Source organism: Hibiscus syriacus, unplaced genomic scaffold (assembly GCF_006381635.1).
Source record: "Hibiscus syriacus cultivar Baekdansim isolate YM2019G1 unplaced genomic scaffold, ASM638163v2 tig00110283_pilon, whole genome shotgun sequence".
Taxonomy (NCBI): Eukaryota; Viridiplantae; Streptophyta; class Magnoliopsida; order Malvales; family Malvaceae; genus Hibiscus; species Hibiscus syriacus.
The window spans coordinates 391,184-445,677 of NW_024062661.1; the positions used below are offsets into that span (position 1 = coordinate 391,184).

Here is a 54,494-nt window from a genome sequence, read left to right on the forward strand (position 1 = left end):
CGGGTCGGGTACGGGTTGGGGGTATTACAAATGGTGAGTGCATACTAGTATGAATTATGATTTGATGGGAAATTAGACTTGCGATAAGTCTGTTTCCACCATTTTGCATGATGATTGTATTGTGTGACTATGTCTTGTATGATTTATATGTTATGTGATGTATGTGATTATAAGTGAATAAAACATAAGCTATATGATATAAGTTATATGATGTAAATATAAAAGATGATACAAAATATGAAATATAAGCTATTTGATTTCATGTCTATGTGAAATAAATTATATGAACTGTTATAAATGGTAAAGCTAGGTGAAGATGATATATGTGATACATGAGAATATGCTATGAGCAATATGATATGATCTATGTGAACATATGAGAAATGATATGAACTATATGTGCTACATGAGCTATGTGATATAAATAAGTGAATATGTGACAAATATAAATGATAATACCCATGTTATGTGTCCCAAAAGACCGCGTAGAAATGTAATCCTTTGAAACATATTCTAACACCCTCAGACCCGTACCCGACCCGAATACGAGTCTGAGGTGTCACATTGATTTTTCAAACTTTGACTCTCGACAAAATTCAAAGAAAATTTAAAACTTTTATTAAAGTAAAAGCGGTTTATTTACATAAATTGACCACAGTAACCAAAATCGATCAGAGCATATTTAACTCAATCAATTAGTGCATGCCAACAATATTCAAAATAACCAAACACATTTAAATCATCTATTTTCTTATATGAAATTTTGTAAGGGAGATGCTGACCTGTCTTGCTCTTCTTCGCTTCTGTTCTCGCTTTTGTAACCTACGTGTGAAACAATCACACGCTAAGTTTATGACTTAGTGAGGCATAAACAAACCGACTATAGCATATCATAACTAATTCCTATTATGCACATTTCATGTAATCATGATAAACCATAAAATACATACAAACATATATATATATATATACATATATATATATATATATATCATATATATACATATTGTTTCACAAAGAAATACCCATATCATCATTTAATTCTGGTAACATATTTTCTAACACAAAACATATAAAGCATATGTAATAAATTTCTCATTATCTCTTTAATAGTCTTATTTTCTTCTTTATCTTTTAGTCATATGTTCTTGTACCTATTCTTCTTAACCAAGCTATATACACATCATCATCATATCACATATATCATTTCACCATAAAGATTACAAACAAAGCACATAATATCATACAAGGTTCTTTTATATAATCTTCTTTATTAGCACATGTATACATGTGAGAACTATAGATATGTGAGTCTATAAAGATTGTGCACTAATGCTGTCACCACAGCTTGTATAAATGCACCGAAGTGCCACGTAGAATTGCACCTAAGTGCCGCGTAGAAATGCACCGAAGTGCCATATAAGATGTCCCTAAGGACCACGTAGAAAATTCCTTTAGATCCATATACATATTCCAAGGACCAAGTATGTGTCTCAAAAGACCTCATAGATGTTCCAAAGGATACATATATGTCCCGAAGGACCGCGTAGACCCTCGAATCTTAGCATGCCAACTATACCCCTAGCTCTCATGACACATATCATGGGCACTATCTTTTATATCCTTTTTCATATTCATGTAAACATATCACATATTCATATAAACTCATAGCTTCATTTACATATACATGTAATCACGTAGTTCATGTAAATTCTCATATCATTTCGTATTCATATATCTCATAGCATATAAAACACTTCTCATGTGTTCCTATAAACATGTCATGCATATCAGGCATGTTTACACAACTCATTTCTATATAACTTACATGGATCTATATTCTTTTTCATATACCCATATAATCATATAATATAATATTTCATATAACCTCATGTATCACATCACATAGATACATACTCAAGTAGTCATAGCTACATATCACTTAAATTATTCATATTTACATAATTCATGGTCATATAACTTCTATCACCAAGTCACTTATCTTATCTCCTATTCTCATATGTTCATATTTATCATATAACACATAAGATTTATTGCATATTTATATCGCATTCCTACATCACTAATTCATAATATAATTTATATTGTATCATCTATTTTATTATTTATTTCTTAGTATGCACTTACATTACATAACCTATATTATACTTATAAACATATATATATATTACTTCTATTATTTATTTTATATACAAAATTAATCTAATTACTTAATTCAATTCCATATAACTCCTATAATCTTCTCATATCACTCCATAGCTTTTATCATACAACTAATGTATCATAATTTTATTTAAGCATATGAATCTTTCCCATCTATCTTATCATATATGTTCATATTATCACTTAATTGATCATACTACTATGTACTTGGTCAACTCACCTTCTTATTATTTATGTAACCTTTTCCTTTGCTTACTTAGTTCATATCATTTCTCATACACTCACTTTTACCATATTCGCATATTATTAATTAAGTTATCTCATATCATGTATTCACGTAGTTATATTTCATTTCTATATATATCTCAAAGTTCTTATCTTTTATATTCATATAATTTATTATAATCTAAAATGGTTTATATCATCATAACATAGCATATATTCACGTCAACCATATAATACATATATACAATAACATGTCAACACATATAATTCATACACACATATATTTCTATTTATGAATTCATGCATTTTACTATTGGAAATAGACTTGTCGCAAGTCTTATTTCCATTTAACATCATAAACTACTAATATGCACTCACCTAGACCTTACTAAGTTTCAATCCACTTTTATGCTTTTCTTTCTTCCGATCGAATCTTAACTTGATAATCGTTCTGGAACTTGTTCGTGCTCGATATCTACATAATCATATATTTATACTATCAGTATCCAATTGATATACTATAATCTATCATTTCTTAGACCAAAAGAAAAGTCTATTTCTATTTCCCCTTTGAAGTGCATCGATACATTCTACAGTGCATCGATGCATTCTTTAACATGTGCATCGATGCACTACTCATGCATCGGTACAAAAATTACCTTCGATATTTTAAATCTTAAGGGGGTACATCGATGCACTCCTTATGCGTCGATGCACTAATTGCATTCGATGTTCATTTATTTGAGAGTGCATCGATACACATTGAAGATGCATCAATGCACACTACCCAGAATTACATTTTAAGCACGAAAATGTCTTATTTTGACCCCAAATTCTACTTATTAATCCCTCCTTATACCTTAAAATTATCTATACATATTTAAACCTTCTTATAATACTATAACACTTCACCATATCTTATAATTCATCATAATTCTTGAATCAAAGAATTTCATCAAATTTTCCATGTGTTCTAAATTCAATTCTATCCCTTCTAACTTCTTAATTAACCATTTGACAAGTCAAATCCATCTTTAGAACTTCAAAAACCTTTCTATAACAAAAGTTCATTTCTACACCCTTCATATAATTTCATTTTTAATTCTCTATTCTTGATGTTTAAAGCTTATATAAGCTTTCCTTAAGCTTATATAATACTCAAAGAATCAAAATCAACTTATAAATCCAAGAATTAAACAGCTGAAATTAAACTCACCTTTAACTGAGGCTTACGGGGAAAAGAGGAAGCTGAAGAAGAAGACTCTGGATAGATTTCCTCACTTCCCACGTTTTTATATTCCTTAAAAAGAGAGAATAAAAATCTTCTCTTAGAAAAGACCATAATACCCTTGTTACTTTCCAACTTTACTATTAAATCCATGAACTTTTAACTTATTTTGAAATCAAGCACATAGTTTTCAAAATTTGTAATTTAGTAACTGACCCTGAATTTCGGGATGTTACACATATATACGGTACTTCGGTACACTTATTTGGTCCACTAAAATATGTATATGGTCTTTAGGGGTGGTCCTTTGGGACATATGTGTTATATGTGGTCCTTCGGGATATTTCTATGTGGTCATTCGGGACAAATCCTATGTGCCCCTAGTGTGAATTATACGAGCTGTGGTGACATCATATGTGCACAACCTCTATGTACTCACATATCTTTAGTTCTCACATGTGTAAATGGGCTAATAAAGAGATAATATAAGTAAACTTGTTATGATATTATGTATGTTCCTTTGTGAAATGGTATATGTGTTATATGATGTGTATAAATGATAAGTACATGATCATATAAAAAAGGAATTAATGATAATAATATGATAATGCTAAGAATGAATATAATAATATATGTGCATATGTGTATTTGTTATATGAAAGGATATATGCTTGTGTATGATATGATAGAAGTAATTGTTAATGCATTGTTGTGATTTAGAGTTTCCATTATATGTTTATATGCCTCACTGAGTCATAGACTTAGCGTGTGAGTGTTTCAAACGTAGGTTTCGAGAAGATAGAGGAGCAATGAGGAGCAAGACATGCTAGCTTCTCATTTCCAATTATCGGATCAGAAAAGTCTTTTATTAATATGTATTTTGTTATATGAAAATGTAGTTGGCATGTAAGATAAAAGATTTTAATTGTATAAGCTCTGATAAGTTTTGTAAACTCTTTTATTGGAATAATATGAAGTTTTATTTAATATAAGTGAGAAATTTTCATTATTATGCACAAGTAAAGGTTTCAAAAAGTCAATGTGATACTTCAGACTCGTATCCAGGTCGGATACGGGTTGGGGGTGTTACAAAGCTCAAATGATCAACCAAATATTTGCTAAGAGGGGGTGAATTGACTTTTTTGAGATTAGAGAAAGGAGGAAAAAAAGATAGACAATTTTCACAATGATTTATAGTGGTTGGACTTCTCAAGCAAATCTACACCCACTACCTTAGCTTCTCACTAAGAATTTTCTAACAAATTCACTAATTTGTTATTTCTTTTTGCAGGATAAAGAGATAACCTTTACAATGAATAAAATGTAAACAATAAAAATCTCTCAAAAGGAAGGGTGTCTATAAGATTTATGCTAACAAAAACAAAACCTAAAGATATACAATTAAGCTCAAAACACAAATACTTACGAGAGAAAGGAAAATAAGAAAGAAAAGCTCTTCTCTTGTGTTTGGATGCTTAGATAGGTGTTGGTAACCTTCTTCTAGTGTCCTCAACTTGTTTTTATAAGTTGGAATGAGTTTGTGGTCGTTTTTAGCCGTTGGGATGTTTTGGAGACGTTGAAGATTAATTTTCTGCAAAATAAAACTACCAAGGATAAAGAGTACGTGTACTCCTTTCATGAGTATCAATACTTCTTTTGTAATATTTAAATATACTAGCCATTAAAGACCGTTGGGCTTGACCGATATTGATACTAAGCTCATGATATTGATACTACTATGTAAAGTAGTATCAATACCCATTTTGGTATAGGTATCTATTTTGCATTCTGGAATTTGAGCAATTTGGAAAACAATTGGTAGTATCGATACTTCTCTTACCTTTGGTATCGATGCTGTTCATATAGTATCGATACTGTAAGAAAAGTATCGGTACTACGTACCCTGAAAAATAATTTTATGCTCAAATTCTAGTTTAATGGACTTTGAATTATTTTTGAAAATTTTGAACAAATTCAATCAGGTCCAGAAACATTTTACCTTAATTTGTTATATCAAAATATTATAAAACATAGTTCAACAAACTTATATAAAAGTTTTATATTATTAATAGATATATGTATACACCTTAAAAATATTTTTAAATTTATCACTCATTTAAATAGTGTAATTCATGATATTAATAAGATGTTAACAAATAAAAAACCTTATACTGTATAAGATGAATTGATCGGAACCATCTAGAAAACTAATAAAGTTCTCTATAATTTGTTTATTAATTACTACAAGAGATGCAGCCAACAACATGACAAAGATTAAAATGTTACATTTGTATATTCTAAACTCAAAAATCTTATAATACAATAAATTTAACACAGCAAACAACTTACGAAACAAGTAGTTAAAAGTTATCTATCCCTCAAGTAAAAATTATTCCAAAAAAAAGAACATCATGACTTGTGGATTATTATTTCATAAGTGACTATAAAATTTCCACCAAAAATACATAAAATAGTTTACCTTATTGCTGCCTTAAAAACCCTATCACATAGTAGTAAACTAAACGCATAAGGGTATTTTTTACTCCTATAATATGCTCAATTTATCATTTTTGGTCGTATCGTATTTTCGCATCAATTTAACTCCCGAAATTACTCAATGTATCATTCTATACCCTACTCTTCACTTAAAATCCTAAATTGAGAGTTTTGAGTTAGAGATTAAGGTTTAGAGTTTAAAGGTTGTGGGATTATGGTTTAGCGTTTAGAGTTATTAATTTAAGATTTTAAGTTAGGGGTAGTATATAGAATGACGCAATTAAACAATTTTGAGAATTAAATTGACACGAAAATACAATAGGGGCGAAAATGATAATTTTTGGTAAAGTTAACCTAACACCTAAATTAAATATACTACTATTGTTATGTCTACTTAATTTGTCTTCTTTCTGACTGAGATTTGGGCCTTCAGTGGAGTTTTCATGACTACAGTGAACTCCTGCTTCTCCTCCAAGCTAATGGAATCTCCATCAACGGCTTTCCATTCAAATTTCCAAATAAAATTCGCCACGAAATACTCCAAATGCAGAAGTGCTAACCCAAGTGCAGGGCAAATCCTTCTTCCAACTCCAAATGGCATCATCTTAATCTCTCGACTCCCTGTGATATCAAACACTTGCTCATCGGAATCACCGGTTTTCAAGAACCTTTCCGGCTTAAACGCCATTGGATCTTCCCAAACATCGGGATCCCACCCCATATCCGCCACCATGAAATTGATCGTTCCGTCTTTCGGGACCTTGAAACCACCCAAGACGGTGTCTTCAGTCGCTCGATGAGGCAACACAAAGTGTCCCGGTGGGTGCCTTCTTAGTCCTTCCAATATCACCGCTTTCAAATATGCCATCTTCTGCAAATCATCTTCTTTGATCACTTCGTTATCCCCCGCAACGCTTTTGATTTCCAGCCATAATTTGTTTTGAATGTGTGGGTATTTCACCAAGTTCGCCATGATCCACTGCAGTGCGGTGGAGGTTGTATCGGTGCCGGCGTTGAGGAACTCCGAGGTTAACGTTACCATTTCGCCATCATTAAGCTTCCTTTTCTCCAATGGTAACTCTAAATCCAACAAAGTATCAACATAAGCCAAAACGTAATCATCACTCTCGTTGTTTTTCAACTCTTGTTTAGCTTTCTCTCTTGCTCTTATTAATGGAATCAGCACTTCTTCTTGCTCCTTACGTAACTGGGAAAGCTCCCGCCATTTATGTCGAAGCAAAACCTTGGTAACACTAGGGCAAAAGTTAAGTATATTGAACCTATCAAGGCTTAAAAGAATCTTCCGAGCGACAACCTCGATCGCTGCTATTTGCTCTTGGCTAAGCTTGTCTCCAAAACACATTAAAACCAGTAAACAAAACATGCCGTGTCGGAAATGAGACAAAACCTCAACGGATTCTCCGGTTTTCGCCTTTGTCGTTAAACTATGAAAAAGAATCTCCCAAACCCATTTACGTGCATGCGAGAATGACTTTATACGTGAGGGATGGAGGATTTCGGACGTCAAATTCCGCCGTATAATCCGCCATGTCGGGCCGTAAGCGCCGGAGCTGATGTTACGTTGGTTGCTATTCATGATCTGGTTGGTGGGAAGAGTTTTGGGGCGGTCTGAGAAGATGGAACCATTTTGGACTAAAGCCTGGTGAGCAAGGGAGCGGTCGAAGATGAAAATGGAGGGACGAGAACCGATGTGGAGAGTGACCATGGGACCGAGCTTCAAGTGGAGGGAGCGGAGAATGGGTTCGATTTGGAAGAATGATTTGGTGAGCCATATGATGTTGCCGATGAGAGGAAAAGTGGAAGGGCCCGGAGGCAGAGCTTTTGGAGGCTTTTCCGAAGGGGAAAAGAGATTGAACAAAGCTTTGAGAAGAGCAACAATGGCGGACGTGAGAAGGATGAGGAGCCAAGTTTCCATTGTTTTTGTTTACGAATCAAGTTAAGGAAGATGATGGTGTGAGAAATAAAAGCGTGGGATTTCGATTTATATAGGTTCGGCTTGGCCGGTCTTTTAATTTTTTATTTAATATTATTTTGAAAACCGAGAAATTTAACCAGATATTAGAATAATTTTTTTTATATATATAAAAACTCAGGGTAAAATCCTAATTTAGTATCTCAACTATCACTTTTGTTTTGTTTAGTCACCTTTTTTTTCTCAAAATAATACTTAATATTTAGTTTCGATTTCATTTTGGTCACCTATCGTTAAAAAAAGTAATGATGATACTGAGATATCACCATAAGATAATGTCACATCATTATTGAAAAACTAAAATAAAAGCCACCGCATCAGTAGTTCTGTTAATTTTTTACTAATGGATGACCAAAATGAAATCAACATGTAAAGCTAAATATGATTTTGAAAAAAAAATAGTTGGATGATCAAAACAAAACTGAAGTGATATTTGGAGTACTAAATGCGGAGTTTACCCAAAATATTGAACTACTCAACTCTCTTAAACAAATGATGTAATCATAATCATAAATATATGAGACATATATTTGAATGCTTATCATAATTAAATTAATAATAAAAATACATTAAATAAAATAGACATACTAAAATTTGATTTAAAAAAGAAAGTTAAAGGTGTGAGTATGAAAGTTATAGATTATCGAGAAGGATTTAAGTTTAACATTGGGGATTAGATGCAATTGACCGTAAAATTAAACATGTTTAATAAAATAAGATAGATATTATCATAAGCCGAATGATAGTAATTTAATATAAGCATCTAGAACAATGTTTGAAATGATTATTTAATTCCATTCATAATTTGGCCTGCCTGAGTCAATACAATCTTTAGGATCATAAATATTTGAAATCTCAATACCAAAACCAACCACTCTGAAAATTATGTTGGAGTATGCCAACAAATGGAAATACAAGGAAAACATATATGTTAGCATTGATTAAAATATATAAATAAATAGCAATACAATGCACGAACCTGGTAAAGGAATTGTTGTTATTTATTAAGGTCTCGGGTTCGAATATCGACAATGCCAGGAGTACGAACGATTAATGTCAAGTGGTTGAGAGTTATCTTTAAACAAATACTACATTACTTAGCTCAAATTACACAATATATATAAATAAAATAACTACAATATAATTATTATATCGTTATAAAATGAATTATCTTAAACTAAATCCGTTCATATACTACTCATAAAATTAAGTTAAACATCTATCATGAATTTCTCAATTAATGGATTTAAGATTCCTCTCCCCAACGAATCACTTTTCTCTTTTAACTTTTAAGAGATTAATATAATTTTACTTCAATCATTTCGTACTTCAACATATATATATATATATATATATATATATAATTATTATTTTTATTTTACAAACTCATATATTCTCTTATCGTTATAAATTCAGTCTTAAATCATACATAATAATACACGAGTCGCATACAAACACAAAAATAAATAATTTTAAACCATACATTATAGATTCGGCCATGAAGAATCTCAACAAGCTTGAATCAATTTGTATGTCGATAGTTGGTGTATAAATGCCGTAACAATCCATTTTAATTTCTTTTCACAAATTAGATCACCGTTTGTGTTTCGCTTCTAGATTACTAGTAAAAGTCACAATATAAAACAAAAATGTTACTATTCAAAATATAAATAAATAAATAAAATATTAATGATATAATTAATAGTATAAATAAATCGAGTTTTGAAGAAATTATATTTATATTCATGTTCAAATTGTGCTTACAAGTTTTTAGTATCACGTTCATGTTAGTTTATTTATTTTTGAAGTCGTTTGTACTCATTCATTTAATATTCGTAAATATGTTCGATTAACGTTTATGTTCATGTTCGTTTTATTTTCATAAACTTATTCGTTTAACATTCTACAACCAACACTTTCTCTTAATCTTTTAATCCTTTTATATGAAAGCAAAACAAAAAAAATGATAAAATTACATCACTAATCCCTTCACAGTTTAAACTCTAAAGTTTACATTATGTTCAATTTAGTTCCTATATTCACCAATATTTACAATATAAATATTAAAAGGAAAAGAAGAACCGAATAATCGAACTTATAAACGAGTCAGTAAATGAGTTTATAAACAAGTCGATAAACAAATTTAAAAACGAGTCGATAAACGAACTTGTAAACAAGCTTGTTTGTGAAGTGAATGAACAAAACAAACCTTTGTTTGTATTCATTCATTTATTAAATGAAGATAAAAAACTTTATTCATACTCATTTATTTAACTTAATAAACAAACATATACGAATGATTCACGAATAGTTCGTCAAATACTTTGTTCATTTACATCCCTAAGTTTATGTAATCACGATAACGGACGTTGTTCCCACATCGAATACAATCTTCCAAACATCGTATATTCAAAGTGAGGAAGCAAAATCCAATCGATGTTGCTCTCTCCGTGAGAAAGAATTTTGAGGAAAAAAATAAAAAATAATCATAATTTTTTATAGATAAAATAATGAATTAAAACTTAATATTTAAAAGTCAAAGCAAAGATAAATCAGGAAATAATATGAATACGAATACCATAAAAATCTCAATCACCTCTGATATCTACTTAAATTAAAAAATAAAATTTATTTAAAAACAAAAAGATTTCCATTTTATTATTTGTATCATCAAACACAAACAACATTCAAACGCCAAAACTTACATAATTATTGAAAAGCTGAAACATGATGATGAGGTGTGAAAATACACGAACAAGACACTAACACATGGATTGCTGGGTCCACAATTTAACTTTGCAAATGAAATCCATGGTAACTAGAAACATAAACTACTATCCATTTTGGATAACTCTTTAGGCTGCAAAAAAGATTGGGATCTTAGCAAAAGCATACCTCATGGCTCCTGATGATGCAGCAACCCACTGTCGGATTTTGCAACTCGCTTCAGCTTACGATCCGAAAACCAACTCTTTCAAAGTTCTTAGCGGTGATTCGTATCCGTGCACAACGGTGTCTCTCCATAGTGCCATTCCTGTTGGTAAAAGTAAAAAAAAAAACAAATTATATTTGTTTTCCCTTCTCCATCTTTATGTCTCTAGGTGATGTGTAAGGTAGCGCAATATGAGTTAGACGGGATGGAGGAGCAACCTAGCCATGAAATTAAACCAGCCGTTGCAGCAAAGAAGAATTCCCGGCTGATAGAATTGAAACTGGAACCACAAAACAATCAAGACATTTCATGATAAAAATTGCACCTATACATACTAAATCATATAGCCTCCTTACAAGTATAAGCATACGATGTTGGCATAACCATAGAAGAGAGTTGCCCAAGCAGAACCAGTGAACCTGCAAACTCAGTAATGCCATGAAAAATTAGGACAAACTCAAACCACAAAATGAATAACAATTGAGTCTGATGTCACTTATAATTCAGTCTGCTTAGTCTAATATTTTTTTGTTTCACTGCTGTGTGCACGAGGTCGGAATAATTTAAACGAACAAAACACTAAGGTTGAAAGAATGCATTACCACATAAAATCGCGAATAAATAGTGCACGTGGGATCATAAGTCCATTTCCAATCATAGCAAGCAACATTGAAATCGCTGATAGGCCTTTAATATTATCAGGGTTAAGAAAATTCGTCCACTGAAAAACGAAGCACAAATTTTAGTCAGCTATGCATGTGAATTAGCCAATTTTACTTTATCATAGCCTTTATATACAGAATTTCAAACACGAATTACCATTTGTGAAACTGGCATCCACATAAAAAGAAGAGTTGCCGTCCATCCGGAAATAGCTCCCACAAATTTGACACCTTTTTCCGAAAGTCTGCCCATATGTTTCTGCAAATCTCAGCAAGTGCAAGCATGGTTTTCAAAACCGGATCGGTTAGCGAACCGGCCATGCTACCGGTTCACTGGTTCAACCGGTCGGAAGAACCGGACGACGTCATAATTATTTAAAAAATTAAATAAAAATACCAAAAATATTTAATAAAAAATAATTTTTTATATCACAAATCATAACATATATAAGTTAAAAACCCTAAAATCAAGTAAAATAAAACGATTCAGATTAACTACAACATAATATTTAATGTAAAACATAATAAATAAAAAATATAATTATATAACTATAATTAAAAAATAAATTTGGGGCTAAAAAAATCATAACAAAATGATATTGTTTGGTTTAATTTTTTTTAAAAACAATCCCACATGGCTAATAAACATAAAAGAGCATCCCAAAAGTCTAAAGAGTAAAAATATGAGAACAAAACAATCTCACATGGCTAAGAAACATAGAAGAACATCCCAACTAACTTCTATAAATAATAGAGGTAATTTGACATTCAAAATCATGGAACATTTTGATGAGCATTGAGTGAATTATTCTTTCACTTCAATCAAGCTCGAATTTTATGCTTCAATTGAGCTTCTAAATTTTTTTTGAGTTCAAGCTTTTTTGAATTCAAGTTTCAATATTATATTTCGAGTTGAACTTGATAATTTTCAGCTCGTGAGTTTGAGACGAGTCGAGCTCAGCAATACTCGAGTTCGACTTGGCTCGTTTAATAAATGATGTCGTTTGGTTTAATTTCTTTTTAAAAAAAAAAACAAAATTGACGGTTTTTTCTGGTTTTCAGCTGATCCGGTTCGAACGGTTCAGCGGTTCCGGCCGGTTCACTAGTAGCGGTTCAACCGATGTAGATTGAACCGGACTAAGCAGCGGTTCCCGGTTGAACCGGTCGATCCGGTCCGGTTTTCAAGCAAGTTAAAAAGAAACTTTAATCAAATCACTCGAAACATAAAATTTAACGATGTCAGAGCAGCATATAGATCTTACCATAGTAACAGCTGCTACGGCTAGAAAAAATGCTACTGCCCCTGGCAAGATGCTATTGGGTATGTATGGGACAAACGTGGACCACATTATCTGTACCCAAATTGGTTCAAAAGATGGTGAGAGGCTTGAAATAAACACACACATATAGATTTGAATGAATGAACTATAAATATATCCAGTTTGAGTTTGTGTGAATGGGAACAGTTAAGTGCAAGCATAGAACAGCGGGACGAGTTTTACCTGGGGAAGCACGGAAAGTCCACCAACAGTAATAAAATCTTCCCAAAATTGCCAGATTGTAGTGTTGAGCATATCATAATAATTCAAAAAATTTAAAACGAGTCCAGAACCCACAACAACAGAAGTGGCCACGAAATAAGGGATAGGCATAGCTTCTGCCATTGCAAGCTGAGCAATCACCACATATGTCGATACCACTCCTAGTGCTTGCACCACAACTGCCTCCTTTTCCTTTTTCTTGGCAAAGTAAGAAAGCAATGAAAGGTTTCCCAACAAGCCGGTGCACATTCCCTGCATTTACAACACTCCCTTAGGTTCCACAAAACAACATTTCCATTCGGTCCATTTGCTAAAGTTCAAGAAATACATCAAAATTTCCATATAACGGTAATAAATTACTTCTCGGAAGGGACTGATAGGATCATCAAATAATGCCATTGCATGTGATGAGTCTATAAAGCAAATTACACTTTAAATTATTAGATTCTATAAGAAAACTCAGAACCAGTAAAATTAAGCTAAGTCAAGTGATCAATACAGGTTTTTGTACTGTTTCTTCAACTGAACGAAAGTGAAGAAAACCAAATACATGATTCAGCAACAAAACATAAACAATTTGGTATCTATTTTCTATTTACACATTGTTCCCCCACCACAAAGCAGAAAATAATGCTGAATGCGTTGTTTCATTGCTATCGTGAAACAAATTGAAGTCTATCGGCTAGTGTGGATTTTTACAAAACCAAAAGGAAACTAAATTTAGCTTATTTACTTCCACTACAATTGGTAAATTTGCAAGAAACCATCTCATATCATCGATGTGTTCTTTAACACTTAAATTTTGGATTCAAGCTATCATTGAAAAAGTACTAGGAAAACAACAATAAATAAACAAAAAACCATATAAATCATAAGTAATCCACAAAACTCTTACAGTGATTCTAGATTACCAGCCATGGTACCGCCAGAAGGGCAGTCTTATTCCCTATCAGAAGATTGCGAGCGTTGAGGATGATCTGAGGCAACTGAAGCAATAAAAATGGTATATTCGCCGCCCCAGAAAACGTAGATGTCAAGGAATCCCATTGCTCATAGCCTTTTTTACGCTTAAAATCCACTGATCCCTTTCAAAGTACAACAGCAGACACAGAAATAAGAATATGGTGAACACATTTTAACATAACTTGCACAAATTCAGCCCAGTTAAGTTAATCATTTAATCCCAAATCTCCTCCATTTCCTACTAAGATTTCCAAAACCTGGAATCCATGAAGTTGCAAGTAATCCACCACATTTAATTTTTGAAAACAGGATCTTAATGACTGTATTTTTCCTTGAAAACACAGATAAAAACAATAGTATTAAAGAAGAAGAAGAAGAAGAAGAAGAAGAAACCTTCAAATTTTAATCTTGGGCAGTGATAAACTGAAACACCACCTTACCGGTTAGTCTGCCATTTCCCCAAAGTCTACAGGTTCAATTTAATGCCTTATTTGATTGCTCAAAACTCAATGATAAAATAAATAAATAAATTGAAAAAAAAGAGAGTGAAAATGAACATTTGATTTGATTCTCGTGTGTAAAACCACACCCCCATAAACATAATCTTATTTATTATAATAAATGAAATGTCACTGTCGATAGAAAAGGAAATGGTTATAGAAGAATTGATTATCTACCTTGTGAAGCGGGCGAGGAACGTCGGATTCAAGAGCTCGAATAGGGACGACTCGGTGGCGGAGCGGGAGGAACGATTGCCGACTCAGGGGCAACTTGTTCTTACTCGAAGAGAAGCACTTAGATGTCAGTAAACGTGGAGGGAAACCGCAGTTTCGAGAACACAAAGAAAACTGGTCATTGGCAACAATGGAAGCCATCGGCAAAACCAAAGAATCAGCCATTGGAATCAAGAAAAGAAACTTTCTTTGGTTATACAGATTGAGCGTCTGTTTTGGAGGGATGATTGGGGTGGGGGAGGTTAGGGACTGGAGAGCTGACACGTGGAAAGTTTTAGAAGATGGTAGGATATTATTTCACTGAATCGGCGTGTGAAGATATTTTAATCTCACTTTCGCGGTATGAATCTCATTTATTAGTATTTTTTATTCCTAGCATCCGTTTTACATTCTATAATTATTTATGATTAGCATTTAAACTTATTTTCCTTAATCAAATTTATAATTTAAATTTTCTTTTAGCAAATGTATTATATCTTCTTTGTTATTTTCCTACTTTTACTTTGTTGTTATATTCGTCATATGATCTTAAAATAATATATCTCATCTTTTGTCGTTCGTACCATTAATTAATTTATAATTAATTTTTAAATAACCACTCATTTTGATATTTATATAAAAAAAATAAATATTTATTTTTTTTAAAAAAAACAAATATTTTAGTGATTAAAACTTGTCAAGGTAATTTTGTTAGCTATTAGTGGTTTATCACTTTTGATTTAATTGAAGAGTCAGGATCAAATAGAAGAAGGTCGTTAGTTGATGTCTTTGTAAAGAAGAATATGGGTCATGAGAAAGATGATGAAGGCATAGTTGAGGTTATAATGTCAACTTGTATTCCAGTATTCATAGTGGCATTTAGTATATGTGTTAGTCATATAAGGTCATCATAACTATTTATAGGTCTGTAGATTAGATAGATCCTATAGTTAAATTTTAAATTTCATTATGGCATATTACGGAAGAAGTATTATCTATGGGCTATAATTGATGGAGAGGTCTTGTTTGAAGACCCTAGCCGGTAAAGAGCTGGTAATTTTAACGAGTCCGATCTAGAAAAGGGTTTAAAGTTTTCGGGGACTTATCTTCGAAGGTATAACAAATTGTCCCCTTTTTAGACCATCTCCAGAGGTTATTATTCTCTTCTTGCTAATCCAAAATATATTCGCAACTATTCAAATCGTAATCACCACTAATCAAAATATTTTAAATATAAGATCACTATATGCATTCAAACTACTTGTTTACTATCATAATTACAGAAAAAAATCGTGGCATAATTTTCCTTTTTTGGATCTCAGTCAGTTGGTTAGACTCTGGTTACTTTTGCTGTGCATAATACATATAAATAAATATTCACTCGTCTTTACCATGTCTATGAACCATTCAAAATCACTGTTTCAATAACATTGCCTCCATTTCGTTCTTCCTCGCCGTGTTTTTTAGTTTCTCCAGCGCTACGAGTCCGATTTGCCGCACTCTCTCTCTTGACAAACCGACGCTGAAGAATTAACAAACATAAGAAAGTGGAACCACCTCAAAAACGAAATGAAATTTACATGAGAAATAGAACCAAAGGGAATCTGTTGAATGATAATGAGTTCAGCAAAATGAGTTGACAGACATAAATATCTGTAGATATGAACAAACTCACCGTTTACTGATGTCCTCCCATGTAAGACTCTCTTTACCGAGACCATGATAAAGTCGTATAATCTCCCTCTCTCGTTCTCCGAGCGTCATATCGATGAGCCTCTTCACTTCATCCTGCAAATTTAACATTCATCCATGTGTAGAAAGAACACGAATACAGCATCAAAAGTCTCATGCACAACCATGTAACTATATTTTTATTTGGGAAGTTCTTTGATTGGATTCAATCTAATTCGTGAAGCGGGTAGACAATACATAGAGGAAGATAGTGGCAATCGATACGATAAGTAATGAATATATGTCCACTTTAAGATCGATTTTCGATTCTACTAATCTACTAATAGTCAGCTCAGAAAGCTTAGCAGAGAGCTTTCGGAGTGAAACAAAGTTAAAACCGAGTCAAAAAGTTCTCATGATTGAGCTAAACGAACGGGAAAAAGGTGCAAATATTACTATTATGAGCCTTTCATTCGATAATTTTTCGTCACAATGCTTCCTTTATTTCTTCATTCTTTGAACTAAATTATTCATTTACCTTGAGTGTCCATTCATCTACTCCATGCCATGGATTGTTTTCTTCATGGTTATCTGCAATGTACTGAATAGATAAAACCGGAACTCGATTAATTGTAAATGACATGAAATAACCATCAAGGTATTCGAGATTCTGTTGAGTTGGTTCATATTAGCGGGAACTTACACTATGATGAGTCTCTCCTGGAAGACCGTTCAAAGACGGGAATGCATCGCGGTCGAGTGAGAACACCTTATTGACTGCCTGCATTAAAGAAATTATAGAGTGAGAATTGGAAAATGCAACTGCAATTGTTAACCGGAAAGTAACTTTCATACATCTAGTACCTCGGTAGCATTCCGAACTTTCTTCTGGGACATGTTCAGACTCTTGGAAATCCTCTGGAAGTATAATAGAATCAACTAATCAAGGTCCGTTGAGAGAATAAGTAAGCTTTAAATAGAGTAAGGTTCGGATGCAGATATTAAACATCGATTTTGAAGTATAATGGTCGGTCAGACTAACTATAATTCACTGACGCTTAACCCTTATGACAGTAATAGATGCCACTTACGTCGATAGTCGGCGCTATTCCTTTCTCTTGGAGTCTAGATTTTGCATTTCGGATTAATCCCAGTCGTTCATGCATATGTGTAGGCAACCTTAATGTTCTGGAGCTCTCAACTAATGCTCTTGATACACCCTGAGATAAAGTGTGAACCATGTTAGATCCTGTACAACCACGATAAGATAAAAAAAAAAGGTGTTCCAAAGTAATATGAAGTACGAAAACTAATTTTCTCGCACATATTCGTATTCGACACTCATGTCTGAGTCAAAGTAACATAGGACCTTTCACTTTTCTGAATGATAGTACTAAATTTCGAACTTTTGTCAAGTTGATAGTATATCGAGAAATAAATCAGTTGAACATTATGAAATCTATTTCTAATATCTACAATGTTTCTTCACAAACTCAGATGAACATTACCTGACGTATCCACCAGTAAACGTAAGTTGAAATTTTATATCCCTTTGACGAATCGAATTTTTCAATGCCACGCAATAGTCCAATCAAACCACCCTACACATAAATCAGAGAAAGGCGTTTACCATGCTGTAAAACAGAACAATTTGATATGGCATGTGGATATTTCAAAGGTTGTTGATCTAATGGATTACCTGAATAAGGTCAGGCATTTCAGCACCCATGTTATCGTATCTTTGAGCTATGGACATAACCAAACGAACATTGCTCATTGCCAGTTTGTCTCTTGCAAATGAACATTCAATTAATATTGAACGTAACTCGGCGCGGGAAATGTTCAAGGATGTTGCCAGCTGTTCATCAGACGGCTCACACCCGAGCCTCTCCTTCAATCTAGAATTTCATCACAACAATTAGAACTGAATTTCGAGACTGAATTACAACAATTCATCTAATTCACATCATACAAGATTACCTTAATCTCTGATCCTCCAAGGAAAGTCCAGCTTGGATTTTCTTCGACAATCGAACAACTTCGGCATGGCTGAGCAACTCTTCACTTACTACACCTTTCACATAACCCTTCAAACGGCTTCGAAGCAGCTCCGGACTGATTAATGATCTTAGCTCCTTAGCATTAGGTTGCATCATTGATTTATTTTGGCTCAGAATTTTCCTCCTAGTATTGAATCTCCGTTGCCGAGCTGACACCCCGGAACAAGTAACAAGTACTTTCTCATAAGCTTTTCTACTCGGTGATTCAGTCCTCTCGAACGAAAGAGTACATTGCTTTTCGAGCATAGACTTCTGAAGCAAAAGAAGAGCCTCCACAGAGTAGTCAAGATCATAGCTTCCTTCTTCGAAGTCATCGGATACCTCGAACCACGGCTCCGAAGTTGAAACAATGGAGGTGGTTTCCACATGCTCTTTAAGAGCTTTAATCGACCGACTACGCCGATCGGATGAAGGAAGGCTTTGGCTACAATTAGACGACTTCTTTGCAACTATAATACTTTTTGTGGGAGCAGTGGGATAAAATGGAGATCCACCATAATCACCGGCGTATGAGAACTTCTCAGAGATATCAGAATACGAAAATGAACTCAATAGCCTCTTGCCAGTGGTAAGTCCGATAACAGCGGCTGTTGCCATCATACAGCTTCTTCTCCGGTTGGCAAAATTACCATCACACAAATTTTAGCAATCTTTTCAGTTTCAAAAAAGTGAAAATTCAGTAGGCAACTAAGATCAACAAAATTGTTCTTTTGTATGCTAAATCTCCTTTATGATAATCTGCCTCAGAAATGGGTAAAAAATGTTAGGATTTTTCATCTAGATAAAAAACATATAAATGTGAAATTAAACTAAAAGAAGTACAGATATAATAACACAAAAACTAATTTATCCATTCTTCTTCTTCTTCTCTATATATAAAAAATTATAAAAGAAGTGCAAATATACGAAATTAAAATGAAATGAAGGGAAAAGCCAAGATGAACGCAAAGAAACTTCAAGAAAAAGATGAATAAAAAAGCTTACCTCAAAAAAACTGGGAAATTAAAGCTAAACGAAGAAGGAAATGCAAAGAAGACGTATGTTCCAATGTGGAAATTACGACATTTAGTAAAACTTGAAACCATTTAAATCTTAAATAAATATAAGGTAATATTTTTTTTAAATATTTTTAATTATTTAATAATAAAAAATTCATCTTTATATACGCGACAGTTGATGGTTAAACCCAAATCTTAAACAATAATAATAATTATTTAATCATAAAAAAAACATTTGGTTCGAAATATTATAACGTGATAAGAAGGGGATATTGGGGGAGAAAATCCATTGGCTATGAAACATAACAGATATGGATGGTCCTTTTGAGTGGCTCATGTGTCTTCTCAGTTTTGCTTCTATTTTCTTTATCAGATTTTCAATTAATTAATTATTTTTAGGATAAACTACATTGACGGTCACTGAAGTTTTAGAGTACTTTTACTTTAGTCATTAAACGTTTTAAAATTGTATTACAGTCATTATATTTTAATTTACTTTTATTTTAATTATCGTTAAAAGGAATAATATGATTGTATTTTCGATCGAAGAAACCATCAAATGATAATAAATACAATGATTGAAAAAGAGTGATAATTGTAAAATCTTTTAATATGCCACATCAACTTTCGTTAATAGTCTAATGATTGAATAATTAAAATGAAAAAAAAATTCACAGCAATAATTTTAATGAAAGTTTTTTGATTTTGATGATCAAAGTGAAAATAGCTTAAAACTTTTAATGATTATTAATATAGTTTATCCTTATATTTTTGGATAAACTATGTATTTAGCCACCATATTATTAATTTTTTTAAATTATGAATAACATTAGGCTTTTGTTCTATTTTAATCATGTAACATTAGAAATGATAATGTTATATTATTTTATGATGACACAATGACATTATCGTTAATATTTTAACTATTAATGATTAAAACAAAACTATAAATATAGGTGAATGATTAAATACGTAATTTAAAGATATTTTATTTATTTATTTATTTGAATGAGCGAGCACCAAACAAAACTAACTGCAAACCTGAGCGAAAATCGATGTGCTGTGGGTCCCACTTTCCACGTCGCCCCTTTTGGAAACAGTCTGTGTGCTTAACTCGTTATTTTCTATTTTATTTTTGTATTATTGGATTGTTTCCAGAGTAAATGACATACTTATTAATTTATCTCTCACTTTATTATTATTTTTATTATCTAATTATTATTTTTATAATTATATTTAATTTTATATTTTATTATTGATTTATTCTTTTATTATTAAAAGTTTAATGATAATATTGACATGATATTTTTATTATTTTTTCATTTTCTACATAATTATTTTTAATTAATTCTATTCATTTAATAAGATGATGACATGTGTTATCACCTTATTAGAAAGACAATTAAAATATTTTTATAAAATGGGGACCGTTGGAATTAGACCTTGATCATTTTAAAAAGAGGGATAGATGTTTAATTACTTAAGTTTGCTCGGAGACAGAGTCATGATACCAGCTCAAGAGGCACAAAGTATAATTAATCATAAAAAACGAGAGAAACAACATAAACTTAATCTTAGAAAATAAGAGGAAAATCAAAATAAATTAAAACTTAAAGGACTAATTTAATATTTACCCATGTATATTTTTAAATTTAAATGATGCATAACTTGGTCTCTTATTATGTTCCACCATAGATAATATAAGTGATTAAAATGTAATTTTTTTAAAAAAATAGTAGCAAAAAATGAGTAAAATTGAAGAAAGTGATTATTTAAATAGTTTACACCTTAATAAATGTTTATACTCACAGCTTAGCTAGAGGTCACTTTCTATATTTTTATTTTTATAATTTTATTTTCTTTCAATTTAGTCACAACAAAGAAAATGAAATCGTAAGTCTGTCGACTACTTTATTAAAGTCGGTTTCAATTATGGAAGACTAAGGTTACCGTAATATTCATTATATTTTCATAAAAACTTTTAGAGATCAATATTTTCTTTTTGTTCCTTTTACCATTTCCCCTTAATTTTGTTCTATTACACAATTCTAAGTAGAAAAATTATTTATTTCATCGTTTGCTTTTGTAATAATATTTAAAATTATTTTTTTAAAAAGTATAAGTTAAAATAAATATAGGGTTGAGTATAGAATACAAAATTTAAATATTCACAAGGGAATATAATAATTAACCTTTTTAAATACATAATTTAAAAATAATAAAATATAAATTCATTGACCCACTTTAATAAAAAAATATTATTCTTTTTAAAGATTCTAAATTCAATTTTTTTAAATAATGAGTATTTATATTTTTAGGGTGTGCGCACATTTTAAAAATGTAAAAGTAATCTGTTTAAATATAAATTCAAACCTTAGCTTTTAGTTTTGGTTTATTCGGTAAATAAATATTTATATTATATTTAATTTTTTTAAGATTGAATGTTATGTTTATTTAAAAAAAATATTCAATATATGAATGAAATGTTTTATTACTTTTAATTACTTTTTTGCTTTCTTTTAAAATTCTTAAATTTAGAATCAAATATTCAATTTTTCCTTCCTTTTCCATTTGTTGAAGAAGAGATTCATCCGCCATTGATGTTCTATTTTGAACTTTTTCACTTTGGGGGTCTATGCAATCTTCAAGGGTAAAGAATACAAATGGTCCATTGATTATGAAGTGATTCTTTATTGAGTCTTCTCTTATTAAAAGTTATAAAATGGTCACTCGATTATGCATATATTTCAATTTTGACATTTTTTATTAAAACATTAACAACATTCTTAACTGGACATTAACCTATTAACTAAAATATGATAAAATTATATTTTAATCATGTCTATTGCACCACCATTGCTTTCAAGTATTGTCTCGATAACATAATGTTTCAAGTACTAGCTCAATAAAATAATATAAATGGAGAGTCGATCAATAAAATATAACTCAAATTATTGTAGTATCAAATTTTATCATATCTCAGTCAACATGTTAACGTCCAACTCAGACAACCACTTATTTTCAACGGAAAATGACAAGTTTGAAACATATAAAGAGTTGGATGATCATTTTGTAACTTTTAATAATCGAGAGACTAACAAAGCAACACCCTATAGTCGGTGATCATTTTGTAACTTCTAATAGTCGAGGAACTCAATAAAATAGTATCCTATAATCAAGGATCATTTGTGTACTTTACCCAATCTTCATTTCCTCCTCAATAATTCCAGAATCATTGCAATCTTTAATTTTTTTTTCAACGGCTTTTTATGAGATATTCTCTTTGTTTGGTGATCCACATTTTTTTATATTAATATATAACGGTGTGTTTGTTTGCTGTAAAACCAATTACGGAATTGGTTTTCCCCGAAATCTCGTGTTTGTTTCATGTAATCCGTTTTTCGGAAAATGTTTTCCCGTGTTTGTTTCACGTAATTCGTTTTTCGAAAAATGTTTTCCGTGTTTGTTTCACGTAATTCGTTTTCCGGAACGTAATTCATTTTCCTAGTAACAGAATTTCCTTTGTGTTTTCTGTAAAATGACTTACGGATTCATTTTCCGTAAGTCATTTTCTAAACTTTTCACTTAAAAGAAAAAAATACTCAAAATAATTTTATTTTATGAATTTAATATTAATAAAATATTTTAATATCATTTTCATCAAAATATTAATTATTAAAATATTTAAAATATATTTATTAATATTTATAATAATATAATATTATATTTTTAGTTTAATAATATAATAAATTATATTATAATAATATAAGATATTATATTTTTTTATTTTAATAATATATAATAATTTTTTATATATTTAATAATGAATAATATTATTTATATATTTAAATAATATTTTAGTAAAGATATTTAAAATATACTAATTAATATTTTTAAAATATAATATAACACTATTACTTTAATAAATAATTAATATAATTTATAATATTTTATTTCACTAAAATATACCAATATTAATATTTTTATTAAAAAAATTATAAAAAAAATATGTAATAATAAATAAATCATTTTAATATTTTAAAATAATAATATTAAGTTTTATGAGAAATAATATTATTTATTATATTTAATATTTGTAATAAATAATTTTTAAAAAACTCTTCAACTAGTGGAAAAAAGGTTTTCCAGACATCATAAAACGTTTTCCATGGATGTTCATTTTCCAGTAATTCATTTTCCAGAAAATGAATTACAGGCAAACAAACAGACCCTAAATATCATATAATTATCGCATATGAAGATGTTCTAAGAAATAACATAATTAAAAAAATAAATTAAATGTTTTTTTAAATTAAATAATTTTTGAGTTCTCTTATATTGTTGTCTATATAAAGAGATTTTACGCATAACTATGTATTTATTTATTTATTTATACATACATTGCATTGCATTGTATCTTTATTTTTAATTTTTTTGACTGCCGGAGGTCTTTCATGGAAGCTGCTCTCAATCCATGCGTTGGGGGCAGCCTACTACCCTACCTCCCCTTACCCCCATTACATATGAAAATAGAGTTTTGTTGTTGTCGTCGTGAGTTCTCTTATATATATAAATTTGTAAGTTACATAAATTTAATATGAGATATTTATTCAAATGGTTCTCTATCGTAATCACTCCAAGTAATATTTGATGAAAATGTTGAATTGAAATAGTTAGTAGTTAAAATCGAATGGTAAAAGGAATCAACGGGGATTGATTCGAAACCTAAAAGAACCTTTAAACTTTTTAATTTTCTCTAAAAATTGTCACCTATTACAAAAAGGCCCCCCACATTACAAAATTTACAAGTAACTGATTGGTTCGAATTTTAAATTGGTTTTATTAATCAAATGTCAATCTATTTACATGATAATTACAATAGTATTCTTGTATGTTTTGAATTTATCATATTTAGATTACATGGACACGAATATTTTAGAGGGTAAAGTACACAAATGGTCTCTCAACTATAAAACATTACTTTGTTGAGTCTCCAAAATATTGAAAGTTGTTAAATGATCCCGCGGCTATATGACATTACTTTGTGGAGTCTTTCTATTATTAAAAGTTACAAAATGGTCACCCGACTTTTCATTATGTTCGAAACTCATCCTTTTCGGTTAAAAAATTAACAGTTGTTCGAGCTGGACGTTAATATTCTGACTAGGACATGATAGTCGTTTGAGATTATGAGATCAAATTTTATCATATCTCAGCCAACATGTTAGCGTCCAGGTCAGACTGTCGTTAATTTTTTAACAAAAAATGACAAGTTTGGAATATATGAATAGTTGGGTGACCATTTTATAACTTTTAATAGTTGAGGGACTCAACAAAGCAACACCTTATAGCCGGGGGGGCTATTTTGTAATTTTTAATAGTCGGGGGACTTTACAAAGTAGTACCCTATAATGAAGGGACCATTTGTGTACTTTACCCAATTTAAAAGATGAAAAGAATATGATAATGTAGATCTTTTTTAACAGTAAAAAACTTGTCCTATATAATTACTTGTGATTTGCTTTTCCCAGAACAAAAGAAGGAATTTGTAGCTAGTCTGGGTTGGTTGTTTACATACATAAATAAAAATGGCATATTTATTTGATTTTGGCATTATAGGCACGAAGGCTGTGGATTCCTATAGCGCACATTGATTTCTGGTGCAGCTGCCTAGGGAATTTGGCTGTATACGTTCTCAGAGTCAATCGCATGTGCACTCCATACATTTACAACTTAAACAATGATTTTCATGTGGTTGCTCATCTTTTTCCCCCTTTCATCTTGTGTTTGGATGGAAAGATAATGGACTGAGAAAATGAGACCTAACATTTACCAAGATCGAACATATTTATATTTGTTCATTGATAGAAAAAACACAAAATTTATATAATATATCAACAAATGTTTAAAAAAAACACTTGAAAGCATGTAATGTTTTGAGGTGAAAGGGGCTAATCCGCGGGTGAAAGTGAAGCACCATTGCTGCATTCATTGTGTCTCTTTGATGGAGCTGAAGGAGGAATGGGAGCACCTTTGGTCATAAGCCTACCTGTCCAACCATTCTTCAAAGAAGCATTGGTGTATTCATCTCTGTGTTGGCTTAAATCACGAATACCTTTTGAAGCTCCAGGAAGAAGAAGAAAGAGTGAGAGAAACAATACAATAATCTGTCTGCTAGACATTGAAACTGTTATGGAATCACGATGTCTTTTTGGATTTTTATAATAAAAATACAAGTCAATGGAGATTAGGGAATTAAGAGACACATGGTAACATTAATGGGGGAGAATCGGTTTGGATTCTTATTTTTTTAATTTCAAAATTTGAACGAAAATATCTTAATATTTCGTCATCGTAGGTAACACATCTTCTAACTCTTTTTTATTTTCATTTACATAAATTCATATCTTAGATACAATTAAAATTTGACATATTTAAGTGCAATTTTCACCCAGAAATGAAATGTAATCTTTTATTATCTGTTTAATGCCTTAAAATCATTTTTTCCATAATCAAATAACATCTAAATACGCATTAAGTAAGAATTACTTATTAAACACATAAGATAAGAATTACTTATTAAACACATAAGACGATCGAGTAATGGAGTAACTGACTGTCTGGTACGATTGAGTCATAGGACTCTGATTGGGGAAATGGCATTTTCAACACCCCCATCTTGTGTTGTTGAAATGCTGCAAATGAATCGATTATCTATAGCTTAATAAAAAAGAGAGTAAATGCATTAAATATAAGGGATCGCTCTTTTTTGATTACATCAACTATCACCATGGAAGGTGTATGGAACCATGCAGATTTCTTCGAAAGGTTTACTACGGCTCATCTTAGCCGCCAAAGTATCAGCAACACCATTTTGAATTTTACTAATCAATCTAAATTGAACTTTTCAATCTTCATGGATGGGCCTATCGATCATAGAGAATTTACTAATTATTTTTACTATCTCGACGTTGTCCACCTCTACTTCAAGTTTCCAGATATTGAGTTTCAAGCATGAAACACAATTTCATAGATGGCCCATAGATCAGCAAGAAGAACCAAGCAACTTCCCACACTCTTTTGTAAAATGGAATATCCAGTTTTCATGTTCATCTCTTTAAAGACCGCCCGCCGATGCAACTTGGTTGGTTTCGCATATTGCCCCATCTGAGTTCACGCTTATCCACCCAGCTCCTGGCCGTGTCCACTTTAGACAAGTTTAGCCTGAGGGGGATGGACAACAACAATTTTTTGCACATATTGACGAGGGAGAACAACATTCAAATAACTTCGATTTCAACCTCCTGCTTGAGTGCTTGTGTTACCATGGCTGCCAATTTAGTTGGTTTTGGTAAGAAGTTACCGTTACATTCGATTGCTAAAGGTCCTTCATTTTCCGGCCAAATATCCTATCAGAAGTCAACAGTTTGGCTATCACGGATATTCCAAATGATGTTATCCCTTATCGTTGATAATACCCTTCCACAATGGAGACTAGTTTTTAGTGTTCAAAGATGTTGGCACTGTACCACTCCAATAATATTTAGCTTTCAAGATTTGGATCCATAATTTATCACTGTCCGTAACAAATTGGAATCTGATCTTCATTAGGAATACATCATTTTGAACGTTTAGATTTTTCATTCTGATTGTTGCGATATTAGCTGGCCGTTGGAGGTTGTTAGCAAGCTGTTAGCTTGTTGATTATGTTAAGCCCAACTAGCCCATGTTGGATCAAACTTGAAGTGTTGATCTGTGGTGGCTATATATATATATATATGAGCTTAATGGGTAAAGGGCCACGATTATCTTTCGGCCTACACTCCAAAAATGATCTTTCGGCCAGCAAAGGGTTAGGTAACAAACTAACAGTTTAAATCCATGCCACTATTCACGACCGTGATACCCGCAATAACCACAGTAGCATTCGTTATATTCGCAACTGCAATAAACGAAACGTGACCGAAAAACCACAACCACAGTTTAAATCCATGCGTTGGCCTCTTGGCTCCTTTAAGCTATCAGTCTGTATTTTCTGCCACAACTGGTGTAAGCAGAGACTTCGGCAGGGATCTGGAGTGTTTTCCTTGGGATGTTTTCAAAACTGACAACAACAAAAATTGTTAGTCTACATTGTAGGCTTAAATATTTTTCAAGAGAGGTGATCTTTCAATTTGAGAATTCTGCACACAAATTAAGGAGATTTGTGATTTTGAGTAGATTGCTACATTTCTTAATGGAGTTTCAACTGAGGTTGAATCATTTGTTGTTGTCATTACGGTAAGCCGATAGCCTTATATTTTTGACACTATAACATCGGTGTTGATTGATGCAGAGTCCCGCATACAAGATCCCATGAGGACACCAGTCTGTATCAACATGACACATCATGATCGAGACAAAGAGTCATACAATAACAAAGGTGGTAATTCCACCAGTCGTTCGTACAATGAAGGCCGTTCAGGCACCACTCGAACAAAGGATAATTTGGGAACACGATACATAGGGAGACCTAGGCATTAGTGTCAACTGTGTGGGAAGCTGGGACACCTGGTTGATAGGTGTTGGCATAAGTTCGATCAGAACTTCAAAGGGGTTGGTTCTCAACGATCAAGGAACAACACTGATGGTCAAGTCAATGTTTGCAAATTTACTTCTGAAATTAATGATGTGTGTTATAATACATTTGTGAGTCTTTTTGTAGGAACCGATATGTCTGATGAAAATAAGACTACTGACACAACGCAGATCAATTCTCTCATAGCTAAAGGAGTCGCTATTTGTTACTCACAAATGGTTTCCCGATTCGAATTCTATGCACCATGTTATATATGAACAATCTGGAGTCTCCTCTTCGCGGAAATACTCAGGTAATGGTAAAGTATATCTTGGCGACGGCTCTACCTTTGGGATATCACAAATTGGTAACTCTATTTTATCTTCTAGATCTCGCGATTTAAAACTTAATCCCGTGCTTTGTGTACCTCATATCCCAAAAATTTGTTATTTGTGTCTAGATGTACTCGTTATAACAATGTGTATCTTGAATTTCACGCGGATAACTGTTTTACGAAGGATGAAACGAAGGGTGCGATACAAGTGGAAGGTAAACTGGAAGATGGTTTGTATTATTTTGATACTGCTACGGTCTCACATGGCATATTGCATCATGTCACTACATCACCTACTGCATCATCATCTACTAAAATAACATTTGTCAAGTCTAGTTCCAACTACAGGTTGTGGCACAAACGTTTGGGGCATCCATCACATAATGCTTGTCATTTAGGAAAAAATCTATCGCTGACAAATCGTAAATCTTAATCAAGCGACGTGAGAAAATTATCAACGAATGTAAATTGTATTTTTAAATCCAATCCGATATTTCAAAGTAGGGAAGATCAACATGATAACAAATAAGCGTCATTTTGATCAATCGTGGCAAAGTCAATTCAGCACTAAGAAAAAGGATAAACGAAAACAAACTATCGAAAATGTTCCACAAAGGCAGAGGAAAACATGTCACAAAGACAGAATTATTAAAAAACTAAAAACAAGATACGGTATAATAAAGTAAAAAAATAATGAATACCCACGGTTGATGACCAATACTAAAGCTAGTGTCGTCACTGGTAACAAAAGAAGAAGAAGAAATTACCGACAACACAAAAAAAGAGAAAAAAAACTAGGGTAAGAAACCCTAAAAATAGAGATACAAAATTAGATAATTTAATTTTAAGTAAAATATAACTCTTTTCAAAATAAATAGAGTAATTCAAGGACTTATTAGGTACTTTTTTTTATCAAAATATTTTTAAATAATTTGTTAAACGTCATCACAATTAATTAAAGAAAAAAAATAATATGTAGATTTTTATTAATTAGTCGAGTGATAAAAATATTTATGTTATCTTATTTTGTGTAGATTCAAAACACATCATTTACCTTGAAAATGTAATATATCTCTACCTAATAAAAGAAAAGCAATTGGTCATAAAATCGAGAGATTGCTATATCTTAATAATTTAGAGAGTATAATAAGAAAGAACCGACTTAAACAAACAAGTGCTGATTACAAAGGATAAAAGAACAGATTGTAATAATCAATCACACGACACGACATAAAATCACACTATAATATCGAATATATTAGGCAGGCTAGTTGTTGGAGCAATCAGTTGGCTTAAACGTGATCGTCTGCTTCCCAATATCATATCCAATCAAGAAATTCATCTGTGCTATGTTTCCATAGATTGCAAAATCTTGTATGGAACTGAAAGCCAAGCATATAGTTTTATCAGAAACCAGAACGAAGGTATTCAATGGCTTCAACTTCACATCGGCATCAGTGATATGTACAGTAACATCAGGAAATTCAATGTCGTTTTGAGCTTCATAGCATAAACTCAGACCCTGAGGTCCTTCAACCTTTGTGGCATTAATATGGCTATCCACGGCTGACTCAAGTTCCAAGTAAAAATCTGATGGAAGCAACGTCAAAGTAGTGCCTGAATCAATGATCATGTTGCCTTCATGTGAACCGGTAGAATAGCCTGTGAACTCGATTCTCTTGGTTCCAACACTGATGGCCTCAAGGGTTAAGTAGTAGAAAGAGTCGGGGGAACTTTTAACCAATGGAGTCGAAACAACTCCAGTTCCTGAAACTACTGCATTGGAACCAAAGTTCAGTCTGCTGGAATTTCCTGTTTCAGAAATTGGCAACAAGCAATAGGAGAATTTGCCTGCAATGGAAGCTCCCAGTTGGGAAATAAGTGAAACTTCACCACCTCCGAGGCCGATAATGCCAGAGGTTTTCTCATTGAACGTTCCGTCATTGTTGTGTCCACAACCGATGACTGTTTTAGGAACAGCCATGGGCTGACCGGTTGTCGAAGCCAAGGTGAGTGTATCGGCAGCAAGATCACCATTTGAAAAAGATGTATCGCCGTAAGAGACTGAATATTGGCAAGTATTATCAGTAGAACAAGAGCTCCCTTGGAGGCTGTTACATTGACTTGCATTGCAAGAAAGCTTTCTGTAAGTAGATGATTTACTAGGGTCGAAAAGTGGAGCTTCTTGCTTGAAACACTGAGAACAAGGCTTGCATTGAGTCCAAATAAGATCACTTCCTGTATCAGCTATTGCAACAACATCAAAACCTGGGCTGCCAACTGATATATTCATCAGATATTCACCCGAATTCGCAATGAGTTCAGCTTCTACTGCCTTTGTTGTGACAGAACTCAGCTTGAAGTGATTAACACGATCGAAGGAACGACGCAAGGCATTGGTGACACGAACAGAGGTGGTTTCCGAAGGATTGTAAAAGGGGGATCTAATGGAGTCACGGTGGATTAATTCGACACTGAAACCACCATTTTGAGCATCAACAAGGCAAAGGGTTGGGAGAGAAAGGATAGCTAAAACAATAACGGCCATCTGTAACAAGTTTGAGACTAAACACTGTAGAGAATTGCAAGTTCGGGTGCCGTAAACTTGATTTATTTTATAGTGTTGAAAGGGTAATTGAATTGAGACAGAACAAACTAAAATTAAAACTTACAACAAACAATTAATGGTGAAATGATACATTCAATTAATTTCCCTCTTTAAGTACAAAGTATATGAATACATAATTACAAAGATACATTTAACGTTCATTTCATCTCTTCATTGAATGTTTTTGAGATTCTCATAACCATAAAACCCTGAGATTAAAAAAGTAACAAATAACGTATGGTTTCCCGCACTGCTTCAGCTTCTCTTCTGTTGAAATTCTGCTATCTATGGAATTTGAGCGCCATAATGTTTTGCTTTCATCTTGAGATTAAAATAATAATTGATATTAACTTGAATTTTGCTTTAATTGATTCATTACATCTTTAGTAAATTAAGCAGTAACTGTAATAAAACTAGTCTTTTTCACACTTGTGACACATTCGATTATTATTTTTAGGGTAAACTACTCAAATGACCACTTAACTATAGGGTTGGTGTTGATATGACCACCATACTTTAAGTTTTGACAATATGACCACATAATTATTTAAGTGGTTTAAATCAAGCCACATGCCATTAATATTTAACGGAAGTGTTGACATCACGATTAAAAAATTAATATAATTATATATTTAGTCCTTAGTACTTACATATTATATCAATTTAGTCATAATTTTAATTTAATACAAAAAAGTAACTCTCTATTCAGAAGGTGTTATATGTCACTAGAACCTAGGTGAGAGTGGATACACCTCTACCGTTGGGATAAACTCAACATTTGTTTTTAATTTGTAAAATATTTTATTTATATTATTGTAAATTATGATATAAAAAGAAAATAATAAAAATCTAATAAATAAATTATATATATATATATTGTCATAATTGTTTTTTTTAAATGATACTATTTTTTTGAAAAACAATTAAGTTAAGAAAATAATTATGACTTTTATATATATATATATATAATTGTAGTCAATGTAAGGTGTAAAAATAAAAATGAGTTTAATATTTTTTATTAAAGTAATTTTTTTCTTTTTCAAAATTATTTTTAAATGATTATAAATCTAAGGGATAAATTACTCAAATAACTATTTAACTATGAAGTTGGTGTCGATATGACATCATATTTTAAATTTTGTCAATGTGACCACATAACTATTTAAGTGGTTTTAATCAAGCCACCTTCTTAACATTCAATAGAAATGTTGACTTGACAACTAAAAATTAATATAATTATACATTTAGTCATTAGTATTTATATATTCTATCAATTTAGTCTTATTTTAATTTAAGTCAAAAAATTAGCTCTCCAATCAAGAGATGACGCTTGTCAACAGATTATTGTGACACATATCACGAGTAATACGTGTCACCACCTGATTGGAGCACTTGATTAAACTCAAAAAGTATTTTTCATTTACATTCTTAACATCCCCAATATTAACATAGTTTTTTCAAATTTCATAGACCTAAAATAATAATGAAGTAAAACTCGAATGGCATTGCTAGTTTCAAAGAAGATGGGAAATTATCATAGAAGAGAGAAACACGTAAAAATATATGATTGTAGGTGTATCAAATAGTGAATTGGAGCTTGATATTTGCAAGGATAAATTAGTAAATAAGATAAAGTCAGTTGTCATAAAATCTCAATCTTCTCCAATATCTTCTTAATTTAAAAATAAAATCTTGTTTAAAATAATATTTTTTCCCTTTTTATTTATATTATCCAACATGAAGAAATTGGAATCAAACTATAACAAAATGTAAAGTTGAAGGATAAATATACTTTTATATATTTTTATTAATTATCACATTATAAAACAAATAATTATTTTATAGATGGAATACAACAAAAACATGTCTCATAATCAGAGACTCTTTGAATAATTCATTCTAGATTTTAATAATATTTGATTAGCATGGTTTAAGAATTATTTTTCGGGTACGACCAGTGGGCTTTTTCATTCATATGTACCAACACTAAAAAAGATTTAATGAAATTGCCCCAAGATTATAATTATTTATCAAAAGAGGACAAAAACTACCGACTCTAAATTATTGAGCTGGGTTACCTTAGCTATGCATGGTTTACACGTGATTTTCATCCTCCAAAGCTGGAACCTTTGAGGTTGATCCTTTGTATGGTTCTAGGTAAAGACAGAAACGGTACTCGATTATAAGATATTATTTTTTTAATTTATCGATTATTAAAAGTTATAAAATGATCTTTTAATCATAAGACGTTGTTTTGTTGAGTTTCTCGATTATTAAAAATTATAAACTAGTCACTAGACAATTCATATATTTCAAACTCGTCTTTTTCCGTTAAAAATTGACAATCACTTGAACTATACATTAACTTGTTTTTTTTTGTTGCCCTTCCAAGTTCTCAAGACTTTGCTTTGAATAATCCAGACCGACTCAGGTCGTACGCTTGGTTCTAGTGGGTGAATCTTCAATTATAAATTTTTTATATACACAAATATTCGAACTCAAAATATCTTTAAATAATATTATACTGCTTACTACTTGAACTAATTTAATTAATTGGAAATCAACACCAAAGAAAAGTACGCGCGTCAAAGGTAGGCTTTGGAAGATACCGACTAAATTTGTCCCGCAATTGGAAGTCGCCAAATGCTGATAAGGGTTTTCAATGTCACCTGAAAAAGTTCGTATCGCCATCGACGATGACATTAAATCAGATTTGGTGCCATTATTTCTATGTGCAACCGTCGGGACAACACCCACTGGAGCAGTCGATCCTATTGTGGAGTTGAGCAAAGTTGCCATGGAGTACAATGTTTGGCTTCACATTGACGCAGCATATGCAGGAAGTGCCTGCATTTGCCCCGAGCTCCGCCATTATATTGATGGAGTGGAGCTTGCTAACTCCATCAGCCTGAACCCACATAAATGGTTCCTCACAAACAACGATTGCTGTTGCTTGTGGACTAAGGAACCAAAGTTGTTAATCGATTCATTGTCAAGTGACCCTGAATATCTAAGTAACAAAGCAAGTAAATCCAATGCAGTGGTAGACTACAAAGATTGGCAGATCGCATTGAGTAGATGATTCAGGGCTTTGAAGCTTTGGATTGTGATTCGCAGACATGGTCTGGCCACCACATTCAAAGTGATGTCGCCATGGCTAAACAGTTGGAAGAATTTGTGAGGAAAGATAAGAGGTTTGAGATCGTAGTACCGAGAAAGTTGCATTGGTTTGCTTCAGGTTGAAGCCCAAGGCCGAGGACGAGGATGAAGGCAGAGAATTGAACTGTAAATTGGTGGAGGCCATAAATTCAAGTGGGAGAGCTTTCGTGAGTCATGCAGTGGCGGGTGGGATTTATGTGATTCGATGCGCCATTGGAACAACTCTGACTCAGCAACACCATGTGGATGCTTTGTGGGAACTCATCAAAGAAAAAGCTCAGCCTTTATTAATGGAGTGCACTAATTAGGGAAAATTGACACGGTCTCCCTTCTTCAACAACACTCGATCTGTATTTTTTTTTCTTTTCTTTTTTGTTGGAATATTGTGTATTAATGGTATTCTATTTGTAACCCCATCAGACCGATGCAAATAGCCCGATTTGATCTGGAGTGTCACATTAGGGCCACCCGAGTGACCCACAAAAAAATAGCGGAAAATTTAAAACTTTTCTTAAAACATGTAAACTCATAAAATCATTTATGAGTACAAAATAAAATTTATCAGTATTCGAAATAAAACAGATTTTCAGACTAATATATAAAACAAAATACAATTACATGCCCCCTAATCACATGTACCATACTCTGCAAGCAACGCCGGAAGAACTCCCTTACTGATGTTGATAGCTGTACTGGTACAATCTTTTAACCTGCAATGGTGATTAATAGAGTGAGCTTCGAAAAACTCAGTAATACAGAATTACCAGATGATGCTACAAGACATGCAGATAAATGGGAAGCCATAATTTCCTTATCGAATCAAACGTATACCAATTGCGGAATAATCTGGGGTTCCATTAGTAGTTCATCGAGTAGAAGCCATGAATCTCAGTTCATAAGAAACCTTTCATACTATCACGTTTTCATGAGGTCGAAAAGGATGTCTAGTGTGTTCCATCAGTACAATAAAATCATAATAGGTACACTAATCAAATGATAGTTCAGTAAAATCCCATAAATCATATTGTAGTGGAGTTTTTTTTTTAAACTCGTATTTTAAAACCATCTTACAAAGAGTTAACCAAAGGGAACATCTTAGGGCCTGAGAGCCTACCCAAGAAAGTTCGGGGCCACGGGGCCTACCTAAGAACACATCTTATGGCCACAGGGCCTACCCGAGAATGATCTCAGGGCCGCAGAGCCTACCTAAGAGTCACATTAGGTCCATAAAAATTTTCCAGCTTGATCAAAGTTGTACTTTAAAAATATGTATCTCCAAGATACAGTTTATACAATGATACAAATCCATAAGCCATCACCGTTAAGTCGGTGCATCCATAAAACATTAACCATATATTTCAGTGTACCACATGTTAAAACAATAAAACAATTTTCCAAAATATATGGAACACACTAGAGAATCCAAATATTTTTCAGATGCATTTTGTAGTTATCAGTATTGATAACAGAAAACTTATGCAATTTGATCATATTCCAGGAACGAGGTCCTATTGAAGAGAATCGATTTTTAACCGATCTAATCAGACATTTCAGATTGATACTTCAGAATTCCACTACGTTTCCATGTGCATCAGGAAAACGTTCAGGAACCTTTATACATAATAATTCTAAATTCAGATTTACTGCGAGTGATTCTATTACCCAAACAATCAGGGGTATTCAGGAATATACTTTGAATTCATAGGATTTCAGCCCAATTGAACCAAATGAGGTATTCAGAATCTTTTTATTCTGCGTTACTTGCGTTTTCAAACATGACCGAAGTGATTTTAGATGAAAATATAGAACCGAAGATTCAAGTCATTTACAATCTATGACTATCGATCGTATTATCAAACAACTCGAGTTACACAACTCTCAAACTGATGCATGTCAACAAGTCAATTCATTATCCTTCCAGTGTATTCACTTTTTAATACCATAATACAGATCCATAGATCATTCCCATAATCATCGTTGAATAGATCTTCCAACGGTCTTTATTTCATTTCCACATTTCAACGATATCATGAAATACGGACGTACTTGATTCATGGTTCATAACCCATAAGGACAATCACCTATTTAATCCTCAGTCATTGAGGTTACTTAGTTCGTTTAGTAAGCAAGTCTATCCTGGTTACTTTAGAATTTTCCAGAATAATTCAGACGTTTCTGAATTTCAAATACATGTTGTACTTCCTTTCAGTTCAATTTATTCATATAATAAAGTCATTCTGGTATTGTGGTTGATTTGACTCACGAATACCCACTTATTAGTACTGTATGCGCTCTAGAGTTGAGCTGGGCCAAGTACTTCCAGAATTATCATCGATCCAAATTTGAGAAGATGAACAACATTCAAGTGGTACTTATATCATTCAGGTAATGATATAGCACTAGCGTTGGTTAATCACTTAAGTTGCGTTCCATAACTTTTACTGGTAGCACAACATCCATGTTTATGTGGATTTCTTAATTAATCCAAGACATTTACTTATTCTATGTCATAAGGGCATTTTGGTCATTTTGGTTCTCAATGTTTTTCTATTCATTTCAAAGCTTGAGTATATTCATTCATTCCCGAGCTTGTTGACATTCTTGAGCCATTTCCATTCCAGGGGTATTTTGGTCATTTTACAGATCCAGTGTATTTCCCTCATTTCCTTACGTCCGATCTTATTATATAATTTAATCTTATCGCTTACTTCAGTCCTTTCAAACAATTCTGACCAAAGAGCACCTTCGATAACTCATTCTTCAGGTATTTACTCAATTCGGTAATTTTCAGGTTAAATGTCTTTTCAAATGTTACTAACGAATTTTCATAAATTTTCCATACAAAGGTAGGATCCCAACAATCAAATAAGTAATTTATCGATTTAAAAACAAATTCTCAGGTTACTCTCTCATTCAGAGTCAACTTGGATTATTTTTAACTCTCAAGGGCATTTTCGTAATTTTGTACCCATATACTTTTGGTATTAACTCTTAACAAAAATAAATATAGTTAAGAGATTATATGCTTAATTGCTTACCCGAACATTCTCGGATCTTGAAATGATTGATTAACAGACTTCTATTATCTTGCATAAACCCTATTGGGTTAAAAATCGATTATCCAAATTTTCTAAGCAAACTAGCATTTCTTATGCACATCTATAGTTTTATCAGATTAATATATCCTTTCAGAATTATTAATCAACTTCCAGGGACAATTCTTGTCATCTTATAACATAAGCGTATTTCCGTAATTTTACCCTACCAGAATATTCTCATAATTTCCCATCCAAGTACCTTTGATAAAATAAATTATATGTTACAGATCCAAGTTGATTCCTTTATCACTATACATAGAACTTGTAATTTTAATTCTAACAATCCATCAATTTCTTATAAAAGTCATCTAAACCATAATCAGTTACCGAATTTTTATCGTATTCGAATCAAGTGTAGAAATTAATTAACTACACATATGAGACCAATATTATCTTATTCATGCATTTACCAATATTCACATGTTCCATAAAGCATAAAGAGGCAGTAAAGTATTACCTCGATTTCCATGCCATACTGATCGACCATAAAAATTCCATTCTAACGTCCCTAATCTTAAAATCATCTCTCAATAATTCCTTAGATGCATATCGACATAAATTTCATAAAAAACGGAGCTTAATTGCGAAAAAAGGATCGAATCGAGTGATTAATCAGTGAAAAACAGCTTATCGGGTTCGAATTTGGCGAAACAGACTTCGGAATCGAACTCAGGACATCAACAAAATCCAAAATATTACTATTGAATTCCAGCTCACCAACTTGATTTCTAGCTTCCAATCTTTTCTAACGAAGATGGACAATCTAGCGTACAAAGACGACTTCAATTAATTTTTCTCGTCATGAAAATAACTTATTAGAATCTAATTAATAATTTGGGGACCCAATTGTTAAAATTAAAAACTTTAGGAGTCAATATAATTTTTAATTACTAAAATTAGGGACTAAATCGATCTTAATAAAACTATTATGCCATAATCATAATAATATGAAAGCTAAGAGACAAGGTTGAACTTTTAACAACTTAGATGGCTTATCTTGTAATTTACCCGTAGCCAAGAGTAGTGTTCCATCTTCGGAATCTCTAAAATGCATCCATATCAAGCTCCCAAACTATTTCCAAAACTACGTAGTTTTGGTTAATATGTAGCAATCCATTTATAAACCAAATTCCCCCTGCATTTCTCATTTATTTAACATTTCATTTCTTTTTTACTTTTTCCCAACGAAAGACTCTGTAAGAAGGTAGAGAAGCTTCATCGACCGGCCACCAAACTCCGGTAACCACCACGTCGGCTGTCATCGTTGATCGTCGGTCTAAGCCCAAACTTTATCATCCAAAGCATCTTAGTCTCCACATCAAGAATCCGGCCTTCGATAGTCGAGAAACCCCGTGGATAGTCGTAGATCTACAAAAGAAATTTCGATCTTCATGAGCTTCAACCACTCCGATCTTTCCACCAAACGAATCAAAAAAAAAATATGCAGGACGATTGGGAGATGTCGAACTGCTGTCCTTGTATGCTTTCAGGAAGTAAACAGTTAAAAAAAACGAACCTAGTCGAGCCAGCCTATTTACCAATCCAGGAATATGGTTTCCAATTAGCTGCATGCACACGTTATCAGTGAAATGGTTGTAATTCTTGGAAATCAAATGATATGTCCCCGTGGTATTTATCCGAAAATTGTTCCATAAATAACCGAAATTATGAACGAGACATGTCGGTGCTGCCAAACAATACGAAACCATGACAACTTCTTGGTTCAACTTCGAACACCCCAATATTGCCATGTTTGACTTTAGATCTTGCAGTTTTGTTTACGTAAATTCCAATTTCATGGCATTCTCAGGATTTCCAAGTGTTTCCCTCACTCTTGCTTGGCGTTTCAAAACTTCGATTGTCTGTGCCTTAGCTTCTTGTCGCATTCTGTCATAACGTTGAGCAAGATGTCGTTCATCTTCCAAAGGAGCTCCCATTATCATTGCTCTTAGTGGCTCGGCAACCTGTGTGCCAAGAGCCTTCAACAGATTCCAGCGTTCCTTCTCCATTTTCTTCTCCTCAGCTGGTCTCTTCTTCAAAAACTTATTTTACACGATATGCAAAGCAGCCTCCAATCAGTCATCTAAATTGCGGTTGCCATACTTTTCTTGTTCGGAGACTTGTCTCTTTCGTGCAAAAGATTAGAGAAAATCAATCAGAAATATAGAGAGATCTTAAAAGCCTAGAAAAATCCTCTTCTTCAGCAGTAAAAGCTTCATACTTTAATACAACCACCACCATTATTCTGTTGAAATCATAAAATAAAAAACAACTCTCCCCACTTGTGGTCTTCATTTTCCATATTATAAAATTAATAATAATGAATAAATTCTCATCAATCAATAATGAATAGAATTCACGTGAATTCTAAAGTCCTCTAAACCCATATTCAATTAAAAACTAACCCCATCAATTGGGGTATGATACTATTTGCTTTAGGTGTTATTTTGATTGGAGTGTAATTGAATTATTGTTCTTGCATTTTTACTTCTTTAAAACAACAATCAATAAATATTTCAATATTACTTTCATAAATAAAATTTATTTTTATTGTATGAAAAAATTAGCTTCTCTTAGTTGAATTTTGTTATATATAATGATAAAATTACCCCTTAACGTTTTCATAAATAGTTATTTTGTCTTTTATTCTTTAGTTGGAACATTTTAGCCTTCAATATTTCAAATTTTGGTAAAAAATTTCAATTGGATGAAAATTGTTAGTTGACTAACTATTAGCACATGTTGACGTGATATTTTCTCATGTGTTCAATTATTGATGTGACACATATCATGTCATTCATTTGAATGACGTGACACTTGTCACATTATCATCTTAGGTGATGTAATACATGTCATATTAATAATTAAATACATGTGAAAATATCAAATTAACAACATGTATTAATCGCTAGTCAACTAATGGTTTCTATCGAACAATATCTATTTTGATCAAAAATTGAAACGATGGGAACTAAAATACTAAAAAAAAGAGGGGGAGAGAGAAATACTAAGTGACTATCTGTACAAACATTGAAAGTAATTTTATCATTATACCTCAGTTATACCGCCCAAAAAATATAATTTCAATTCAATTTTCACTAGTTGACGTATTAGTAGTTTAATTTCATGATGAACTAGAAAATTATGAAGATCATGTTAATCTTGAAATTTTATAACAAAATTCAGTTAGTCCCTAAATCATGTTGTTTGCTTAATTAAAGGTCAATTTGATCTGAAAGTTTACATTATACTTTGAAATGAATTTAATCTAAAATTAATGTATTTAATTTATTTTTTAACATGATTTCATGTAATGTTGTGAAAATGTGAAAAATACTCCCAAAATATGTAACTCAATTAAAATAAAATTATGTAAGAATGATCTTGTAATCATCATGTTGAATTGGTGTGTATTTCCACTCTATGATTTATATTTTTTAAATGAAAAATGTTTTACTCTAATATCATATTGAGTTATTTCAATATTTAATGTGTTTTTTGATATCTGGATTGGTCCCTCTTAACTGGGTATCAGATGTCACATGAACATTATTAAATCATGATTTTTATATGATTTTGGTTATGATAAAATAACTATGAGGAAGAACATGACTAAATGATGCTTTGTATAAGTGATGAACATTGATGTCTAGGAATGAATTTTTGTACAATGCTACTTGTGTATGAATTTTTAAATAAAGTAAATATTTAAATGAAGCATATGAATATTGAGTGATAGTCTAATAATGATAAACGTGACTTTTTAGAATGTGTAAGTAATGATTTTGGAGAATTTTAGTTTTATTTTTATTGCATATTTAAGATGTAAATAATCTACTAAAATGCCAATAAACAATTTGAACATCCAGGAAACTCCTAGTTCATGACCAAATGGGCTTCTATTCGGTTTCGGCCCAAGGTTTTGGATAAGTTTTTGTCAATTTGTTTCATTTGTTTACTTTAATTATTTCATTCGTTCATTTTTTTTCTACCTTTTTACCTTTTATTAACTGGTTTGATAATCTTATTTATTAAGTTTTTAATTTTTTATTGAATAATTATTTTTTTATTGTTTTTTTCAATTGAATTATTAGGATGAGATATTGCGTCCTCTCGAATGAAGTTAGAGGTCCAAATCTTAGTGTTGTGTACGAATTCAACTAGGCTGAAAAATGTCATCCCTATAATGTGCTCTTACAGTATTAGATTCAGAATAATCGATTAACAATTCAAATACTGATGGTTAAACTAAAAAATATTATTTTTTATACAATATCTAAGTATATTCTCTCTAAAAATAATATATTTGATAAATAAAATTTTAACTTTTAGATTCATTAAAGTAATATACTTTCTAAGTATATATTTAAAATTAAAAGTGATGGTTCTTGAATTCGAGTACAACGCAAGGGTTTATGAGTGTTAATTATCAAATGATTAAAAGTTTTTCGAACATATATTATTTTATAATCACCTCATATTAATATAAAGATAAAATAAAAAGTGATTGTTATATTTGAAAATATATAAATTATATCAGGTTATGGAAAATATGTCCTGATTATTGGATTCCCCCAATACAAGTTTTTATAAATGAGGAAAATGGTATGATTGGTGGGGATTAATTCAAACTCATGATATACAATACAAAATAGTATCTCTAGTTAAAAGGTTGCTTATATAGATCATTTTAGTATAGATATATTAGAGATGACTATCCAGCTCAGTTGGTAGAGCACAAGGTTCTTAATCTTGAGGTCGTTGGATCGAGTCTCACGGAGGGCATTTCATAATTCGAAAGTCTTCTACGGAAGTTGCTCTCAACCTTGTGTTGGGGACAATCTACTATCTTACCTCTCTCTTACCCCATTACATATGGGAACAATGGACATCCATTTTTTTAGTATAGATGTATTAAATAACTATTTCCTCATGTTATTACCCTAGTTCAGTAAATGAATTATAAAGATTTAATAAACCCATAATTTAAAATTAGATATTTTCACTGAGTAAAAAAAACTATTAAAAACATATATTTTTTAAAATTTATCCAACAATATTCACAAATTAATTGATAAATACTTTACATATAAAATATAAAACATAAGTTAGATCATGTGAAAAATGATTTTTAATTCGTTTATTTAAAGATTATATAAAGTATGAAAAAGATAAAGTATTATTATAATTATATTATTTATTATTTAACGAAAATAGTATTTTAATAATATTTTAATTGAATTAATACAATATTAACCGGTAATACCAACTCAATCAGAATTTAATAATAGTATAGATTCAGATCAATTTAACTATGATAACAAATATTTTGATTATAAAATGTAAAGCATAAGTTATTCTTTCTAAGATGTCTCAATGAAGATTAGTATTATTTTTATAAATTTTGCTACTTGCACGTTATGACATATGATATGCACAGACATTTTGTACATGTATTGGACCAACCTCTGTCATATGACATATGGATGACAGTAGGGGTGTATTCGGTTCGGTTCGGTTCGGTTTTTTACCAAAAACTGAATCGAACCGAAATAAACGGTTTTTCAATATTTAAACTGAAACCGAAACCGAATAGTTAAAAAACCGAAAAAACCGAAACCGGTTTTTTCGGTTCGGTTCGGGTTTTTTAACGGTTCGGGTTTTTCGGTTCGGTTCGGTTTTTCGGGTTTTCAATGAAAAAATCACTTGAAACTATAATTTTTTTTACAAAAATTGCCTATTCGGTTCAATATAGAACAGATGGGTTCCATATGGAAAACTCGAACCGAACCGAATCAAAAAAATGAAACCTTTAAACCGAACCGAAAACCGAACCGTTTAAAGCCAAACCGAACCGAATCGAACCGTTTTACTCGATTCGTATCGATTTTTCGGTTTTCTCGATTTCGTTGCTCACCCCTAGATGACAGTGCCTTGTATGGCTAACAATCCTTTGAAAAATGTTTATTAGCAATGCTTATGGGTCAAGATTTAAGGATTCGTATAGGCAACAAAACACGTACTAATACACAAAGCATCCCCGTGGGACCAAATGAATACAAATTGTAAACCCTGCCATTTTGATGTTCACTTTTGAAGTGACTCGTACCTTTTTTTTAATTAGTTATCAATATTTGATTGATTGATCAATTAATTCAGATTTAATTATATAAAGATTTATTATGAGAGTGATTCTACTAACTCAATTCACTACATTCGTAAACATTACGATTTAAACCTATGATCTTATTAAAAGAATCTATTATCTTATTCTACTAAACTAATTGATTATTGATAGCGTGACTCAAACTTTTAATCGAAAAAATAATAATATAAGAACCAAGAAATTAATTGAAAGATGTGCCAAGAATAATATACTCTTTATTTCTTTCCATCCCTCTAATAAAAAGAGAGTAAACTATTCGTACGATTTGTGTCTAAATAAATTAGATTTTATTGTATTTATGATGTGAGTGAAAAGAATACTTTGATGTAAAAAAAATGTTGTTAAAAACTTAATCAACAAATAAATGTAAGTGGGGTATAAAATAATTATATATAACTTTTAACTGTCTTGTGTTAAATCCTCGAAAAGAGGACTTTAGTTGTTTATTATCTAAAAGTATAAAATACAAAAAATATTAATATAATAATATTTGTAATTATTTAAAATAAGGGTATTATTGTAGTTTTATGATTGAGATAAGATTCAGTAAACTAGTGATGACAACTCGACAAAACATTTATTTACTTCATGTAACTGAAACGGATTAATTAAATATTAACCTCTGAACTTGGCTACTTTCCCATTTTGGTCCTTATCCTTCGGGATATTTTGCTTGGAGAGACTAGCGTATCTTTTCGATAATTAAGAAGAAGAAGAAAAATACGAGAGAAGAAAGTAGCAGCTGTTGGTAAAATAGTATTGGAAGTGTGTAACTCTAAACCTGAGTTGTAAATGGAGTGGGCTTACAATGTTACATTTGGATTCTCCAGTGATTCAACTATTCACTCAAAATTTTGGATAAATTACTCAAATGATCACTTGACTATGGGGTTGGTGTCGATATTATCATCATACTTTCAATTTTGGCAATATGTCCAAATAACTATTTAAGTGGTTTTAATCAAGCCACACGTCGTTAACATTTTAACATAAGTGTTAATGTGGCAGTTAACAAAATTGATATAATTACACATTTGATCCTTAATACTTATACATTCAATCAATTCGGCCTTACTTTTGATTTAATTTAATAAATTAACCCTTCAATCAAGACGTAACATATGTCAACATATGATCATGACACGTGTCGCAATTGACACATGTCACCATTTAATTGGATAAAAAATAAATTAGGATGATGTGGGTTGTGGGGAATTGGTTAACTAGGTTGGAAATGGAATATCCAAGCCACTGTACCAAATGCTTCAATTGGCAACTAATTACAACAAACTATATTTAACTTATAATATTGTTAACGATAGAAAAACAAAAAAGAAAATCATTCAAACAAGGTTTCGAAACTATGCCAATTATAAAATCTAGACCACTTGATTAGTGAGAAAGTCCATTCAATTAAAATATTAAAATTAAATATAAAAAAAAACTTTCCAAATAGGTAGTGACATATCTCACTAGTGAAATGTGTCACAATAATCGATTGTGACGTGACATCTCTTGATTTGAGGATTAATTTTTTAAATTAAATGAAAATTATGAGCAGATTGATATAATATACAAGTGCTAAGGATCAAATGTATAATTATATCAATTTTATTAATGGTCATGTTAGCACTTCTGTCAAATATTAATGGCAGATGATTTGATTTAAACCATTTAAATAGTTATATAGTCATATTGCCAAAATTAAAAGTATGATGGTCATATCGACATCAACCTCATAGTTAAGTGGTTGTTTGGATAGTTTAACCCTATTATTTTTCATATACTAATGTAGCATGAACAAAGTGATCTCTGTGGTAAAGGAATTATTGTTATTCCTTAAGGATCCGGGTTTGAGCACCATAGATGTCAGGGGTGTGAGCGTTCATTGACGAGAGGTTGAGAGTTATCTTTGAACATATAATGTATTGTACTTACACTAGATTAATAAAAAAAAGCTTTTTTTATGTATGAACAATACGTAGAATTTATACAATTTTTTTACTTCCAAGAATAATTAATTAAACTAAAAATCAAATTTATAATTTTCATTGTTAAGACAACAATATAATCGGATCAGATACCCAAAAAAAATTGTGAGATTTATAATTTTTTTATATGTAATTAACTTTTAAATTCATTTTTTGGGATAAATAGACTATAATTTGCTATTTTAATTTTATTAACATGAAAAATTATTAAGTGATCTAATCACATCCTAATAAAAATTGGTGAAGACTCAACGAATCATACATTAATATTCATCTAAACATGATATTGAAAAGAAGATTAATTTTTTTAAAGACGTTATAAAATTTTTAAATTTGAGAATTTCCATCCAGGAACATAGGAATAGAAAGTAGGGTGAATATTGTACGTATTAATGATATGAAGTAGATAATTTTTAAAGTTAACGATTGCAGATGGAGTCTGTTAGGTTTTTGTTGTTTGTTATGCATCGTTAACCTGACTGTTACGAGTTGGTTAGAGGATGATGTTAGTGTGACGTTTCTCTTAAGTGACTCATAAAGTCTTTCTAAAAGTACCCAATCTCTGATCCTCTACGAGAGACATTATGGGTTAACTAAATAAAACATAGACTATTGCCTCTTTTTCCCCATTTTCTTTATCACTCTTCTTCTCTTTGTATTCCAATTAATATATATATTCACTTATTTTTATGGGTAAAGTACATAAATGGTTTCCGACTATAGATTATTATTTTGTTGTCTCTAACTATTAAAATTATAGAATGATCCCCAAATTATAAGAAGTTGCTTTATTGAGTCTTTTGACTATTAGAAGTTATAAAATGATCACCCGATTATTCATTATGTTCCAAACTCATCATTTTTTGTCAAAAAATTAACAATCGTATGAGCTGGACGTTAATACGCTGACTAAGATATGATAGTCGTTCGAGATTATGAGATCATATTTTATCATATCTCAGTCAGCAAGTTAACGTCCAACTCAGACTACCATTAATCTTTTTATACAGAAATGGACAAGTTTGAAACATAATGAATAGTCGAGTGACAATTTTGTAACTTTTAATAATCGAGAGACTCAACAAAATAATATTTTATAATTAATGGACCATTTTGTAACTGTTAATAGTCGAAAGACTCAAAATTATAGTATGATATAGTCAAGGGACCATTTCTATACTTTATCCTATTTTTTTATTTTCACAACATATATATTTGACTAAAAAAATATTATCGTTGTTTGTTCTCTTTTATAATTGACATTATTAAATTATTTTTTTATATTATAATGATCGATTTAATTAATTTCAAGTTAATGAATTTGTATAATTTTGTAATTGGTAGAGTTGTAAGAAATATTTACATCAATATTTTTTATATAGATGAAAAAAACAATGAAATGAGTTTTTTTTTTAGTTATGTATTTGTCTAATTCTGGCGGTGTTGATTGTTTTAGATGGATGCTATCTTTTTCTAAGTCATCTTCGTGGAAGGAGACCCAATGTGACGCAAAATCCATAATTGTCATCTTAATTTGACACATGTCAAATTGTACTTAAAATAGGGTAAACCACATGTATAATCACTCATCTATTATCAGTTTATCACGGTTTTATTTGGACATCCAACTATTTTTTCTCTAAATCATATCAAATGTTATGTCTTGATTTTATTTTGGCCACCTATAGTTGAAAAATTAATGATAATGTAGATGTGTCACACCATAATAATATTGTAATAAAATTACAATATAAAATTAATTTTTTATACTCTTAACAATTTGACATTAAACGTTTATATCTTTGTGTATGCAATGTTAGAACCCGAAACCTAAAAAACATAATAATAATTCATTTACCATTCAAGTCATTTGGTCCATGCATATCAAACTAAACTTAAATCTAAATCTTAGCAATTCAAATGGAAATTAGTTTAATTTGAAATCCTAAATTTCTAAATTTAGACTTATCCAAACATTTATCTGTTAAAGATTTTGAAACACAAAATAGTAATCCGTTTAGATGATTTTAAAGTATCAAAATTTTCTTAACCTATTAATAAAATATAAATACTGCAGTTACTCAAATTTAAAATTTTTAAGAAAATAATATTTTTTTATTACTGAGATTGTTTGATTATTGATGTAAGATTTAGAGTTTATAAATGGCTGAGTAAATGTATTATTTTAGAATGAAACTTGAATTATGTGCTTTCAAGATATGATAAACAGCTCTTTATTTTCATTAACTTTCTGCATACAGAAATCATAATAAAATCACACAGACGCCAAAACACGTTTTCCTCCCGACAAGACAGACATTATATATAATTACGAACAAAATAATATATTATTATATATATCTTACAGACATAGATTAACTCGGGTCACTAGTCTACTCTACCTTTCAACGTCCATAACTGCAAAAAGCTTTTGCCCCTTCTGATATTCAAAATCATCAAATTCTTCTTTCTTTTTCAGTTCCAGTTCCAATTCCAGGTCTTCTTCCTTCTTCAGCGTTGAGTACTCAACTTTTTCTCCATAAAATTTAGCCAAAACCAAGTAGAAAGCCACTGAGAAAATAGTGACGGCTATCAAGGTCCAGCTGAACAGAATATTTACTAACGATTTAGCTCGGTGTAGTGCCTCGTGGCTCGAGCAGTTGACGACCTGGTGACCATCTTCAAAATGGAGGAAGCAGCCTTTGGAAACCAATGATGGAGTCCAGATCATATATCCCATGACAATGAGCCACACACCTTGATACAAAATACTGATGGACCTTATAAAGCTGAACATGAAGCTCTTGGGAAGCCCAATTCCCATGAGAGTGGTGGTTAAAGAAACAACGATGACGCTCTTCAGAAGCAAGTGATATTGACCCTCGATCCCCATGTGATCAGCTGAATGAAAGTGGAAGAGGAGGAGCTGTTGGGCAAAGGCTATTGCTGCAATGAATTGTGTGAGGCTATACGTGGCTCTGGGGCTAACTTTATCAAGGAGAATAGCGAAAGCTGCGTAGGTAAAGAAAGTCATTGATATGGAAGAGTGCTCGAAGTTTTGGAGATGATTTGAAGGAATGGTTCCATCTGGATCAAAAGGTTGGTGCCTTGCAGGGCCAATGAAGAGCTCCATGGAGATGGAGATGGAGGTGGCTACCATGATTAGAAACAGTTCTAACTGCCTTAATTTTGGTGCGGGGAACCATGAGGTGGATGTGTAGGAACTTGGGTGGAGAGAATGGAGCTTGATATGATTAAACAGATGCCAAAACCCAAGGAAAAAGAAGGCTAAACCTGGAGCTACATGCCCCACTAGAGAACCCATTTATCCTTCTGTACGTTTTTATGAGTCTTGCTTCTTGGTGTGTGTGTGAGCAAATTGAAGCAAAGGCTTGAGGGAGCTAAAAGGAGTTGGATGGGATGAGTTTCTAAGGACTCCATAACCTTCTATATATATTAGGGGATTTTGCAAATATGAATGGTTGATCTATTTTCTGCAATACTCGATCTAAATTAGTCTATCAATAGATTAGATATAAGTGATTAATTAAAAAAATGGAAAGGATTAATTATTATTTTTTTAAACAAAAAAGGAATGGATTAAGTATTCAACTATAATAAATAGTACGATATTTTTGGTTGGGATAGATCGATCAGATTGGATTTTTATCCATTTAAATTTGATCTGAAAAATAATTCCTTTTATATATACTTGATCTAACGTGACACCAATATATATATAATTCTTTCATTAAGAAAAATAAAAATTTAATTGAAAAAAATAATATAGAGATGATATCATTCCATTTATCTCTAAATATATAAGCGGTGTTTTGAAAATCGGACCGGACCGGCCGGTTGAACCAGGAACCGCTGCTTTGTCCGGTCCATTCTACCCCGGTTCAACCGGTTCTAGTGAACCGCAAGGAACCGTTCGAACCGGCTTTGAACCACTCGAACCGGACCGGACCGTGAATCGGTTCAACCTAATTTTTTTTTTATTTTTTATTAAATATTTTTGGTATTTTTATTTAATTTTTTAAATAATTATGATGTCGTCCGATTCTTACGACCGGTCTGACAGGTTAAACCAGTAAACCGGTAGCACTGCCGGTTCGCTGACCGGTCTGGTTTTGAAAACCATGTATATAAGAGATAATTATAATATTATATCAGGTCAGGGTGGATCGGATTTTTTCTTCATTCTAAACCCAAATTCGACACTATCCTTCATAAAAATCTTATTCAACATGACCCAATCCGAAATCAATTTTTTTTAAAAAAAAACCTATCCGATTAAATTAGATTTGATCAAAATCCATCAAACGTAGATTAAATGTTAATCTAATAAATAGTAGAGGTAGTGAGATTAGCTTTAATAAAAAAACAAGAGAAAATAACTTCAGTGACCGAAAATGCCTTATAATATATGATTTTAACCAATTATTTTTGGATTTGCCAAAATGACCAACAACATCGCAACACGAACTCTAATTTTTCAACTCAGTTTCCAAATTCGCAACACAATTGTAAGATTCGCAACGCGATTTTGAAAAATGTGTTGCGATAGTTAAAATGTGTTGCGATAGTGAAAAATCCAAAATAAGTTTACATTTTAACTATTCCAAATTCATGTGGAGTTTGAAACAATAAAGAATGTGTTGCGATACTATAAAAGATTCCCAAGCCATTTGTAAGATCTTAGTTTGAAACAATAAAGAATGTGTTGCGATAGTGTAAAAGATTCCCAACTGTTTGTAATGCTCAATCCCACATAGTATTGGAAACACTATTGGGAATGAGTATTTAAGGCTTGGATTTCTCACTTCCTTGTTGAATGGAAGAGAACAAGGGGGACTCTCGCGCACCGCCGCTGCCGTGGTCGTGGTCGTGGTAATACGTGTCTTCGACACGTCCGCACGGATACTATCTTTTTAGAGAAAAATCTTAATAAACAAATGCAATACCACCAGTCGTTGCGATTTTGCGAACTTGGACTATCGCAACGAATTTAGAAAATCGCATTGCGATTTTGTATTATCGCGTTGCGATAGTCAGAATCGCGTTGCGATTTTCTATTATCGCGTTGCGATTTACATATTCGCATTGTGATAGTCAAAATCGCGTTGCGAATCTGGAAACCGATTTGCGATACTGGAGATCGCGTTGCGATTTAGAGATCGCATTGTGATTTTGTTGGTCATTTTGGCAAATCAAAAAAAAATTGATCAAAATCGTATATTATAAGGCATTTTCAGTCACTGAAGTTATTTTCTAAAAAAAAAAACAATTATAGGTTGATTAAACAAAGGTCTTGATTTATTTTTTTAAATCTATCATTTTCCTGGAGTTGGTAATCATTTCCCGTAGATATTCACTCATGATAAATTAGGGTTATAATAATAATAATAATAATAAATCTTTTAGGGGGCGTTTGGATGGGGGAATGTGGGATTCCCCCGGGAATGGAATCCACATTCCCCCGTTTGGTTTGGCCGGTAATGTCATTCCCGGTAATGTTTTATTACCAATAGTGGATTTTTTGGGGTATATTACCGGGAATGTCATTACCTCCCTTCCCTTAGGTATTGTAACATTACCGGCGTTTTGGACTAAAATGCCCTTAAATTTTTATTTTTTTCAAAATATCATTATTCTGTCATTGAATAATAAAAATTCTACGAAGGTTAAATTACAAATTTATCCTTAAATTATTTTAGATTTACAAAAAAAATCTATAATTAAAATTTTTTATGAAGTTCAGGGGTTAAAATAAAATTTTACCCTTTCATTAAACCTTTTTTTTATATTTTTAATTTTGTAAAAAAATTATATAAATATTATGAATTTAATTTTTTGAAGAAAATATATAAATATTTTACAACTTGTAATATTATACAAATATATAATAAGGACAATTTGGTCAAATATACATTCCAATAATCTTTTATTCCTTTAACCAAACACAGTAATCTTACATTCCTGTTAAACCAACCAAACACAAAATACAACATTCCCAGTAATCCTATTCCCAGGTAATCTTTTATTCCCACTGGTAATCTTACATTCCGTGAACCAAACGCACCCTTAAGGCTTGGTTTGATTTTAAGGTCTTGAAATTCGTGTACGTCCTTTTTAATATATTTTGGCACGTCCAACTGTGATTTTAGAATAGTCATTGCCTTGTTTATAAATCCAAAATATGTCTTGAAAAAGACACAAAAAAGACCAACAGATTGGATGAAGGTTAGTCATGTCCCTCAGTGACTATCAACACCCTTAGTGAGTTTCATCTTCAAGTAACCAACCAATCCTTCCAAACAGTTCCCTTGACCTCGAAGCAGTCGACAGAATCTATCAGATATCCCTCGACTCCAAAGGAGTTTGCCACTTTATCATCTCACATTCACTCTCATCGACCATAGTGCTAATTGTCAGGGTCATCTCTTGTATAGGATCCTGATCGAGAATTACATCAGAGACCACTCTTGTTTAGGCATCATGATAGGTAGAGGAAATTTGGATAGAGAAAATTATCTTAATTTCAAACACTTCAATGTCTACAAGTAACATTTCTTTTTAAGTTGTTTTTGTATGCATGTGGGTAGACAATTGACAGGTTATTGGGCTGATCCACATGTGAAATTATGTGTCTTAAGCATACCAGCTAGGATCATCCCTACGAACGAATCAATGGAGTGAATGAAAGGCTAAACCCTTGCTCTAAGTTCCCCAATTAGTTTTACCTTCTCCCTACCCTGTTTTAAATCATAGTGTTCTTACACAAGTGTTGTGTATGTGTGATTGAGTATTTCAACATGATGACATGGTATTGTTCATTTTTTTATTACACCTTACATGATATATGAAAAGGTATGAGAATCTAGAAGGAAATGTAGCATCAAAGTAGGCATTAGTGGCACCTAATGTGCATACATGAAATGAAAGTAACATGATAATGTATGTGGTCTGAATAAACCTACGATGCTAAATGGTGCATTTATATATAGTATATATATATATATATATATATATATATATATATATATATATATATATATATAACATGGACCTATTGGATTATTAACTTTTTTATGCTTTTGTATATAGTTGGCATGTCATAAGATTTGGTATACTTTAATGTTAAATTTGAAAGGATTATGTACATGTTGGGGACACAAGGTAAATGTTAATACTTTATCAGTCATATTGGACTCTATGAGTCATTTCGTTGGTCATATATCTATACATGTGTAAGAAATATTATATGACTCTATGAGTCATACATAGACGATATATGAAGATCCACATATCAAATTATTTGATCTTTCCTAATGTTTCATAAAGTCTTCTTGAAAGTATTCTCTTAGAAGAAAGTGTTGTACTTTGGGTACCAAGAGAAGTTAATGTTGAAAAACAAATTTGGAAAGTCCAAATTAGCTGCTGCCACCAAACTTTCGGTGGAAAGTTTGAAAAAAACAAACAAAATAATTCCACCTAAATTTGGTTGAAAAATTGGAGCAATTGGAGCAATTGGCAGCATGATTTTGATGACTTTTGAAATGGTAAAATCTCAATTTTAGTCATTGTAATTTAGGGTATTTATAAACTAATCTTTAAGCTTCAACTATAAATACCCTAGCTCATTTAGCTTCAAAATCATCCCAAAGCATTCTAGCTTTCTTCCAATACTAGAGAGAATTTAGAGAGTTTCTTGAGAGTTGTTTTCTCCTTTTTATCAAGAGAGAATTATCATTGTTTTCTCCTTGGTCGATCGAGATAAGTTGTAATTCCTATTTTCTCATAGTGAAATTCTTCTACCGTTGCCCGTGGTTTTTACCCTATATATTCAGGGGTTTTCCACGTAAATTTTGTGTCTCTTTATCTTCATTTTTATTTTCTCAAATTATCAGTTGCGATTTTGTTCTATCCGATAGCCGTCTTCCGCAACAATTGGTATCAGAGCTAGATTAGAGTGTGCAATATCTGCTTATTGTCTTTGTGGTTGCCACCAAAAGGTGGATCCTCCAATATAAGAAAGTAAGAAGGTATTACACATTCTTTGAAGGTTCCAGAGAACTATTCACGATAGTGAAATAGTGGGAGCTATCCGTAAAAGAAGCTATGACAATGAAATTTGATATTGAAAAATTCAATGGGAGAAATTTCTCATTCTGGAAATTGAAGATGAAGGCCATCCTGAGGAAAGACAGGTGTCTAGCATCTATCAGTGAAAGACCGGTAGATTTCACAGATGACAACAAATAGATCGAAATGGACGGGAATGCTATGGCAAACTTTCATCTAGCATTAGCAGATGAAGTATTGTCAAGCATCGAGGAGAAAAAGACAGCTAAAGAGATATGGGATCATCTCACCAAACTGTATGAGGCCACATCGCTGCACAATAAAATTTTCCTTAAGAGAAAATTGTACACTCTTCGTATGCCAGAATCTACTTCAATGACGGAGCACTTAAATACACTGAACACTTTATTTTCTCAGCTTACATCTTTAAGCTGTAAAATAGGAGAACAAGAACGTGATGAACTTCTACTTCAAAGTCTACCAAATTCATATGATCAACTCATCATCAACTTGACAAACAGTAATGTCACCAGTTTAGTCTTCGATGACGTTGCAGCTGCTGTTCTACAAGAAGAAAATCGACGCAAGAACAAAGAAGACAGACAAGTAAATCTGCAACAAGTAGAAGCGTTAACAACGATGACAACGATGAGAGGGAGATCAACAGAACGTGGCCAAAGCAGCAGTCACAAACATGGTAGATCGAAGTTGAGAAGCAAGAAGAATTTAAAGTGCTACAACTGTGGAAAGAAGGGTCACTTGAAGAAGGATTGTTGGAGTCTAAATAAAAACTCCAATCCACAAGGCAATACTGCAAACACTTCAGA

At 31.8% G+C, this 54,494-nt stretch overlaps 5 protein-coding genes and 1 pseudogene across 5 annotated transcripts; 1 reads left to right on the plus strand and 5 right to left on the minus strand.

The window, feature by feature from the left end:
* Positions 1-6,527: 6,527 nt before the first annotated feature.
* LOC120116134 (cytochrome P450 89A2-like) lies at positions 6,528-8,088 on the minus strand. The gene has a single exon (XM_039136686.1). The coding sequence runs from the start codon at positions 8,067-8,069 to the stop codon at positions 6,528-6,530; it is 1,542 nt and encodes a 513-aa protein (XP_038992617.1). The 5' UTR covers positions 8,070-8,088.
* Positions 8,089-10,920: 2,832 nt separating this feature from the next.
* On the minus strand, positions 10,921-15,161 carry LOC120116136 (maltose excess protein 1, chloroplastic-like). The gene is made up of 9 exons (XM_039136688.1): positions 14,902-15,161; positions 14,173-14,346; positions 13,223-13,513; positions 12,983-13,072; positions 11,878-11,979; positions 11,661-11,779; positions 11,415-11,477; positions 11,277-11,338; positions 10,921-11,160 (listed from the first exon to the last, which is right to left on the minus strand). The coding sequence occupies exons 1-9, from the start codon at positions 15,121-15,123 to the stop codon at positions 11,078-11,080; spliced, it is 1,206 nt and encodes a 401-aa protein (XP_038992619.1). The 5' UTR covers positions 15,124-15,161; the 3' UTR covers positions 10,921-11,077.
* A 1,092-nt stretch (positions 15,162-16,253) lies between these two features.
* LOC120116138 (RNA polymerase sigma factor sigA-like) lies at positions 16,254-19,717 on the minus strand. Its single transcript, XM_039136689.1, has 10 exons — positions 19,653-19,717; positions 18,589-19,406; positions 18,308-18,506; positions 18,117-18,209; positions 17,700-17,828; positions 17,473-17,526; positions 17,312-17,389; positions 17,147-17,209; positions 16,613-16,725; positions 16,254-16,459 (listed from the first exon to the last, which is right to left on the minus strand). The coding sequence occupies exons 2-10, from the start codon at positions 19,266-19,268 to the stop codon at positions 16,351-16,353; spliced, it is 1,518 nt and encodes a 505-aa protein (XP_038992620.1). The 5' UTR covers positions 19,269-19,406; positions 19,653-19,717; the 3' UTR covers positions 16,254-16,350.
* A 10,107-nt stretch (positions 19,718-29,824) lies between these two features.
* On the minus strand, positions 29,825-31,316 carry LOC120116070 (aspartic proteinase CDR1-like). The gene is made up of 2 exons (XM_039136628.1): positions 31,299-31,316; positions 29,825-31,105 (listed from the first exon to the last, which is right to left on the minus strand). The coding sequence occupies exons 1-2, from the start codon at positions 31,314-31,316 to the stop codon at positions 29,825-29,827; spliced, it is 1,299 nt and encodes a 432-aa protein (XP_038992559.1).
* A 1,996-nt stretch (positions 31,317-33,312) lies between these two features.
* Positions 33,313-34,632, plus strand: LOC120116071 (annotated as a pseudogene).
* A 13,276-nt stretch (positions 34,633-47,908) lies between these two features.
* Positions 47,909-48,983, minus strand: LOC120116139 (transmembrane protein 45A-like). Its single transcript, XM_039136690.1, has one exon. The coding sequence runs from the start codon at positions 48,902-48,904 to the stop codon at positions 47,978-47,980; it is 927 nt and encodes a 308-aa protein (XP_038992621.1). The 5' UTR covers positions 48,905-48,983; the 3' UTR covers positions 47,909-47,977.
* Between the last annotated feature and the right edge of the window lie 5,511 nt (positions 48,984-54,494).

Coding starts and splice junctions, on each gene's coding strand:
- LOC120116134 (XM_039136686.1), bottom strand. CDS start 8,069: ATGGAAACTTGGCTCCTCATCCTTCTCACGTCCGCCATTGTTGCTCTT.
- LOC120116136 (XM_039136688.1), bottom strand. CDS start 15,123: ATGGCTGATTCTTTGGTTTTGCCGATGGCTTCCATTGTTGCCAATGAC. Junction 11,980..12,982: donor CCGTAGCAGCTGTTACTATG/GTAAGATCTATA, acceptor TGAGATTTGCAG/AAACATATGGGCAGACTTTC. Junction 11,339..11,414: donor AACATCGTATGCTTATACTT/GTAAGGAGGCTA, acceptor TTGTGGTTCCAG/TTTCAATTCTATCAGCCGGG.
- LOC120116138 (XM_039136689.1), bottom strand. CDS start 19,268: ATGATGGCAACAGCCGCTGTTATCGGACTTACCACTGGCAAGAGGCTA. Junction 18,210..18,307: donor AAATGCCTGACCTTATTCAG/GTAATCCATTAG, acceptor ATTTATGTGTAG/GGTGGTTTGATTGGACTATT. Junction 17,210..17,311: donor CAGGAGAGACTCATCATAGT/GTAAGTTCCCGC, acceptor TTATCTATTCAG/TACATTGCAGATAACCATGA.
- LOC120116139 (XM_039136690.1), bottom strand. CDS start 48,904: ATGGGTTCTCTAGTGGGGCATGTAGCTCCAGGTTTAGCCTTCTTTTTC.